This window comes from Trachemys scripta, chromosome 11, assembly GCF_013100865.1.
Source record: "Trachemys scripta elegans isolate TJP31775 chromosome 11, CAS_Tse_1.0, whole genome shotgun sequence".
NCBI classification, from domain to species: domain Eukaryota; kingdom Metazoa; phylum Chordata; order Testudines; family Emydidae; genus Trachemys; species Trachemys scripta.
The window spans coordinates 25,093,129-25,165,217 of NC_048308.1; the positions used below are offsets into that span (position 1 = coordinate 25,093,129).

General features: G+C 40.4%; 1 protein-coding gene across 1 annotated transcript; it reads right to left on the reverse strand.

Annotated features, from left to right (window-relative positions):
* Positions 1–12,616: 12,616 nt before the first annotated feature.
* On the reverse strand, positions 12,617–31,533 carry RND3 (Rho family GTPase 3). The gene is made up of 5 exons (XM_034786051.1): positions 31,136–31,533; positions 30,707–30,794; positions 19,671–19,780; positions 17,841–17,975; positions 12,617–14,902 (listed from the first exon to the last, which is right to left on the reverse strand). Exons 1-5 carry the CDS (start codon positions 31,283–31,285, stop codon positions 14,651–14,653), a joined length of 735 nt encoding a protein of 244 aa, XP_034641942.1. The 5' UTR covers positions 31,286–31,533; the 3' UTR covers positions 12,617–14,650.
* Between the last annotated feature and the right edge of the window lie 40,556 nt (positions 31,534–72,089).

Below are 72,089 nucleotides of genomic sequence, written 5' to 3' on the forward strand. Positions count from 1 at the left end.
TGCCAACTCTGTCCACATATCTATTCAAGTAACATCATCATAGGACCTAATCACATCAGCCATACCATCAGGGGCTCGTTCACCTGCACATCTACCAATGTGATATATGCCATCATGTGCCAGCAATGCCCCTCTGCCATGTACATTGGCCAAACCGGACAGTCTCTACGCAAAAGAATTAATGGACACAAATCTGACATCAGGAATCAAAATACTCAAAAACCAGTGGGAGAACACTTTAACCTGTCTGGTCATTCAGTGACAGACCTGCGGGTGGCTATATTACAACAGAAAAACTTCAAAAACAGACTCCAAAGAGAGACTGCAGAGCTAGAATTGATATGCAAACTAGACACAATCAACTCCGGTTTGAATAAGGACTGGGAATGGCTGAGCCATTACAAACGTTGACTCTATCTCCCCTTGTAAGTACTCTCACACTTCTTATCACACTGTCTGTACTCGGCTAGCTTGATTATCACTTCAAAAGTTTTTTTTCTCTTAATTAATTGGCCTCTCAGAGTTGGTAAGACAACTCCCACCTGTTTATGCTCTCTGTATGTGTGTATATATATCTCCTCATTATATGTTCCATTCTATATGCATCCGAAGAAGTGGGCTGTAGTCCACGAAAGCTTATGCTCTAATAAATTTGTTAGTCTCTAAGGTGCCACAAGTACTCCTGTTCTTCTTTTTTTTAGAGGTGGAAAGCTAATACCTCTTCTCCTAGCTCTCAGAAAAAACAAACAAAAAACCCATAAACCTCTGGTCTAAAGAGGTGTTTATTCAGCAAACATCAAGTTCCAGTGAACCACTATTTACAAACTTGCCTCCACTTGCAAGAATGACGTCCAACCAAATTACTGGAAGGAGATCCACTTCCTGCTAGGGAGCTTTCCTTTAAAGTCTGCTATGTTTATCACTAGCTCAGTCATTTCAAGTTAAAATGTGGTAAGTGCTAAACCCATGTGGTTCAGAGTTAGACAGGCACTGGCTCAGATCCTGTAAGTAGATGTGCCTCTACCATGGGGTGTCCCACTGAAATCAAAATGATTATAGAAAGGGCCTAATTTTGCTTTCACTTATACTGGTGTAAATCAGGATTGAGTTCACAGAAATCAATGGATATGTCGTGTTATAAGAGTATAACTACTGGTGTAAGGAACAGTAGAATCAGGCCCTGCATATTCAGTTAACATGGATTAGTTAATGCACGGTCTCAGGGCTGTAACTAGGCAGGGTGAGAGGGGCAGTGCCCAGGAAGCAGAACTGGCAAGGGCATAAAAATGGGGCCGCGTAGGATTGGGCCCAGCAATGTCAGCTGCAGTCCATGGGTGTAGATTGGGCAGGGCCGCCCAGAGGGGGGCAATTTGCCCCAGGCCCCAGGCCCCGCAGGGGCCCCCACAAGAATGTCGGAGGCTCCCCTCCGCCTCCGCCTTCCCCCATCCCCCGGCGCCTCAGCGCGCCGCATCCAGGAGCAGCCCTGGATAGCGCTGCAGCAGCGGGACCTGAGCGCCTCCCACTCAGAGCCGCGTGGTAAGGGGGCGGGGCTCCCCTTGAGCTCAGGTCCCGCTGCTGCAGTGCTGTCCAGGGCCGCTCCAGGAGAGGTGGGAGTAAGCAGCATGGTAAGCACCTCTGAGCCGGACACCCCCCCCCCCCACCCCCCCCCCCCCCTGACCCCCCGCTCTGAGCACAGCCCTTCTGAGCCAGGCACCCCCCCGACCCAGAGCCCAGCTCCCCACCCAGCCCTGGGCAACAGCAACGCCACCCCCAGGCAGTGACAGCCCATTGGCACCAACCATCACCATCACCCAGCAACAGCCATTATGTAATTGCAAATGTATTAAAGCATTTAATGTTTTTAAATAATGTATTTTGTGTATTTTCAAATTATTAAAAATTAATTTTTGAATGTATTTCACTGGTTATTTTTTACATTTCCAAATACATATTACTATAGTAACTTTTTTTTATGGACGGGGCCCCCGAAATTGCTTTGCCCCATGCCCCCTGAATCTTCCGGGCGGCCTGAGATTGGGGGAGACATTGACACACACCCACAACAGAGGCCCGGCCCAGGAGCAGAGGGAGGTTGTCCAGAGCTGCTTTTCCTGCCAGGTATTCACTGCCTCTGCAGCTGGACGCCGCCCCCTGGGTCCTAGTGCATGCCAGTCAGCTTCCCCTTCTATGTGTGTTGGGCACCCTATACGACCACCAACCTGTTTTCTGTACAATGATGCAGCTTGGGCACATCTCTTACGGTCCAACTCTAAAGCATCTCAAAGCTCAACTGTCTCCTAATTACTATGGTTTCCACTGCAGAAAGTTCAAATCTTCCTGTGGCCTTACTAATTGGTTATCTTAAATATGCAAAAAAGGCCATTGATGCCTTATTTGATACACCAACATTTCAGAAATGTTGATCTGCAGCTGAAGTCAGTGGAAGAGTGTGATGGTTATCAGGGTGCCCATGACTTTGAGTCATTTTGTTACTCCTCCTGCCTCCAGCGAGAGAGAGAGAGACTTGCTGGTGCTTCACTGGATGTAGCCCCCGAGACAATCCCCTTAAGGCTATGACAGCCCTTACTTTGCCTTACAGGTTACCAGTATGCGCAACCCAGTTCCCAAGCCCCTTTGAAGCATTCCCCTGTGATATCCAGCCCCTGTAACTGGCTACTGACAGAAATATCAGGTTTGCTATCCCTGCCTTGATTCAGACTTTCTTAGGAACATATTTTCAGGATATGTATACATAACTTCTTATATGATAGTTATATACACATTTCACAATGATATTAATGACCAATTTGACCCCAGTTTTTATTGAAGACTTCACATGACATTCTTTATGACTAAATAATATGAAAGCAGTATGCTAGATGTAGTGAGTTGGTTAGGCCTGTGAAGAGTCACTGTTACAGAACAGTGAATGCTTTACCAGTTGCAAGTGAGGCGCTCTTACAAGTGTCACAGAGTTACTCTATGATTATGAGTAATTTCCTTGCTCACTATTCTAAATGATCTTTGAGTACTTAATACTTTGGTCACCATTAGTTCTGCTAACTAGAAGGGAATCGAATTGGTGCATAAAGAATGGAGGCAAGAAAGTCACACCAATTGAGAAAAATGTAGCCAATATTTAGGAATGCTGAAAAAGGAAAAACAACCAAAATGTCTGTGTGTGCAGTGAGTTCTTTTACAAAAGAATATTTTTGGGGGGACAGAGAGTAACTGGACGAATAGGGAAGAAACAGACAAAGAAGACTTGAGATATTTAGAATACTATGCAAGTTTTTCATTTTACACTGGAAGAGCGGGTTCTACATTCCAGAGGTTACTAGTACAGGAAGCAATTGTATTTGTATAGATGAAAGCTTGTCAAAGGTTTTGGTAGTCAGCCAATGAGTTCCAACATCAATTGACAGGAAGTAATGGAAAAAGATGAAAAACACATAATCTTGGAGTAGAACTATTCAAAATTTATTTTTCTTAGATATCTGACTATTAAAATTCCAGGATTAGAATTTCTGAGAGAAATAAAATCTTTCTCTGTCAAAATGCTGCTGTCCATCATGCTGCTACATCTCCTCCTCTGCTTTTGAAGGGAGTATGTACTCTCAGGAGATTGAAAACACATTGACACTTCACAGGGCAAAATGAGGTAAATCAATCTGCATCATCCCTGAAAACCACAGGGAAGAAAAGCCACTGATCTTGGGAACTGACATTTGGCACAGACACTAAAGACACATTGCACCATTATGATAATGAACCTAGGTCAACATTTTCAAACTTGGTTGCCTAAAGTTAGTATCTCTGAAAACTGTGTGTTTTTGATGCCTAAGTACCCCTAATCCCAAGGTCAGAAATTTAAGTGCATACATATAAATTTAAGTGACTAAGTAGACAAGGAATCACAAAAGTATAATCCATATGCTTTAGTCCCTGTGTGTATGTGTAACTCTATGCAAAAATGTGTGTTATTTAAACTGCTTGCCTAAAATGGGAATTATAAATACTCGGAACCTCATAAAATCATGCCATTGAGTTAGATACCTAAATATGGATTTAGATGCCTCGCTTTAAGCAACTAAGTTTGAAAATATTGGTCTAAGTTCACAATCAATTTAGATATTATACTGTATTATTTAAGGAATAATATGTGATCATGCTATTAAAGTTTGCCTTGTAATGCATATACACATGGCAGCAAAGTTAAGGTCACACGCTTAACCTTAACTTCAGCATCTCCTGATTTCTGAGAGCTTAACTGTGAAGCCTTAACAGTGCTTTAATGTAGAGGGGGATTTTTATTTTACATTTATTTATTTTTACATTGAATAAGTCATTTATCTTGATTTTTACATAAGTCACAAATAATGATCAGTAATTAGCTTCTCCCATGTGAGTTGGTATGCACCAACATAGCTTATTCTATAGGCAAAAGAACAAGTATCCAACTGAGTATATGAAAAAGGAGCTGTGCGCAAGCCTTAAAGGAGGGAAGATTCCAGGACGAAACAGAACACTACAACCTAACAAATGGTCAAAATATGTCTGTTCAAACACTAAAAGCTTGAGAAATTGTTTTAGGAAAGACAGACATATAAGTAGATAAGCACCTTAGCAGGTCTTAGCTATGTGACTCACTTACACAGCATGTAACGCAAGTCTGCAAAAATGATCTTGTCAGTCAGTGTTACTAAAGAATATTGCATTCATTTCTTCATTTTGCAAGACTGGCATTTTCTTAAGCACTTCCTATGGTGCTTTATGAACAGACAGATTTTCTGTTAGCCCTAAGCATGGTTGCCGCCATCATCCTCAGTATTTTCTCTAAGCGTTATTTATGGCTGATTACACACCCCTCACTACCTTGAAATTCACCTACCATCAATACTATGGTGAGGGAGGATACCCTGCAAGATTCTGGTAGTCTCCAGTGCTACAAAGCAACTGCTCTATAAGTACTATTAATTGTGACTTACTACATCTGCAGCTGCATATGTTCCAGAGTAATTTTTTTTCCTCTGCCTGCCATGTAACAGACCCATCAACCAATTACCTGCTGCAGCACCAGCAGCAGGGTAGATTGAAGTAGCAATTTCTCCTTTGTAGTTAAATGGGTTTCAGCAAGGACAGCAATAGTCACAGATTGTGTTGATGTATTTGGAATGTCTGATGCTGCTAGCTGAACTATTCCAAGCTATTACTCACTGGTGAAAGCGACTTCCAGGTTGATAAATACAGTGCAGCTTATACATTGCACATAAAGACAAAAATAGAGGGCCAAACCCCCATTGATGGAAATGAGTCTAGTTCCAATGACTACATTAATTTAAATCCAGCTGAGGGTCTGGCCTGCAGATTTTAATCTTGAAGCTAAAACTTTCACATAAAGGTGCATTTTGCCAATCTTTCTCTTTTGATATTTGTACATAACTGCATCTCATGATTTTGTGATGATGAACATCATGCAAACAACACAGTGTATTGAGCACTTGTAAAAATTGACATTCATCTGTGTTTGTAATCCACATTTGTGTCTCAAATGCACCAATATATTTGCTCATGTATTAATAAAGTAGTTCATATACATAGTAACTCCCTTCTCTATCACAATTAGATGTTGAACATTTATGAATAAAAATCCACTTTAATTATATTATAAATTAACTGCTTGGTGTTCTATAAAAAAGCAATACTACATAATCAGCCCAAATACTAACATAATAGTTGTTTCATTACTTATACACAGAACATATAAAAAGCAAAACAATAAAAACTCCTGTCACAGTAATCACTGCTAGTACTTGTATTTTAGGATGATTTAAAGCAGGGAAAGATGCAGCCTCCTGATTCAATGGGTGCACTATACTAAACTCTTGGATATGATTTGAAGTTGTAGTCAAGGGGCGCACCAATCACACACATCAGCACCCTCCGCCCCGGCACCACAACCCTAATTGGGCCCGGTGTGGAAGGGACCCCTAAAGCTGCCCTGATTTAAAGTCAAGCTAAAGCAAGGGTCACAGTCCCCTGGATTATGAATGAACTCTGCTCTTGAAAGCTGAGTGCTTGTAGGTTTTTAACCCCAGATCTGGCATTGAGAGGACAGGAGGAATTGAGAAGTTTCTTCAGGGGAGAGCCATAAGCAAATTTCTGCCTCTGCATTTCCTACTGGTAGAGCAGGGAGCAGGTCACTAGTGGATTCCTTCTGCACAAAGAGGGGAATGGGCTTCTATTGGCTTTCACAGACATCCTGCAGTTGGAGGGTGACAGCTAGTGGCCTGGTGATCTCAGCCTGAAATCCTTTCTGCTGGAAGAGGTACCAGTGGAATCTCCGTGCTGGAGAAAGGAAGTACACTTTGATACTGGCTTTCCTTTCCTCTGCACCACCCTAGACCCTCTCTTGAATCTGTGCCACCAGTGGCCATGCATCCTGCTGCACCAGAGTGTGGTGGCACTTACCCAATCATACACAACTTGCAAAGTGTTCTTGCTAATGTAAGTGAAGCAGCTGCCTGAAAGGCCCTCTCCAAAAAATAACATGACCATGAATTCAGACACTAGGAAAAAGTAACTGCCTGGTCTTCCTAGGCCAGGTGGGCTAGTGTGGTGGAGAGAAGTTGCTGGCATCCTGGGTTCTGGAGGAATTGCTGCCTCTGGATTGAATGGGAGGAGAATACAGAGCACAGGTGTAATGTGTTCCCTGCATGAGACACAGGTAAGTAAGTATGCAACAACATTCTGCACTGGCTGAAGTAAACTCACTGCTGTAATTCAAAGGGAAGACGACAAAGCCAGCATGGATAAGAACAGAAAAAAATCACAAGCTTTCAGCCAAGCACAAATGGGAGAAAAACCCCAACCGCTCATGGCCACCACTGTTCTCTGGACATTCACCAGCAGCCAGGGCTCCAGCAGAACCTCTGAGGCAACTTATCTTGACTGTCCCCTTCGATATCATAATAGAGCATGTGAGGTACGGCTTCAGACTGAAAACTAATGATGTGTGTTGCACAGCAAGTGAGGAGAGTGAAGCACTCCAGTATATTCAATGACAATTTAACCATAAGCTGAGAAATAAGGCTATCACATACATCATTTCCTCTCTTGAAGGTGTCATAAAATGCATTTGATGGCTGCTTTCATTTCTCCTGTCGTCCATGAACTATTAATGGCAAGGCAATTGTTGATGATCATAGTAGACAAGTGATATTGGAAACTAATATATTTTGTGACAAATAAGCAGTATACTATGACATATGTGATAGTACTAATAATTTGAACTATACTTGTTGAGTACCATACAGAGGGTCAGATTTTGCACTCACTTACACTAGGGTCAGTCCAGACTAACTGCAATAGTTCCTCTAAATTGACACTCGTATAACGAAGGGTAGATATTAGCTTGAAATCTGCCATTTGTTGTAATATGGTCATTTTAAAAGGCACCAATTGTCCCAGACAAGAAGACAGACAAGATATGAGGAATGTAGTTTAACTAGGCTGCAATTTTATTAAATAACACATCTGTGAACTATTTGGCAATAACTCATTCAGTTCAGGTCACCCTCCCTTTGTAATCTATTCCACCTGGTGGTGGGCAGACCTGTTAACCTGATCCCAACATCATTACTGAGAACCCACCATCCTCCCTTGTGTGAGAGCTTAGGGAGTGGGGCCAGCAGTGGACATGTTATTCCTTGACTTTAGCAAAGCTTTTGATATGGTCGCCCACAGTATTCTTGCCAGCAAGTTAAAGCAGTATGGGCTGGATCAATGGACTATAAGGTGGATGGGAAGCTGCTCAATGGGTCGTGATCAATGGGTAGTGATCAATGGCTCCATGTCTAATTGGCAGCTGGTATCAAGCGGAGTGCCCCAAGGGTCGGTCCTGGGGCCGGTTTTGTTCAATATCTTCATTAATGATCTGGAGGATGGTGTGGATTGCACCCTCAGCAAGTTTGCAGATGACACTAAACTGTGAGGAGTGGTAGATACGCTGGAGGGTAGGGATAGGATAGGATACAGAGAGACCTAGACAAATTAGAGGATTGGGTCAAAAGAAATCTGATGAAGTTCAACAAGGACAGGTGCAGAGTCCTGCACCTAGGACAGAGTCCTGCACCTAGGACAGAAGAATCCCATGCACTGCTATAGACTAGGGACCAAGTGGCTAGGCAGCAGTTCTGCAGAAAAGGACCTAGGAGTTACAGTGGACTAGAAGCTGGATATGAGTCAACAGTGTGCCCTTGTTGCCAAGAAGGCTAACGGCATTTTGGGCTGTATAAGTAGGAGCATTGCCAGCAGATCGAGGGACATGTTTACCAGGGAACTGGGACTCTTATTGTGCTGGGTACTTGCCAGGTTGTGACAAAATTAATTCTACAACCTAACTAATCCACCAGACCCCTGGGCTGCTTACAAGAAGGCAAAAAACCCACCCCACCCTGGCAGAGAAAAGTTCCTTCCCAATTCCCAGCCCCAAGAAGATGACTGGCATGATGCCCGCCGCAAATATATATATTTTACTCTAGCCCCAAGGAGGAAGGGGGGAGTTTTCTTCCTGGTACAGAATGGGACTCCCAAGCAGGAGGATGTTCAATAAGCCTATTCCCCTTGAGTTCACAGGAGCCAATAGGCTTATTCCTCTCTCCAACCAATCAGCTTCCAGGTCCTCCTCAAGGAAGAGAGAGGGATGAAATCCTCAGATGGGCCTGGATTTTTCTTTCCTCTGCTGGCCCAGATAAAGCCTCCGCACAGCTCTGAGGCTGTGAGGGGAGCACTGTGGTGAATACCAGTCAGCATTTTTCTTCGAGTGATTTTGCTATATCAACAAAGAGGAATATTGTGCCAGTTGAAGATCTGATCCCTGGTGCCCTAGCTGTACAGACATATTAAGATACAGTCCCTCCCCTCAAGAGTTTATAATCCAAATAGACATAACAGACAACGCATGGCAGGGGAAACAAAAGCACAGAGAAGTGAATTGACTGGCCCAAAGTCACAGAATAAATTGTTGGTAGAACCAGGAACCCACAGGTCTTCTGAGTTCAATCCAGTCCAGTTACTCAGATTTTACTAGGTCCTTACTTAGGCAAACCCTTATTGACTTTAATAGGAATTTGAAGTTAAAAAGCTGAATCAAAATTGAATTATTCATTCAGGATTTGTCTCATAATAGGTAATAGCGAAGTGTTTGATTTCCCAACCACTGCTCTGAAAGGAAATACAAAATAGGTTAATGCTGTAGGATTTCCCCCTTTTCCACTGCTTGCTTTTAAAAATGGGGTAAGAACAGCCCTTTCTCTGGAGTTCCTCTTTCCTTCCCTAGCTGTAGTTCTGCAAACAGATCTATTTTTAGAGGAAAATAGAGACACTTGGCAGAACATTTCTTTTTGGATGTGGAACAACTTTACACTTTCCAAGACTCTTGTGCAATTCTGTAGGGATAGGAGGCTGGGCTAGTTCATTTCCTAGTAAGAGACTAATAAATCATCTTTTTGGATATAAGGTATTCCTAATTAGCAGACTGAGCTGGTCAGTCTGCAGGAAAGTATAAAAGTTTTTTCTGGTTTGTTTACCCCGGAGATGAAACTTGTTCTAAACATGCTTTGCCAGGCCAGTGTATAGACTGGACATAACTCTTTTACAACCCTATTTAGAAACTGCAGTGGCTTTGTTAGCATGATTATATATAAAGTCAGTTCTTCTAACATGGCTTTATTTCTAGTGTAGATGTGGCCTTTGCAAAGACTAATAAGTCTGATCAGTACTCAGGATAGATTTGTGTGGGATTGAAGATCTGTGAGATGATGTTTTAGCAAACTTTGCTTTGTAAAGGAAGATGTTCCTTAAACTTTAATGTGTTGCGAGATTTCTACCATGTATTGAAGTTCTTTGGAGGCCCAGCCACTCACCACTGTGCTAAGTGCTGTACATACAAAGATATGCCAAATAGGAGTCACAGATGATATCTCTTTTAGTGAAAAAGGCAGCAATAGTGCCAGCTTCCCCATCGTGCTCTGCAGATTCTGGCACAGAGGAGCCATTTTTTGAGGGTGAAAGAATTAGATCAGTTTCCATTCCTACTCAACCCGTAGTCTCTCTTCTGAGACTAGGAGTACTTGTGGCACCTTAGAGACTAATAAATTTATTAGATCTTCTGAGACTGTGAGCAAGAACGTCTGTTATGGTAGATTTGCTTTCTTTCCATGCTGCGAACCAGGCAGAGACTAAAAACTCACTTCACAGATAAGTCACCAAACAGCAACCATCTGATGGTGACTTAGTGCCACTGCTTTGAACCAGTTACAGAGACCTTTTCATCAGTAAGTATGTTACCAATGCCTTGAGTCAACAAGTCCACCACAGGTGGAGGGAGGTCTATACAAGAATTGTCTATACAAGAATGATTGGCCTATTTTTTAAAATTTCACTTTTGCTGAGTTGACCTGAATTCATCCAGCAATTGTAAAACAGTCTAAGGTTTTTCTCTGCCTCACTCTTGCCACTCTGATGACTGATAACTGACTAGTCATTCCTGTCTTACAGACAGGTTGTCTAGGTCTTTTTATATACAGTAAATGTTTGCTGAATAGCACATATTCAACCTAGTGATCTTTCTTTGTTCCTTACAGCCACCTAATTCCAGTGTCAATTCTAGTTCAGCATCATAAAATATTGCAGTGCTTAGCAGCCCTGTTCTCTTGTGGCCCTTTTGATATTTTTCTGCTGTTTATGTATCTAGTAAGATGATTCATTTACTGTAAATGATTGCATAACCCAGTTGCACAATAGAAGAATACAGAGGCAAAAGCCAAGTGTTTTGGGGAATGGACTAACAAAAATGCAAATCTGCCAAATGTATTTCCCAGGACCAAAATGGCACTTAAGAAAAACATCTTACCAAAAGACACTTACCAGAGATTACAAATAAAAGACCTTGTGATTTACCACTTCAACTATAGGTTTGAAAGGGATGATAATTTTACAAACTTCAAGTCCTCAAAAAGCAAACAAAACATTTGCTTTGTTACTGATGTGGATTCTACTTTTGTACATACCGTTAACCACAGCTATTCCATTTGAGAAAAGCAAAACTTTTCTGTTGATCGTTTTTCTTGGCTTAAAATATAGAATGCAAGTTACTTGGCTTTTCATGAAATAGTTTCTTAAAAAGGTGCCAGGTGCTTCCTCCCCCCACTTTCTCCAATTTTTTTAAACCATAGTTTCAATATTAATGAAAAATATTTTTCCATGTGTGCACCAATGACCAGCTCCTGGGTGCTTTGACTGCCAAGAAACTAAAGTACAGTATCCTATGAATAGAGACCCATGTTTTAAACGATAACATTCACAGATTCAGTATTTCATTCAATATATACAATTAAAGAAAGGATTATCAAATCCACCTTTCTATACATCTTCAGCTTTACTTTGAATACCCTGGGAGATGGCATATGGCAACCCTTTCCCCATGATATAGAACAACCTTAAACAATAACAAGATAGTCAACTGCATGGGAACCCTTGGCAACTTTAAAGAACCTTAAACCAACTCATGGCTTGTTTTTTTGTAGGATTTGAGGACACAACTCAGAACCTAATTTCTTCTCCTATTAGCTTCAGCTAACTCTTGGTTAAGGACTTTCCAACCACAAGGCTGGTCCAGCATGATTAATATTATTAAATTGTAATCCCACAAATAAAAGGAACTAGAGTTAGAGAAGAGGGACAAACGTGACTATTGGAAATGGAGTCTGACTTTCAAGCAGTTGCTGCTCCTCAAGCGGGGGTAGTTTTAAGAATTCATTCAGGGTGAAATCCTGACCCCACTGAAGTTAGTGACAAAGTCCATTGACTTGAATGGAGTCATGAGTTCACGCTCACTGTTCCAGCATTATCCTGAAATATTTTAAGAGTAAGCTTGGAAACTCAACCTTCCCTTGTGGAGTGGGAGTTTTTCCTTCAGAGGCCACTATAAATATGTCATATAGTGATGAGAGATGACATGCATGCCTAATGCTAAAGAAAAGTCTGGTTTTACTTAATACAGAGCAATCAGTGAAGAATGTTTCATCACAGTCAAAATATTAACCCACCTATTGCTGCCAAGGTCAGTGGAAAATAGGAAATTCTGCAGAAAGTGCAGACTCACAACTTACAGCAGTCTAAGGATATGTCTACACTGCAAAATATTTTGGTATTCTGTTTTAAACTCAGGATATCAGCTCAAGTTAAAGCCAACAGAGAAGCCTGGGGTTGAACTCCAGCTGGTAACCTGAATTAAAAGCAAGCTGCCATGTCTTCACGGCTATTTTAATCCAAGTTAGCTAACCCGGGTTAGCTAAAATGAATTAGGAACACACCTTTCTTTGTAGTGTAGACAAACTGAATGTTTGGAAGCTTCCTTAACATGCATTCAGTTTTTTAAAGGACAAAAAGGAGAGTGTATTTCACTTATTTGCACCAGTTTACTCCCCTTCTACTCCCCGTCATCTCTCTGTAACTTTCTGGAAATGTGATTCAGACAAAGTAACCCAATAAACACACACAATTCTAAATGGCAACAAACCAAAATGGCATAACTTAAATGAGAGACAACAAGGATAGGTCACAATTTCATTCAGACTGCATAAAAACTCCAAGATGTACACAGCATACTATTCAGTACAGTAATGTCAGGAAAACAAACACAAATTACAGTGAACTGGCCACACAGGTCATTTACACTAAGACTTGGTTATTATTTTTTATTCAAAGAAAAAAAAGATATTTTAATAAATACTGCAGAAACATTAATCAAACATACAAAGTGACTTCAACGTTAAAAAAAGAGAAGTAATGAATGTCCTGTTTTATAACAGTTATAACTTATTTTCTTTTTACAATACTTAAATACAGAAAGCACTTGCCAGCTATTTTGTAATACTGCCCTAAGCATATTGTTGCATCAATCAAAAGCATATACGGTGGTAAAATGTCTGGGTTTTTTTGTGGGAAATGACTGGAATGGTATTTTTTTTCTTTTTTGCAGAAACAAAGCAAAGTGCTGGTAACACGTAGGACTGAGTGTTTTAATTACCATCATCCTCTACCCTGCCACAGCTTAAAAGCAAACATCACTTTAATACTTCAAAAATGAAGCATTATCACTGGAAAAGAATGCTTGTTTTCAACAAGCTAGAGCAACACTGGTCAGAGCTTAGAGTATCCTTTTAAAAAGAAGCCATGACAATAATTAGTCAGTAAACATCTGCAACTTATTTTAAAGGCTGATTGATTTATTTCATGTAAGTATAGTAATCAGCAAGTGAAAAAGAATTTGACTGAATCCGGTTCGCTGAAGTAATGTTTAATGACCACTGTCTGGATATGCACATATTAGTCCTTTAGGATTAAAATAGTATCCAGTTTCCACTGGGGGCTCCTTAAGGCCCCATTTCCTTACAGCGCTCATTCTAAGAAAATGAAATCTGAAATAAGAGACGGTCACCAAATGCAGCCCTGTTAGAATGTATCATATACAAGATAACTTGGCTATGTTGGCTCATGTGTGTACTGTTATTTTTGCTTAAACAAAGTTGCAGAGAACCATACCACAGAATAGCACTTCTCCATTACACAGCCATAGGGCCTGGGAAGAACTGAGCATCTCCACTCCCGAAGACTAGGAGCTGAGGATTCTCAGCACCTAAACAGGATTGGGCATTAAGGCTGTAAGAATTATGTTTTAAACTGAGGCTCATTTGCAATCATCACTGATAGCACCTTTCATCTGATTTTGCAACTCAACCTACAATGACATATCCATACAGTACATCATATCTTAACACAGAAGATGTAAAACAATAAAGATTAAGAGCATTACTTTTTAAGTACAATCACAATGATGAACAGAAATAGTCAATGTTTTGAAAAGTTCTGTAACAAGCAGATAATTTTTTTCTACTTGATCTGTCTAATTTTGTTGTGCTAGGGCACTTATAATAATGGGAAGTCTCAAAAGGTTCTCGTCATTAACATGTTCCAATTTAGCTTGTGCAGCCATTTCAGGAAGGCATAATTTCCAAGCTTTTCATATACAATGTTTTCCTCCGGATGACCCATGGTTCTTGATATAATTTCCATTTTAATGATGAGCTACAAGGAAATTAGATCATATCCTGTGGCAAAACTAACTGTAAGGTCATGGGGCTAGTTCCCCAATGATGAGGATGTGTTATTAACCTCTTTAATTAATTTATTTTTAAAAAGGAACATTAAAATATTATTTTAATTAAATCAAAGTAGGTATCCAGGAACAGATCTTTAAGAAAACAAACAAGCACTGTCAAGGACATCTTCTTTCTCTGAGGTGCTACTTTTCCTCCTCTTCTCTAGCACATTCAAATATTTTCCTTTTTTGGCATTTCTTCCATGTAACATTTTTGACAGCCATCTCATTCAGATCCATCTCTTCCCACTGCTTAGTCTACATGCTGAATCCCTAAATACAATCTCACACAAAAGGTGAAGAGTATCCTTTAAAGTCTTGACTTAAGCCCACACATTATATACCACTTTGGCTGTGTACTTCATTGAGTCTTCACCTTTCCTGAACACATTGTCTCTTCCTTCTTCCTAAGGAAACCCAGATCCTTCACATCACTGTACAGCTCTTTGCTTTGTCCTTTCGCAAATCTGTAGCAACTGTAGATAGTTCTGGCCTGCCAGGCATGTGTGAAATTCGCTTTGTTGCCCTCTGGGATTTGTTCCGCTTAACATTTTTGTTTGTTTTGTTTACACATGCCAACGTGGCAACATGAAAAATGTCTCTTACACTGTTCTCTGACTGTAAGGCTGAGCATTCAATGTAAGTGGCTGCTCCAATCTGTTTGGCCATATTTGTACCCTGGGGGGATGGGGGGAGAAAAAGAAACGGCAATCAATAAGGAGGTTTTGTACAAAGCCACAGTAAACCATCCGGTTATTTTTCAGCACTGTTTGAATACATAATGTTGTGTGAAAACTAAATCTAAGACAGCAAAGTGACACACAGCAACTCATTAGGTTTTTTGCAAAATACGGAAAGGGATATGCACTCAAAATGTATTATACACATATCTAAGAATTGTTTCCTGTGAGGAAATACGCATAATCTGAAAGCTATATATGATAAGGACAATGGCCTATCTGTACCTGAAAACAAAAACATTACTGATTTTTCCTATTCAGAAAATTTGTACTTTTTGGTTTGGGAGACTCTTGTATTCATCCTGAAAGGTACTGGACTGACTGCCTGAAAAATCAAACCCTTATCTCTGCACAGAAAAGGCATCTGTTGTGCAGCAGCAGCTCTTCCTTACAGCCCTGTCAAATGCTACCCACCCGCATGAGCGGGTGGGGGAACTTGATGGGGCCAGCAGTGAAAGGGGGACCATCCCAGCAGTAAGGGTGGGAGACACTAACCAAGGGCCAATATGTATCTCCTCCCCCTGGGAGTCTCTAGAACCCATTGGTCATCTGGAGAGAGGGATTCTGACTGGCCAGCATTCCCCTGCTCCCAGGATTTAAGCTGGTGCAGGGAGCACTTGGAGCCTCTCTTTGTTCTCTTCCACTGAGTTAAGTAGGGACATGCTTAGTATCAAACTGAGGTACTGGAGTGGAACTGTTTATTCATTGCAACTTGCAGACAGTTTCCAGTGCAGTGAAGATAATAAAATGAACAGTTCTCAGAGGTAAAAGTCCTGGGATTTTGGTGGTGGGCTTGGGCTCATGTGATAGGGTGAGACCATGTGTCACTCATGGTCTAAGGTCCCCATCCTGCTGCACCCTCTGTTCCCCTCGCAGTGGGGAAGGTGCTAGGACTCAGAGAGAACTGAGTCCTGGGTGGTAGGCTGAGGAGAGCCTACCCTGAGTTCTGGATTATATGGTAAGGAGTCCTGTAACCTCTCACCGGAACCAATTACATTCTGGCATAGGAGAGTATGGGTCGTGGGAGGGTAGTGCACCTTCCCTGTATATTGCGGCCTGCCACTTAATTCCAGGCATGTGTCTGTTCTCATTTTGCCACTGTGTCCACATCAATGTGCCTCTGTCCCGGAAAGGTCACTTCTAAGCTGGAGAAAGCAACTCAGTCTCTAGCCTCTCCTCTAAAACTGCCAATGAAGAGTCATTTGAGGTGGTGGCAGCTTTTGTGATGTGCACAATGTTCTGCTAGCAAATTGGCCCCCACTCCCAACCCTTTCAGATAACCTATCAAACAATGATCAGATGGTATCAACATTTGGTCTCGGTCAACGTGGGCTGGATTCAAATCAATGAACTAGAGAGGAAAGCCTGCATAGTCCATTACCAAACACGCTGTGCTTAACCAGCATTTTAACAAGCTGACACTATACCATTATAATGCTTTATTTACAGTCTTTTGTAAGTCCTCAGTTACTGAGCAACAGGCATGCACTTTCCTCATGTAAATGGCTATACAATCAGAGGCAGTATGGCTGAACAACGCACCGTACTCTAAAATAAATTCTCTTTCAGCTATATATTAAAAGAACTGTCAGTGAAAATACCCTCAGCAAAGAGAGAATTAAAATTTAATTCAGAATAATAATGATAAACTACATGGATCATACCAGTGTTTCCTAATACCCCATGTACAACTGTGTTGCATACCCCAGTTATACTGTAAGAAATACATGATAGCGCTACTCTACTCTGTCTGGGTTCTTAGATTCACACTGCTGATCTCAGTTCTGATGTTACATCCTCAGGACACACTTTAGAGTCTAAGGATGTTGGAAGGGCAGAACTTTGGCATCAAGAATGCATATGCACCATGTAGATGAGAAAAGAATCTTGGCCAAAATTTTCAACAGAATGTTTCTCTGATCATTTTAAACACAAAATGTTCTAAATAAAGAAAAACTGAGTATTTTTGTTGTGATAATTTAACAGTTTCTGCCAGACTTTTGGTTTACATTTTAAAGTTTGTTAAACAAAGCACTTTTTAAATTCATAAAGCAAAGAAAATGTGTTGGAGTAGTGAGATATGGGGAAAATTAAAGTTGCTTTTGTATATCACAGCACCTTGGTGCCCTGTTATAGGTTTGCTACACTGACAGTACAGTATTGGGTGAAAAATGAGCCACCATTTCACTATATATGGAACAATTTACTTTTAAGGATTTAAACCAACCACTAAATCTGCCCTAATGTTGGGGTTCACCAAAACTCAGCTTTGCATTTACAACAGACATTAGCAAAGTGAGCATCAGAGCTTCCTTGATCCCTGATTTGGGCACTCAAATTTAAAGACCAGGTTGATGCGCTGATTGCACTGTGTTGCTTGTAGTTAAAGGTCTTTTTCCACATGAGCGGCAATGCACACGAGAGGTGTGTGAACTCAAAGCACATGTTGCACATTAAGTGGTCTGGGTAGACCCTGGCCCAGACTAAAAGTTCCCTAGTGCGCGTTAATAGAGTGCTGTGTCAGGCCGCCTATAGACTCAGCAAAAGGACTGCATTAGTTTACATTCAGTTCACCTTTTAAAGATTTTCTCTGCAAACATTAGAGCTAGAAACATATTTATGTGACAGCTTATACTTCTGGGACACAAGTCTGCAGGAACATGTGAATTCTGCAGGCAGAGAATACACAGCCTCTGGTGTTTTCAGACTCACCTGTCGTGATCATTAGGTAACAGCATGTATCTAACTATTTTAATGTAAATAAGCTCAGTGCAGAGGGAGTGCTGTTTCTCTTAAAAGTGAATGCAATGTTACCGAACTGCATATTTCCCACCACCATCAAGTAACAAGTGCAAAGAATGAGACATGACACATACCTGATCATACGATACTGGTGTCTGCCTGTGATTGGAAAGCTCCACTAATGTGCTCACATCTGTGCGCAGATCAGACTTGCAACCCACCAGAAGCATTTTGGTGTTAGGACAAAATTCCTGAATTTCACCTTTCCACTGTAAAATATTATTTTGTTATTATACTAATGCAGTACATTATTTAGATTAATTAAAGCATGCTAGTGAAAAGAGGCAATGGAAACAGGATTAGAGTTTGGTAAGTCACAAGAACCATTTTTTACATAAATACATTACATCGGTACTCGTTTAACTTGTAACCATGCTACAAGTAGACTTCGATGATTTAAGAGCATAGGAACTAGCAGCTTCCAATCTAGGGCAGATCTTGCAACCACTACCCACCCACTAGTCCTGCTGACTTCAATTGAAATGTCCATTCCTGTGAGTAAGGATTGTCAGAGCCATGCCCTGATCCCGCCTACAATCCATAAACAGTATACAATCTCATTCTCTCACCCTATGATTCACTGGTTTTACCCACATTGCAGTAGAAATAACAAAGGGTGTTGCCATTAGCTAATTCAAACAGTTCCTCAAATGACGAATTACAAGTAGGTCTCAGACAAATATAAAACATATTAAAGATAATCATATATATTGGCTCATGGCTTTATTTGAGCGCTGTAAAAAATCTGTTTAATCTGTGGAGAATCAATTTGTGGTGATCAAATAATATGCTTAATCCTGAATACACAATAGTGTACTGTATATCTTGTGCAAATACTGTATGTGAACATGGACATAAACTCATAATGGTGTTTTTCATAATGTTCTCTTCAGCCTAAATCTGTCAAATCATAGAATCATTAACGTTTAATGGGGAACACTAATTTTTACATGTGTATTGAAAAAAAAAAATCTACCACACTTCTGTAAACAAGTGAGAACACAGTACCCACTGTTTATTCAGGATCTAAAATATTGTGTGTTCTGTACATGGAGAGCCAGACAGGAAGACACGTTAACAAAAAAAACCAACCTGTTCCCACTCTTTTGTTGACATTGTCAGTGATGGTGATGCTCAGACAAGAAAACGAGTTATTTTACTTTCAAATCCATTCAAATAAAGGAGGAAAAACAAAAATGGCCTAACTCCTAATCTCCATGAAAAAAACTGTATTAGCGGACAAAGTAGTCAGTAAACTCTAAAGTTAACATTGCAGAATTCTTGATTCATGTTGCACCAAGAAAGGGGAGAGGTCTGAGAAGTCACCAAGGGGCAGGTGCCGGGCCCTCAAACGTAGCTGAGCTTTAGTTTTGCTGAGAAATCATGCACTAATCCTGCAGACCGTGGAGCATCTGAAAGGAAGGCCTGCACTTCCACACTGCTTTGAGTCCCCTTCCTCAGGAGTCATGTTGTCACTGGCTCTTCCACTCTGACTGCATATCACCACCCCTATAATGTAGAGTAAAAGCTATGGCAGAAGTCTTAATGTTGGGCAGACTAGTATTAACTGTGCCAATGCAAATTGCTATAGAGTCTTTAATCCCCTTTGCTAGAGGAGCATGCCTTGAAAGGCAGCTTCTTCATGGCTCCACTCCTTCTTTTGACATGACATGCCCCTAAAATACTTGCAAAGGGCTTTTGGGAGTGAATAGTCTACTTAATTCCACTTCCCTAATGCCTCTTCTTCTGAGTATTTTTCAGTCTTCTCAAACAATGGACTAAAATTCTAGCTCTGCAAAGTGCTAGATTATACACTTGAAAATAGTGACACATTTCAGAGTTTGAAAAACAGATTCTATTTATAAATAGTTTTGAAATAAAAAAATATATTCCCATACACTTGCCTTTTTTAGCACGCTGTCAAGGGTTTCTGGCCGACTGATGTCAAAACAAATCAAGACAGCATCGGAATCTGGATAGGAAAGCGGGCGGACATTGTCATAATAAGGAGACCCTGTCCAGAAAAAGAAATTATTTTATTGCTTAATATTCCTTTTTCTTCTGCAGTCATGCAAACTTATTCAGAAGGTTTACAGTAAAGTTCTTGAATGGCAGGTCACTATCCTTCCTTCCAACACATACTACATTTCCAAGGTTATTTTTGGTGCTCACTTCTCCATACTCCAATTCCTTCTTGGGCCTAGTCATTAATAAGGGCGATTTCTTCCTCAAGTAATTAATCAGGTTAGTAGCCCAGTGATTAAACTTCCTTTGCAAGCTTGAAAGCAGCTGTGACACTCCCTGACAGCCCAAAGAGTGAAATCAGGTCTGGGATAGAGTATGGAGCTAGTGACAGTCATGTCTCAGAAAAGTTTGGTTTGGGTATGACCCCACCAAAAGCTTGTGTGACCTAATGGGCCTTTTGTGTCTTTCTTTTATGACTCTATAGAAAATCAGAACGTGTGGGAGCCATTACCCATTGCTGGACTGGGTGACCTAACATGTCTTTTCCATCTCTTATGCCAATGATTCTAAAAGTTTGGATGTCTCTCAGCTGTTTATCAGAACTGACTAAATCCCTGGATTTGGCAAAAATCAGTAGGAATTCTCAAGAAAGAAGGCTCTTTCACACATACTTTGTACTCTACTTCTGGACCCCTCCAGAAGCTGGACTAAACTTTCAGTCTTCAAAAGCAGTATATTCAATGAGTCTTGGGCGAATGTTGGGAGATCTTAATGTTTTTCAGAAGCCTAGTTGGAAGGAATCCCCCCATGTTAGCACATAGGCCTCTCAACAACAGCAGGACGGACCACCATTGCATATTTTAAAGGTGTCTTCAATGGTCAAGACTAGAATAAAATGGTGTTTGCTCAATGAAAGAAAGCCTTAGGATACTGTACAGAAGTTACTCCAGTAAACGTATGTAATATAAACATAGGCCCAACCCTGCAAAGAGTTATATGTGGGGTAAGCTTTACACTCTGAGTAGCACCATTGGTTTCACTGAGATTACTCAGTGTGTAAAGTTAAGCATGAGCATAAATCTCTGTAGGAATGTGGCCATAATAGGTATTGACTAAAGGACTCTGAGATAGGTGACTATGGGCCAAATTCTATGCTAGTATAAATAGGTGCATATCCATTGACTTCAATGGAATTTCATCTATCTTCATTAGCAGAGAATTTGGCCCTAGACCTGTTAAAACTTCACTCATTAGGGCTCTGATTCAGCAGGGTTCTTATGCACATGAGTAGTCCCATGGACTGAATTGTGGGCTTGATTTAAGAAAGGTATATCTATAGCTTAAGAAAAGCTATGACATAAAACAAATAACTGTTTCCGTATTTTTCCATTCCATGGACCTAAAAAGATGGCATATGACATTTTTTTGAGACAATACCATAATATTTTTTTAAAAAATGTGTTGTATGATTCATCAGCTAATTAGACCCCTATTTTCTTCAAACTATCCACAGCTAATTGACTGTAAATTATCTCAAAGGCTGAAAAACTATCATGATTAACCAGAACAGAAAAATTCTGTAAGTTTCTCCCTGAAAGAAAAACAGTTCATGCTATTACACAAGGTAGTAAGAGAAACAGTGAGAACACATCACAGTGCACTCCAGCTGGACAGCTTATGCCAGAAGAGAACGGCAAGAATTCTAGGAATTTTGTTTTTGAAATTAGGAGCAACATATGGGCAATGAAGCATTACCCAACTAGGTAGAAGAAGATAGTTTGACGAAACTGGGCTTCCCCTCCAAACATTCCCCCAGAAGAATTGTAAACAATGTCAATCCCACAATGAATGAATGAATGAATGAATGAATATTCATAGCTTCAGAATGCTGCTCTTCAAAAACTTTTAGCACTCTTTGACATTAAACAAAATATTAGAGAAAAAATATCAGATATAGTAGGCCTGACAAAGTAAAGATTCAAAATACTGGGCCAAGTCCTGCTCTCAATTATACCAGTATAAATCTGAAAAAATTATATTGGCTTCAGCTGAATTTCTGTATTTACTCTGGTGTAAAGGACAGCTAAATTTGGCCTCTTTATGGAATGCACAAGGCCCATATTTTGCCTCTAGATTTCTGTGTCCTACAAAATAGTTTCAATAGTTGCTTATTTAACCCCCTTTGTATAATATTTTGATATCTGTGGGCTCTCAATCACAGCGACACTATGTTCTATATCTATTATTGCATCAGAAGACCTGACATTGTATGTACTGGACTAGTATTTCACCTTAGCTGGCCTTTCAAATGGGGAAAATCCAGAGTAAATCATATGGATAAGTATACCAAAGGAGGAAACAATCATATGCCCTCCCCCCACCCACCCAAAAAAAAAAGCAGAGCAAATGCTTTTAGCTTTCTACATAAGACGTATTAGGACTAATTCAACCATGATGAAACTCAATTGAAATTAAAGGGAACAGTTCGCTCCAATATACGTATTATGCTTCTGCTGTGTCAATTGTATCAATAAAATACATTCTTTTCTTACAAATCCTGTTCTATGTTGTAAAGGGGTATTGTGATGGGGGCATCTTCCCCACCAATACCTGCCCCTACTGTTAAATCTGCCAGCACTCCAGAGCCTCAAGGGAATGATCTGCCAGATAGGTTGCATGTTTCAATATCCGGCAGATATTCTGTGGTACGTCACGGATATGCTAACAGGAGACCTATACTGTTTGTAGAACAGCAGAAAAGTGTACTGTATCACAAACTCCATCCCCAGCCATCCTGCTCTGTGCTCACTAGTTAGTTGTGTGAACCACTTCATGGCTCCCAGCTTTCCTCCCCCTCAGCATGGCTCAGACAAGTAAGAGCAGGATTAGCCCTTTGTCTTTAAGATCATTAATATTTGGAAAGATAAAAGTTGCCAGCTAAAGAGAAATCTTAAAGAGCCTCACCCAGAAACTAATTTCTTAGACACATACCTAACTGCTCAGTCACTACTCCTCAATGATACAATATATACCATATATGTGCATAAATATGCATTTATGCATACGAAGGCATGCACTTACTAAATTCAGCTTAGTGATTCCACTCACCATACTAACTCCAGATGTTTTGTTTTTTGATGTTGTTTCCTTTTGAGTCTCTCATGTTAAAATGCTGAACACTAAGATAGTTAAGTGTGATCTGTCAGTTTGGTTGTAAACTAGATATACTTGACACATTCTTTTCTCTGAGGAAGTGTGTGGTAGAACTAATAGGAATCTTTTAAAATATTGATGGTGTGGAATGTTTCAACAGAAGAAATATATTTACTGGTTTCATTCAGCAGCAATAACCAAATCTTTGTGATTTCACAAGTAAAGAACAACTAAGAACCTAACTGCATGACTCAATTCAATGTAACATTTCATCATTTACTCCAAATAAAATTCTCAGAACCTAAGGAATCTTAGGAATGTGAATCAAGTCCACACAGACCTTCTGAATACAGTTCAATAACACTCTGTTCAATCTTTTTCTCAAGTTAGTACCAATCTGAAACCATGCCAAGAGCAGAGAATAGGAGGAGAATTCACAAACAGAGCTGCCATACTCCCATCAAAACTCTACATTTATTTATTTTTAAGTTTGTTAGAGCAGATTGGTGGCAACCACAAACACATTTTTGTCAGGGCTAATTTCAACAATTTTACATTTTATCCAAAAACTGGCTGACAGAGTACATGTTCATCTTATTCTGTGGCAGACATTGGTTCCAACAGCATTTTTTATTTCTTAGTTCTATTTGGCAAATTACAAAAATAGCTTAAGCCTAAATTGGCTAAATATTTTCATAGCTGCCTATTTAAGATCTTACGTTTCATATAGAGTTAAATGAGCAAAACTCGTATTCATTATCATTTTAAAAATACATTTAGGCCCTGATCCAGAAAAGCACCAAAGCACATGATTAAAATTAAGCAAGTGAATGCTTTCAATAACTTTAATAAAATTAGGCATGTGCTTAAATGCTTTGCTGGAGCAGGATATTAGTGATCGTGTAAGATGCCAGCTCACGGTTACTGGCTACTGAAATCCTCTGTTTATCCACAGAGCACACAAAGCATTTCCACACATTGCCTAAACAATGTGGCTTAACCCTAACTACCTAGGAGGGACCAACTCTAGGTAGTTCATTGTTCTTGCTCAATGTAATTCTTGGCTGCTCTACTGAGCCTGCCCATAGGATGTCATTTCATGTTGTATGGAATACGTGACACTGGTACAGTAGCATTATTTCATTTCTTACAGACCACTAAACAGCCATCAGATGTTAGCAATTTGTGGCCATTTTTTTTTTTTTGATCGGTCAAATAACCAGTGACCCATAGGTGAAGGATTGCATTATCCCATATCAACTCCCTGAACTGTCTAGTTACTAGCTTCATGTGTTAAAAATTACAAAAACTGTGGTGGTAACTATAAGAAGTACACACTTCATTGAATCTCTCTTGCTGGCATCCTTCTTTTAATATTTCAGTGAACGATTTTGGGGAAATGAAGGCCATTTTATTTATTATGTAGCAGAATTCAATGATTTATCATCTCCAAATGCAGGAAGTACTACAAGCATTCACAATAATTTAGTGTATTTATGGATTTAGCAATCTTTCACTCTAAGCAAAAAATATTCTTTAATTACTGGTCTTTTCCCTGACCTCTTATAAATCTTTTCCATTTCCCATTTATCGACAATACTTTTTTAAAAAAATAAACAAATTATGTGGAAATTATGTGTTTTTCAACTATTACCAAAGAGTATAGGCCCCAACTTGACCAATTAGTAGGTGATCAGAAAGACAAAGATTTCAAACCCTGAAATACCTCTATGGTGCTTTCTGCTTTTGTTGGTTCTCTATTAAATGCAATTCTTATATGTTACAACTCTAATTTATATATTTTGCAAAACGGTTCAGTGGAAAGATCTTCGTAATTAATGCTACATTTCTACACAGACACCAAGCACACTGTGCACATGCAAATCACAGTAAAGCTAATTTGTTTGAAGCTCTAAGGCCCTTCTGGATTTAATTATATGCTAATCCCCAGCACTGCAGTACTATTTCTGGTCCTATAGAGAATTATTTTATTAGAGTGTTTGACACAAAGTCCACATTTCAACCTTCATATGTGTGCTACAAAAATGACCTACAGTCTATAGTTAGACATGGAGAGAAAGACGGACATATTTAAAGCCCCAAATGGTCTTACTGCTTTGCAGCTTTTTGCTGTACAAATAAGAAATCTGAATTTTAAAAAGTAATTTTAATGTAAGGAGGCAAAAACTTGCTAACAGGATAGATTTAAAGTTTGATGTGTGAACGATGAACTGAAAGAAGTTTGTGACGTGTAGCTACTCATCATACTTTCCATGAGATAACATTGTGAAGATTCTTCAGCTGCCAAATGGAATATTCCTCTGAAATATTCTGCTTAGCAAAATGAACATATTACACCCTAACTGGCTAGAGACTATCATACAATATCACTACAGAGTGAAATAATTTCTAATGAAATGATATTGCAACCAGATAGCACTAATTTGAAAAAAAGGCTTGGTAGTTCTATACTAGTTAAATCTCATTTTAACAGGCATTTTTCTTTACATTAGGAGTAATTTTAATCCTTAAAGACTTACAGGTTTAGACAGTACCAGAAAATATTTTAGATAATCTTTCTTCCTACCCCGTCCACGTTTTTAAACATATAATGTCCTAACCCCATATTTATTTAGACTTTGATGATCTTGGAAATTCATTAAAAACTTTCCAAATAAATTTATGCTTGGCTTTAAAATGTTTCCAAACATCCAGTATGTGGTGCCCACTGTTTTGTAGTTGTGGTCCTAGACCATACATTATATTTACCATTATATATTGGGCAGTTTTATATGTAACCAAAACCAGTGCTAACACTGGGGTCTGATACCACTCTGAGGCAGGATTATGAGATTCCACTTTATCCACACCTGGAGGTTTGCCATTCACCTCAATGGGAGCAGAATTAGGCCTCGAAATGGCAATATCTGGCTCTTGAAGAACTCAATGGCAAGACTTCCATCAACTTCAATTAATTGGAGGTACAGGGTATTAATCAGTTAGCCTGGAATCTTGATGCAAGCTGTCTGTAGTTTAAAGAAAACACACAAGACCGTTTAACACAATTAAAAATGAATACTGGAGACTGATAAAGTCATCTTGAAATGTCTCAGGTATATTGCTGTCAAAGTCAACTAAATGGCATCATTTTTATGTAAAATATATAAATGTATTCCAAGTGGCATCATTAAACGTGTCTCATTGTCTCAGTGTGTTGTAATGTGATTTTCTAATACATTGAATGCTAGATGTTTTCTTAATATATAAATCTGAAATCAATAATAATTTGAAAAAAAATATACCAGTGGCATAAAATAATAATTTTATTAGCTTGAATTCTGCTGTGGGCCCAGTCGTGCCACCACTGAATTTAATGGGAGTTTAGGCCTATATTCTAATTCAACAGATAAATATAGGACAAAGGTTTGTAAAATAATACCAAATCAAGAAGAACTTGAGATAAGACAAAAATGTTAATTTATCTTTTGAAGTCTTCTTGTCTGGTAGTGTGATTTTCAAATTGAGTGGCCCAGGTTTGTGGTAGTATTTATTCTAACAATCAATGGGAGCTGGCTGTTTTCAGAATGTGACATTTTTTACCTGTAACCCCCAAATCACTAAATCAATCATTCAGCAATGCTTTATACAAAACAAAGTATTAGTTTGATCTTTCAGCTTTACCACTCTAACAATTTTAGTTTTAAATTGCAAGCATATTAACCCTGTGATCCTGCACTTTTGACTCAAGCAAATATTAGCTCCCTGATCAGGACCCAAATAGTTATTACATAGGAGTTTTAAAGCATTTTCAGGTATATATTCCTACAAGACTACTTCTTCCCTTTTTAAAATACTGCAAAATGTATATTTCATTACATGTATACATCTGATCTATTTTTTCACACTGATTTTAAACCTTTGTATGTCAAAGGAGTTGACCTGTGAAGAATGGGTTACTTTTTAATTAATAAAACTAAAGATGTATGTTTCAATATAAATCTGCTCACTGGTGATTTTCTAGGACTTCAGAAAGCTACAGTGTAGAGTTTATTTGTGCAATGAGTGGTTATCTTATGCTGTGGAGCAGCAATGAAAATGAAAACTCAAACCTGGTACTATATGTTTTATTACATTCTAAAAGTTTGTAACCCTTACTTGTTTGTATTGTTAGCCATCTTGCTTTTTGAAAATACTATTGAGCATGGGCTATGAAACTACTTGCTTTTCCAGGCAATAGTGCAGCAAAAAGTCAGAGACCACACCTAGCCAATCAGAATAAAGATAATTATCTTAAATCCAAAAATTACCAATATTTAAAAAAAAAAAAAACCCTTTACATAAATTTAATTTCCAGTATCATTTGCCATTTTGGAGGAGGAGCTGCCTTCATCAGGCCCAGCATCAAAACAGGCCATCCATATCAACTATGCACCTGTCTAGGGATCAGACCAAGAAAAAATATTTGAGAAAGGAATTGTATGCCCTATTCATTTCCTCAACCCAGATTTACTAATCTAATGCTGTGGTTCCCAATCACAGATACTCAAACCTCTGCTGACACTTCAGTCTTTTGTGGTTGTCATTCCCAGCTTCCCCTCCTCTGCCTTAATGTGTCAACTCTAACTACCTCCTTTCACTTCTTGGTGCTCTGATTTGCAATGGCTCTTGGGCTGTTCTCAGTTCCAGTCTCTCCCATGGCACTTGGATGCCATGGCAAATTAGGGTGGGCACAGTTGAATAGGAGGTTTGGCAGAGGTCTGTACAGCTGAGATCTTTATCTGATAAACTGATACAGCAGGCCCTAAAATGTTGGGAAGTTACTGATGTAAAGTCAAATCTAACTACTTGGCTGGTAGTTAGAGAATGCAAGGTCCCTCAGATAGACATCAGCATACAGAGAAGCTGAACCCCTGGGAAACTATTAGCGTGCCAGTTAACCTTTGAAATAGAATCCATCACCAGGCATCTGAGTCAGTATTTCTGAAACAGGAGTGGGAAACACAGTTGGAAGGGGGAAACAAACAAACCTAAATACTGCTTTTCTGCTGTCCATATTTAAAACTGAGAGGAGAAATTATATTCTCTCTATCACCGCTTGATGACTGGCTAAGGCTCATCCCCAACATCCTGCTGGTTAACATTGGGTCTAACACCTCCCAGAGCCAGGGAAATAGACAAACACTCTGTTTTGTCAAAAGTTGGAACACAAAAGAACCTATTAAAAAAAAAAATCCTATAGGAGCATCAGATGACTTCATCTAACATTACCACATGTGCACACACATCTTATCTTTTACTCCCCTAGTGTCCTGTAAGGGGAATAGAGGTTACCAAGCCGGGATGACGGTCTGGGAGCACAGATTCTTAAGACAGCCCTTCCTATCATGTCAAACAATATCCTGTGTTTTTACTTGTCATGCTCATTCTCCTTCCATTACAACATAGACTGATCTTCTCATTAATGGAGATTTTTATCCCCTCTCTCTTTTCTCACATAATGTAAATGGCTGGGAGAATCCCTCTGTAGATAAAGAGAATTAGAGCCAGATGCAGCTGTCTTCCACATACAGCTGCCATTCACATCTGGAGGCAAACACTCCATTGATGTGAACAGCAATAATGTGCTCCTTAGGGTCGGTCACCAAGGCAGTAGGGGAAGTTTAGTTCCTGTCTTACAGTGGATTCCATCAAGAATCCCACAAAGGCTGCTGCTTTGCAGTTGAATGCTGGATTGTAAGAAAATGATTTATCTTTCCCTGAACTCCCTTCCTGATGTTAGCCTCATGTTCAACACAAACAGCCACTTGCTTTGGCACTTGATGCTCTCATGCAAAGTCTCCCGAGTCCTAAAATTATTGCAAGCCAGAAAAGGACTTGACTATGTTGTTTTTCATCTGGTTCTGTTAAAGCCACACAAGGCAGTGCTCTTGACAGAGGACTTGCTCCCCAGGCTATATAATGAGAAGATAAATTGAATTCAGTTTCCTTGGATTCTGTTGCCCTGGGGGTGCTGCTCTGTTTCCTTCTCAGACTCATGTTCCCCTCCACTCATTAGGTGGTCTGTCCCTTTACCACATTCCATTGTCTCTGTACCACTGGGTGCTGGATGCCAACTCCCACAATCATTTGTCTTTCCTGCCTTTGGTTGCTCTCTACCACTCCCTTATCTTCCCGTCACTGAGCGATCTCTTTTTGCATTTCTACCCATTCCCTTTGTTACCCTGCTCTGGAGTTCAGTGCCCTCCCATTCCACCTGCCACTCTCAAAAGATTCTCCTGCCACTCCCCCTACAAAAAACTACCTCCTGCCTCCCCTTCTCAGCCATCTGCCCCTCTTGTCAGAGCTCTGTCTCTCCAGTGCCTGATTTCCTCCTTTGCTTCCCTTTCCAGCCCTGTGGTTCTGATTTCTCCCAGAAGGTCAGTTCCTGACATGCTCTCTGATTCCCCATGCTCTCTGTTTCCCTGAAGAGGCTTGTTAGCCCAATGCTCTCTGGCCTATCAGGAAGCCTTTTCTATATCATGTGTTCTGTTGTCTCTAGGGGGTTTGTCCTTTCCACACTTCCTGTCCCCCAAAAGCTCTGTTTATCTCCCTTCCACACACACACACACCCCTCCCAACCCCCATTGAGTCCACTCTTGGATCCCAGTGTTCTCATCTTGTGACTGTGGTGAGGGTCAGGTCAGGGATCCACAGACTCACTGCCCTGCTCACAACACACCCTGCAGTAGAAGAGGAGGAAAAGCAGTGCAGCTGAGCTGTGGGCAGGGCTTCCTCTCTCTGCAGGCTGCAAAACTGGGTTGTGGTGGAGGGGGAAGAATGGACTAGATGCTAAGCCATTTGTTCCTGGTAAAGTAGTGGGGCCATACACTGTTGTCCCCCATCTCCCAAGCTAAAAGTTGGGGAAGGGTTTGGGATGGGTCTCTTTGTACTCCACTATAATTACACATATGGCTGTACATCCTTCCCTTCAGGCATCAGAAGTACCACAGAGTTTCTGCTCTCAGGTGACTTCTTCACCGGATAGCCCCCTGATGGCTTTAGAACCCAATCCTGCACACAGTTACACACTGGGAAACTTTACTCACCCAAATAGTCCCATTGAAGTCAGACACCCCTTGCCCGACTTACAGCTATTTCTGTGCAGCAGCATGTGCAGGATTGGGCCCATATAGGATGACCAGATGTCCCGATTTTATAGGGACAGTCCTGATATTTGGGGCTTTTTCTTATAGAGGTGCAAATTACCCCCCACCCCTTGTCCCGATTTTTCACACTTGCTATCTGGTCACCCTAGGCCCATAGTAGGCAAAAAAAAAAAAAAAAAAAAAAAAAAAAAAAAACACTTCAGCAAAACACCCCAAACCCATTCAGATATCGGCGTGACTATTAATCTCGCTGTTTTGTATGATCAGGTTTTACCCAAGGAGAACCCCTGCTGGCTTTCACAGCAGTGATGACAAATATTAAAATGAAAGGCTCATGATATGCAATAATAACCTTCTCCCATCTGCTGGGCTAATTAGTACAAGAACTTTTTTGGGGTCGGGGTGGGGGGAGGGGAGGCTAAACACAACTGAGGCACATTAAAACAATGCCTTCTCCTGGTATAGGTGACTATTAAACTAGAAAGCAGTTGAAATTCCTGCTTGAAAGAATGAATTATTCCGTAAAAGCTCAATGGGTATTTGTGTCACACAGGAGCAAATATTTAGATTTAGCAATCGCTTATTAATATTCATGATTAAGAGACTGATCTGAGTCACAAATATGACATGAATGCAAAAATAATCACGAGGCATCTGCTACGCTGCAGGTCTCTTACCCGAGGTGTCCCACAGACTCAGCTCTATTCTTTGTGTGTCAATTTCAAAACTGGCCGTGTAATTTTCAAATACTGTAGGGACATAATTCTGAATAAGAGAGAGAGAAACAAGGACAACGTTATTGTCTTTAAAATCCACAAACATACCAGTAAGCCTGTCTGACATCGTTCATCGCATTTGAGAACAAGTTGTAGAAACAAACAGCTGGGTTCAGAAATGTACTTTCCCCCACATTTAATCGTTTTCCTTTTCCACTGCAGAGTAAGTTATTGAAACCACAGTGGAGGGTTTACAAGCAAAGATACGTCTGCACAATTGTAAAAGACTTTGACCGGGAGAGCAACACCCGTGAAGGTTAAAAATAAAGGCTGTATAGGGTTTGCTCCATCTCGGGACTAGGAGACAAAGCGTGAGTGGGTTAGACATACCTCTGGGAAGCAGTCCTTAGCAAAGACATGGAGAAGAGCTGTTTTCCCACATTGGCTATCACCAACCACCACAATTTTACATTTCACGTTCTGGTTAGGATCCATGATAGATTTGCTGGATAATTTCTGGCTCGCTCTTCTCTCCTTCATTGATGTTGCCTTATTTTCTCTTGCAGCAAAAAATAGTGAGTTTGCCCAAAAGAAATAAAGCCACCGAAACACCCAGCTAAGTAGGAGCCTGGCGCTCCGTGCTCCCCTCGCAAGATGATCCCTGCTGCGCAGCCCGTCTCCCAAGTCCAATTCCGAGCCGACTGCTTTGTCTCACTCCTCCTTAGGCGACTTTATATGGCCCGTCTTCCAATCCTGTCCCCTCTCAATGAGAGAGAAACTGATCCGCCTCTTCCCCTTTTATGGAGCCCAGAGAGACTGTAAATGCTGGCTGCCTCCATCGCCGGTAAACAACACGCCCTCTAGGGGAGCAGCGCCGCGGTACACCGCAGGGCCACGCCGCTGGGCCGGGGCCGGGAGAACTGGAAGCCCTGAGAAGGCTTTGCTGGGACAAGTGTGTGCATGCAGGGCAGAGCTCTCCGGGGAGCCCGGATCTCGGGAGAAGCCCTGGCTAATACACCGTGTATGGGACTTACGGGTTCACACAGGGCGGCGAGACCCGCTGCCCGGACTCACAGGGAAATGCCCCCAGCTGGGTGAGAGAAAGGGGTCCCTTTCCCTCGCTGACCCCCACTTTTTATCCCTCATCCTTAACCCCCAGCGGGATAGCCTCCCTGCTGCACTTCGTGCCGTGGTTCCCATTGTCTCTTTATCTCTCTTCTGCTGTCTTGCCACTCCAGCGGCGTCCCACTGTCCCGCAAGCGAAGCCCCAGCGCCCTGCACCCCGCGATCCTTCCTGCAGCGCCCCCAGCACTGTGCCCCCCGCGATCCTTCCTGCAGCGCCCCCAGCGCCGCGCCTCCTGCGATCCTTCCTGCAGAGCGCCCTAACCCCAGCACTGTGCCCCCCGCGATCCTTCCTGCAGCGTCCCCTAACCCAGCACCGTGCACCCGTGAGCCTTCCTGCAGTGTGTCCCTTTATTCACCCCCACTGTTGTCATGCTAGGACTTTCACTCCCTCTCTCTTCTCTGCACATGAGATGTTCTGATCTTTCTCTCCTGCGAGGGCTGTTCTCCCCTCTATTCTTCCCTCTGTAGGGTTTCCCCTTCCCCTTCATCCCCTCCTGTTAGGAGCAACCCAGCTCCTGCTCATTCTCCAACCCATCTGCCACTACACAGTGCTGCAGCGCTCTTCGCTTGTGTCATGGAGACTACTGGGAAGGTCTCTGTGTAGCACCACCTATGGGAAGGGCAGAGAACAGGGGTCCCAGGCAGTAGAAGCAATAGCTCCCACTGCCACGTCCCACTGGAGGTTCCCAAATGTTGAGAATCTGCGTTTCAAGTGAAGGCCCAGGGCTGAGAAAGGACAAATTAAGCCTGGCATAGAAAAAGCGTTTATGCTGCAGTATGAAAGTGCAGTTGTAGGCTTAATTCTCCAGTACAAATCAACACCAAGGTAATCTCATTGTAAGTGAAAGACCAGCGAATGTGGTATGAGTGCATGATTTCTACTGCAAAGTGAGATACCCAGCTATCTAAGCCCTGACAGTTGCTTTAATCTGCAGTTCAAAAACACGTCTGTGCCATATAAGAAATTAATTGCAGAGGCAACAACTAGCACCCTTTTCAGTAATATTTATTGTTTGATTGATTATGTGAACAAATCATGTTGAATATTCTCCACAAAAACCCAAATGCCATCTTCACTGTAGAGTCTTGAAAAGTGACTTTATAACAATTTGGACTAAATATTTGCTTAGGAGGAAAGCGTGGTTTGGTAAACCAGATCACCCCTGGATAAGCTGGGAAGCACATCTGAGTCAAGTTCCCCCCTGCTTCCTCTTTGCTGTGGGGAAGCAATAATTTGTTGGCCTATACCAGCAGAAAATGACTGCTGTTACACACTGGCTCACCTGTGCTGGCCAACAAGTATGGGAGGTGGAGCCAAAGCTGTGCCCATTTCCCACCCCTCCCTGCTGTCCTGTGCTGGGGGTATGCAGTGGTGAGGGGTGCTTAGCCCTGCTTACTTCTGCATGCCCAGACTTCAGGTTTAGGTAGCCACACAGGGAAGTTAAAGCAGGGTCTTTCTCTCTGTTACGTGTGCATGTAGTCCAGGTCATAATCTAGCCCTATGTATACCCAGGTATCATCTGAGCAGCTAAAAGTGCTCCAAGTTAATAAAGTCTCACAACACCTTTATGTGGCTAGTATTATTATGAAATCATTTTACAAATGAAATCAGAGGGAGTCCCATCAGTAGTCAGGGGTAGTAGACCATTCTAAGCATAACAGTTCAAACTCCACTGTATATTTTGTTCTTTTGTTTCTGTGTTTCACAACTAGAACTGGTCAGATGATTCATCACTCATAAATTATCTGAGGAATTTAGCCCTTGTTTTCTGCTCACAAATCATTTGCGAAAAGATCCCGAGTTTTGCAAATGTATTCCTTATTCATAAGGAGTCATTGAATAGTTTGGACAAACAGCTTTCAGCCTAAGGATTATTTGTCAAGAGTTGATGTCAGCTCTTCACTCTTCGTATTTATGATGGGTCTCCCATATCCTGTGATGTTGTTTCTGCTCTCTGATTGGATGGTGTAAACCAGGCGTCAGCAACCTTTCAGAAGTGGTGTGCCGAGTCTTCATTTATTCATTCTAATTTAAGGTTTCGTGTGCCAGTAATACATTTTAACGTTTTTAGAAGGTCTCTTTCTATAAGTCTATAATATATAACTAAACTATTGCTGTATGTAAAGTAAATAAGGTTTCTAAAATGTTTAAGAAGCTTCATTTAAAATTAAATTAAAATGCAGAGCCCCCCGACCAGTGGCCAGGACCTGGGCAGCGTGAGTGTATCTGAAAATCAGCTTGCGTGCTGCCTTCGACACGTGTGCCATAGGTTGCGTACCCCTGGTGTAAACTTTTAAACAGGAGAATAATGAATAACAAGTGACAAATAAGTAACAAATACTTGCTCAGATACAAACACCCTTGTTTACATTCAAACATAGATAGTCATGTCCTTAAACATGAATGTGAACAAAAACGTATTTGCATGAATGTTCACAAATAGCAAACAATAAGGGGATGCATCATAGGAGGAACAGTGGCAAGATGCCAGTCTGTGGCTTCATGGATCCACTCACCATTATCCCCTGAAGTGGAGGGTGCAAGTGGGGCAAATATGTAGCTGCCAGCCTACGGGGGGTGGGTTCTATTCCTTCCCCTGGGATCCAACTCACCACAACCTTTGCATTAATCTTTCAATGAAATCAAAGCAATTTCATGTACAGAATAAGGGTAGAATGTGGCATAAGTTCCCCCTATGATAGTTTTCATTTATTTCTATGTCATATCTTACTATTTAAGGGAGCATTCGTGGTCAAATGTGCTAGTCACTATTTAGAATCTGTCTCCCATTGCTGGTATGTGAGCACTTCCCCTTATTAAAATAATGAAGTAGTCAAATTTTGTGGTATCCAAATGTGTAGTGAAGTGGTATGAATCACAGTATGAAGGCTTGCCATTGTATAGGAGGCAATGTTTTAGGTGACCTAGTATTTGTTATGCTTTACAATGATGTGTATTGGATAGAAAAAAATGTTCTTATTGGGTGAAGTTTATCCAAGACTAAAGTGCTAGCAGAAGATCTATATACCTCTGAAGTCCAACTTAAGCCATATTTTGAGGACTTAAATGGCACAAAGGCCTTTCTTCTGCTGGCCCTTTGCACAGGGGTAATTTTGAGCAGATGTTGAATGCAGGGTGTCAACATCCTATCTGCATCAGAAATGTCAGCACAGGTTGAAGTAGAATATGCAGTCAAAATCTGATCCTGATGTAAATTCATTTACTGGCTGTGGCTCTGCTTTCCCTCCCAGAATGCACACAGGCAAACCACGGGTGAGCCGAGAAGGAAAGAATTTCCAAATGTTCAGGCATCACTTTACCAGGTCTGGCTGGTGACTTTTCAGAGGCATGTGAGTAACATGAAAAAATCTCCTGCATCTTCCTATATGAGGAATGCAGAAACCTTAATGCATATGGAACACTTTACTGGCCTTGATTGCAGTTATCACCCAAGCACAGTTATCACACAGCGCACAGAACTATTGAACACAGTATGTTTTTTTTTTAATGGACCATAAAATGCTGATGCTCCCTCTTCTGATGAGACAGTATTTTTCAGTATTTACTGAATAACATTCTTTATCAAAAATGCAACAGAATACCCTTTGAGCGTTCATCAGCCATCCTGAAACCCAAAAGAGTAAACTATCACTAGAAGCGGTCAGTAACATCACCAAATTCTCATTGCAATACAGATGCTGGAGTAGTGAAAGGAGCAAAAAAGACATAAGTATGCTACACAATTGATAAATACACTAGGTTATTGATAGGGGAAATATAAGAAAACTCATATAAGTGAATGTTGGTTCAGAAAACTAAAGACATGCATCATGTCTGCTGCTGAAAGAGCTTGTTTGTTGGGGAAATTATTCCAGAGCAGTTAATCCTTGTGAAAATATTACTCATGTAATACTGTGAGGATTAGCATCTGTTAAGGTGTCTTGATATCTAAGGGGATAACACATAAGGTTAACATCTCCATTGGTATTTTTCACATACAGTCTGGGTTTTGATTTATGAATTAGAATTAGCTGTTTTGTTCAGATCAAATTCTCATTTTTCTTCATTCCTAATCCCTTTTCTAGACTTTCATATTTTTCTCCGCCTTCCATCTAAGGATATCTCATTACGTGGAGTCTAATCTATGTTAAAGAATACTGATTTTGCATAACATTGTATGGGACTGTCAGGACACATGTTTTTTTTCCCACAAGTAATTTGTCTGGACATTACTTTTATGACTCTAGTGAAATAGTTGACAAAGGTGCCTGAGTAGTTGAGTGACTGCTTCATAATTTCATCTAAAATTGCCATCATCACCACATTCAGTGCCAGTCACTGAAATATATACATTAATTTTCTCTCCGTATATAATATATTAGACAAAAAAAACTGCATTGGAAAGTCAAGCACTTAAGTTAGGAAATGCCAGAATTAAGGTTTCCTGTAAGACCTTAATTTGGCCCCTTTGTACATATGCCTTATGACACAGTCTTTAATGACATGATCACATACTATTTTCCATGAAACCTGTGTTTTCTATTTTTTAAATTTGAGATAGGCTATGATATATGTTGGGGGCTACATCAGTATCTGGATAGGTAGATTTGTGGAGGAGATATCAGTGGGAGGAAATTGTGAAGCCACGTGATAAAGATACCTTTCCGATGTCCCTCATTTCAAGGGATGTCATTCACTGTAGACCCAAATTTACCTATATTCCACACAAATTATGGGGGGAGGGAGGAGTCCTCTCATGTTTTCTGGTGAAAATGATTTGTATCAGAAATAAAGAATCATGAAATTTCAGCTGTAGAATGAGTCATTTCCACTAATAGAATGAATCCCACAGCATTGTTGTAGGCAGGGTTGTTGTAGCCTTGTTGGTCCCAGGATATTAGAGAGACAACGTGGGTGAGGTAATGTCTTTTATTGGACCAACTTCTGTTGGTGAGAGAAACAAGTTTTCGAGCTTACACAAAGCTTCTTTTTCAGACCTAAAGATATTATGCCACCCACCTTTTCTCCCATTTCTTCAGGTTTGAAGAAGAAGCTCTTTCCATCAAACGTAGAATTTCCTCCATATTCCTTGAGTCTTTTCTTTTTCTGATATCTGCAGCCCTTTCCCAGCACAATTGTGGGAGGCTAGCATATGTTGTGGCCAGAAGAATAAATGGCAGGATGTACTGAAGCTCTCGTGACTATTCACTTTCTGCTTTCCTCTATGTCCAGACTACTCAGGGTGTTCAGCCAGAGCGCTCATGTCTGAATGCAATTATGCTGGGACAAAACATTCTTCCTAGGAATCACTGGCATGACTTCTAAAAGAATGTCATTATTTCAAGCAAATTACAAAATAGTAATGTATTTCCTGTCCACAGGGAAATTTACTGAACAAAGAGAAAACAAGTAACAAACTACAAAAAATTATGTTGTTCTTTATTGGCTAAATTCCAGTTCAGGTATTTACATTTTGCCTTCCTAAATTCCTTCTGTAGTTTCAAGCCTTCGTTTCCTGCCTCAGGACCCAATCACTCACCCACTGAAGTTAATGTGAATATTGCCATTGACTTCAGTGGGAGCCAAATTGCACCTTTAAACTGTTTCTTCCCACAACCACTAGTTTTCAAATGATTTGAGCCAGTGAGTGATGATCAGTGCTTTGGTCACTGGTGTCTCTGATACTAAGGACTTGATCCAAAGCCCACTGAAGTTAATGGACAATTGACATCAATGCACTCTGGATCAGATTCTGAGACTTGTAGAGACCCTGATTCGAAAAGCACACAAACATGTACGTAAGTGCTTTACTGAATAGGGGTCCCTACCCCCAGTTCTGAAGGACCAAAGTTCTAGCTGCCTAAACAAACCTCATCCCTACAAACATTCCTGTATTCCAATAGGTGTTTTAAAATGTATTAATAAAGAGATGATAATAATGAACAACCAAACCTGATTAAGGACTTCTGAATAGTAACCATGCAGTAACAATTCCCACACAGTAATAATTGTATAGCCATAAATTTTAATTAAGTGTGGATTGAAAACAAAATGAACTTTGACAGTCATATAATCTATCTTTCAATATTTACCAGCATTTGCCTTGTCTTGGCTACTGATAAAGAATTAAGTATAAAGGCTAGTTCATAAAATTAATTCAGAGCACCTATAAACTCAATCACAGTGGGTGGACTGGAAGTATTTTGGATGCTAAGACTATGATATGAAACAAAGCTGAGCTGTTCTAACTTCCAAGGTATTCTGGGTGCAACTCCTTGACCGTGTTAGAAATGCCTTTAAACTAATTTCAGAACCCTTTTGTACAACTTAAAGAAGGATTTTAAGAGAGAGGATAAAACATTTTAAAATCTGAAAGGTTTTACGTTCAACAATAAATTGATGCACTCTTAAAACGTTTGAAAGGGGATCATTATGAGTCTGATATGCAGAATTCTTTTGGTAGAGTTCACAAGAGACCTTCCATAAGAATAATTATAAGCTTTGGAATTTTCATAACAGACGCAGTTTGGCAGGTTTAAATTTTCTTATTAACTTCCAGTAGTTTAATAACAACACTTTGATTCAGAGAGTTATCCTTCCCCAGATATGTTCTATTTCCTTAATGTAAGCAACTAAATGAACTTGAAACCTGTGATCAAAATCTAGATCACCTTAGAAGGTGTAGACATGCCTAATGTGTTACTCTTTGGTGCTATGAGAATTACAAAAATTCACCAAATTTATTAGCTTAATCCTAATCTGCATTATTGCCTCTATCTTGATAATTTAAATAAGCTTGGCTTTTGTGTCAGTTGAATTTGCCTGTTATTTTATTTTGAAATTCTGACACAACAGGTTTTTATATGCCCCTCCATCTATTGTATCTGAAAGCCTCACACTCTTTCATATGTATATCATCGCAACACCTCTCTGACATAGGGAAATACTATTACCCCATTTTATAGATGGTGAACAGAAAGACTAAGTGACTTCACTAAGGTTACACAGGAAGTCTGTGGCAGAGTTGGGAAATGAACCTAGGTCCCAGGCTAGCCCCCTCACAATGTGACTTGTAGGTTATGTAGGAATTTTGCTATTATTTCATATATTGTCATAGAATGACATCACCTTTTAAGTTAATGTGTTGATAACATGTTAATATCACAAATTCATGTGCATTATTCATATACATGTCTTTATTCTGTTTCCTATAGAGTTGATGCATGGGAAAACAGGGACATTTTTTCCGTTAGGGCCAAGTGAAATCCTGCCAGGGACCTCTTCAAACAAAGGCAGTATTGTCTCTTAGTTAGAAGAAGGGATCAGGGGTCAGATCCAGAAGGAGCCACTCTCTCTGTGACTTAAGGCCACTTGACCTTCTTGTGCCACAATCAGGCCAGCTGTGACACAGTTTAAAGATAGGACTTCATTGAAATATCACATATTTATTTTGGTTAAATAAATTACCAAAAAAAATCTGGATGAATAAAATTAAATTATCTTGCGCAGACCTGATGTTAGCTGCTTCACTGCTACATTATGTATGAGTTGCCGTTGCTCTTAGTGAGAACAAATTATACATCCCCAGTGTTCTGTCATCCATGAAATCACACGCATCTCAAGGACATTTCTGGTTGTGTGATGGGATACACATCTCTCCAATACAGGGAAGAATAGAGAGTCCTATTCAGGATAAAAAGTCATAGATTTAAATGATACATTTTGTCTAGTTTCCCATAGCTGTATTCTGCATGTATCATTCATATACTAATATTTAGCTTTCATCCATAGATCTCAAAGTGCTCTAAATCCTGAATCCTGCAAGATTCACAGAGTATAATGTGGGATTCAGTTGTAATAAAGAGAGATGAGAATTTTGTTTTTTTCATATTCACCTTTAAATACTGAAAAAAATTCTGAAGCTATAGTGATATCTGATTGACCCAGAAACTGATCCAAAGCCCTGTGAAGTGAGTGAAAAGTTTCCCACTAACATCCAGCATAATTTGGATCAGGTGTCAAATTGTTTCCATATGTGTGGTGGGAATGCCCCAAAATAAAGTCTTTATATTACCAAACTCTAGGAATTAATAAAGAAATAAACTATAGGGTACCAGTAGACCTTCCTGGGTGGTGATACTGCAAAGCCTTCCAATAAAACTTCTTTATGAAACTCCAGACTAATATTCCACTTACTGCCAGTGACTAAATATGTAATTGCAATTATGGGGAAATTAAAATAGCCTCCAATTAGGTGAAATGATTTAGGACAATACATTACCAGTTCTTATAGACATTGCAATCTATAGGGCTTCCACCAAAGGAAGGTGGCTTTAAATCCACCAAATAACAGTTGCTTTCATAGAATGCCATTTAAAACTCTTAACTTTTTCAGTCAGCTTTTGAATTTCTTTTTATTATTTTCTGTCTCATAGACAGGCTGCTGCCATACAGTTAGGGGGGGAAATTCTGTACTGATGTACACCTCATGTAAGTCCCATGAAGTTAGTGGGATTGCATGGAGTGCACATTTGTCCAGAATTTGTCCCATGCCCTTAGGGAAAAACCTAGATAATTTAATGGGGATGAAACCAATAGGACTCTATAGGAATGCAATAAGAAACATATATAGAATGTGTAACGTATACATGTATGTATGTCTAGCGTAAAAGAGAATCTTAATGAGAGACCCTTTCTATACATTTTTTAGCCATCCTATAGCCGGGATATAATTTTTATTAAATTCTACAGGAGGGCCTAAAACAAACCTATGTAAAAGTTATCTTTTCCATAATGATATTATACATCTTTTTACAATTAACATGATTGAAGGATTGGCTTCTGAGGAAAGACGTGGCCATGAGCAAGGCTTATCCTTATTCTATTTCTCTAAAAGCAATTTTTATTATAACCTATACTGTCCCACCTATTCATTCAAGATAGGCACTGAATGGTTAGTGACACATTTATTCTAAACACATGTATGCTGGTACCAGAATTCAGAGGAATACGAACTATCAGCTTAACCTGTAATAGCCAGCTATTACTTACTAGTGAACACATATTTTTAAAGTAGTTCACATGGATTTAGCTATAGAACTTTTGGTAATGTTAATATGAGTTGCATAGTTAAATGTCTTCACATTATACAGAAAATCAACCATTTTAGTCTTAATGAACTTCCTCCTACCAAATCATTTAAAAAGGAAAACCTGTTAGTTTGGGATCCTTGTCAAAAATTCTCATTAACTAAAAAAGCTGCCTATTTTAAAGCATTTTCTATGCCAGAAAAATAGTATAATGGACTTCGATATCACTATGCTGACTAAAGGGTTACTGTTTAAACAGAGCCCACTGTGGAAGGAGGATCTCTCTGGGGTGTATTTTGGCATGAATAAAACTGCAAGTTGCAGCTGCAACGCAAAAATTAGATTTTAATAAGCCCTGAGTCAAAGGATCTTTCTAGGTCAGTCGGAACATCTCCTGGATTTTCATACAAGTTTAAAAGACTCATCTAGACAGGATGATGAACAGCACAGAGGATAAAATATTGGCCTTTATTTAATTTCTTGATTCACTGCAAGATATAACAGAATCATGTAAAGATTTATACAGCATTATTTTTGGGCCTAATACTGCCCCCAGTGCAGGGGCGGCTCTATGGTTTTTGCTGCCCCAAGCATGGCAGTCAGGCGGCTTTCAGCGGCCCGCCGGCCACGCAGATTAGGTGGCATGCCTGCGGAAGGTCTGCCGGTGCCGCGCCTTCAGCGTCCCCGCCGCCGAATTACCGCCAAAGCCACGGGACTGGCGGACCTCCCGTAGGCCACCCTCACAGCAATCGGCACGCCGTCCCCCGCGGCTTGCCGCCCCAGGCACGCGCTTGCTGTGCTGGTGCCCCTGCCCCAGTGGGATCAGAATCAGGACCAGAGTTTTCATTGCCAGCCTCATTATTTCCTTGACAAATATTCAAATTCCACATGATTATGGAAATAGTCTGAATTAATCCACTTTGCATTCTATGGGCTATAAGTAATATTCAGAATATAATCAAATACAACTCAATGTAATTTTGATATGTGAGGTATCTCTTTAACTTTGATTCATTATGCCCTGTTTTAAGCCCCCCAGGCCATCCCTGTGAACTCAGTTTGCACTTCCCAGAACTCTTCAAAACAGCTTTCTTATACACATCAAGTTTTCGTACATATATGTTGTATAACATAATACATTTTGTATTGCTATTTTAACCCTCTTCTCAGTAAACACTTTCACATACATTTATTTATACAGTTCAGCCATTAGACTTAGTATACTGTGACTGTCATAGCAATCCAGCTCTTCAGCTAGAGCCAGAAAAAAAAGATGACCTTTGCAAGTCTGGCTTCTGTCCCATATCATCAGCTCTTAGATCAGATTAGGGTAAACAAGTGTGACCATCTGTAGATTACACACAATTTGTTTCTCCTCAGGGAGGGGGCAAGTGTGAGAGTAATTGAGTGAAAGGCAGTGGGTTTCAACAAGTCTCGCACACTTTCAAATCTGGGATTTCCGCAGATAGGAAAAAGGTTATTTAATCAATTTAATTAATTGACTCAGAACTGAAAAATGTTCTTTAGCGCGTATTCAGTGTTTGTGTCACTAGTAAGACATTTTTAAATGTGCAAACAAAAATCTTAAAAGTGCTCTTCCTCCAATAATGTGTACTAAAGACAACAAAGATTATTTAAAGGTGACAAAAAGCAAGACTTGTTTAATTTCTCTTACAGTTTGACTGGCTGTACCACATGCCATATATTATATAAACATACAATTTGTGGAATATAACATGGCAATGTGATGAAGTATAAAGGTTTTATTAGTGTAACTTTGGGATGGTTGCATGAGAGGCACAAATTATGCACGTTGTGGCAAAGAAGTGTTGATAAAAACTTTATATTAAATAACATTACCTGGTTTCTGTGCATGCTACGTGTTTTCCAGAAAAAAACAAAACAAAATTATTTTAGAAATGTTTTAGAGAGGTCTTAAATGTTACTGCAACTTTCCCACAGTTAAACTAGGTGAGTCAGTTAGCATGAGTCCAGTTGTACAACCCTCAAAGAGAGAGCAAAATTAAGTCACTGGACAGATCCTCAGCTATGCTGGAGGTGAGTTGTATGCATCTGAGGAGGAAGGCAGGCATAGGTGGCTTTGAGCAACTTTTCTGCCCCTCGATGCTGGGGCACAAATTAAACAGTCTTAGAATTACTCTTACTTGAGTCAGCAATCACAAATCTATCAGAGCTGTTCTTCCAGCCCAGGGCAGCAACAGGCTGTATGCTCTGGCCATGCTCTTCCCGCCCATGACGTGCTCCTGGAAAGCTCTTACTCTGGTGGCCCAGGAGTGAAAACTGTAGAGATGCCTATACCAGGTTGATGCCACCAAAGCATTCCTCAATAACTTTGCATCCCCTTTATGCTGCCAGAATAGTGCCAAGTTGACAGGGTTTAAGTGTCTGGACTTATAATTTTAAGACACTTCTAAAAGTGACATAAAATAGCTTTTCTATACATAGAAATCACAACATTCAATTTGATATCTCACACTTTCTATGGAGACAAGTGTGTGTTATCTCATTGGAAAGCTGGGAATCTCACCTTTCCAATGGCTTGCGTTCCCATCTCTAGTTCTGCAGTGTCACAAGATATTAAGGATCAAACCTGTCACTAATAGAAGATAGACTATTCCCAGGCTGGTCTCCCATAAATACTATAACTTAATCACCTTGTGTTGAAGCTATTGTTAGGTTTTAACATAATGTGCATATTATAACATTCATACTAGCAAGTGCTATAGCTAACATTTAGTTGCAATCTCCATTATTATCCCTATTTTTAGTTGGCAAATTCCTTTAAGGCTGGTATGAATCCAGACTGATTCTATTGACTTCATATAAATTACTTTGGATTTACTCTGGTATAGCAAAGACAACAGAACATAGCCCAGTATATGTTTAACTAGGGTTTGATTTAATGCCCATTGAAATTAACGGAAGGATTCCCATTTACTTCAAAGGGCTCAGGAAAAAGCTTTGAAGACATAATCCTGAATACATGCAAATCCATTTAAAAACTCTTGTTCTACCACCTGACAGATGGGGTACACAGAAAATTAACTTCTTAGTTTGTGTGTTTTATTTAGGAGGCAAGACTGAACAGCAAGAACCAAATCTTGCTGTAAATTAAAACCAATGTCATGAGTGTAAATGATGGGAGAATTTGTCCTCACTCTTTTATCACATTAAAGCACTGCCTTCACTTTTCATGAACCTGTGCCCAGCATTTAGTTGTGTGGTGTGCACATATAGGTGTGTATTAAGAGGCAGGTTGGACTGGAACTTGAACAAGTATTTACAAAGTCAAAGTCAAGTCTCATTTTTTAACCATAAAAGGTAAGTATCAAAATTCCAAAGATGAATTCACGTTACGCTGTTCACTAACGTGGGAAAAGAATGTGGCTCCCTCCTACATATTTGTTTTCTGTCCCAGATCTTGTAGAACCTTTCTCCCTCCCTTAGACTTGTCCATGCAAGTTAACAAACATTTTCTGGTATGAGCTTATAATTAATTATATGTAATAACATGTCATAAGGACTGACACAGAAGCAGGGCCTCGCTCTCGTGACACTTACCTAGGTTTTATGCCAGCATAACTATTCACTGCAGAGGAGTTACTCCTGATTTACACTGGTTTGATAGGAGAATCAGTCATATTTAATAAGGCTTCCTTTAAAGACCGATGCCAGCATCAGAGGCCCTATTCTTTTCAAACTAGCTGTACTTAAGTCAACAGCATTACAACACCAGAGAATTTGGCCTAGGTTTTTATCTTCTGTTGCTGGACATTTCCTTCCTCAGAAATGTTCTCTTACCTCTAACTGCAAGCTAATGTTGGGGGGAAGATGATTATTTTAATGTCCAAACTTGTTTAGGTCAATGTACGCCTCAAAATAGTTTAATGGTTGTTCCTTGCTTCCCAAAACTGACAGCCCCTTGTTTCCATCACAAATGGATGGCTCTGTCGAACCAGTGATAGTAGAGATTGTGCATGAGGGGGTGGTTTCATGGAAATTAAGAAGAATTACTTTCCAGTCTAAGTCACATGAAAATCAGCAGAATGTGGAACAGAAATCCTTTAAGAAAACATACTTAAGTCAAATCTAAAACTGGTGAATACAACAGCTTTGATTAATGAGACGTATGCTTATAGGATAAGTATAATAAATAGCATTCAAAATATTCTCTCCTCCATTGCAGTAAGAAACTAAGAATAATTTGAAAAAATAATTTGTCCTGCTCATGCCTTTTAAAAATTATTATAATGTACCGGTATGTATATTATTCGGCTTCTTGGATCTTTTAGTTAAAGCACAGGAGTAGCTGCCAGGAGCCTGATTCTATTTCGGGCACTGCTACCAACTTCCCATGTGACCTTGAGCAAATCACTTGACCACTCTGTGTGATGGTTTCCTCGTCTGGGGATAACAGTACTTAGCTATGTCATAGGGGTATTGGTCAGTTAGAATCATTACGGCCTGCTCCAGCAAGATGTTGAATGCCTGTGAGCACAAGATTGGACCTTTTGTTTGTAAATACTTTGAGATCCTCCACTGGAAAGCACAATAAAAATGCATAATATAAATCTTATATTTTTGGTCCAGGTCTGCTCTCAGACATGTGAATGCAGTGCAGTGCTGAGACTCAGTGTTTTCCAGAGGTCCCACTGGGAGCTTCTTCTGCCTTATTCAGAGCTGTCTTAATGCCTTATACTTAGTTAGTAAACTCTTTGTCTTTTTGTTCTGTGTTTGTACAGCACCTAGTACAGTAGGGTCCTGGTCCATGACTAGGTTTCCTAGGTGCTATAATAATAATAATTATTAATAATCATACATTAATAAATGGTACAATCTGACCCAAACAGAATATATAACGTATCAACTGAAAATGGAGACGTAACTTGGAATATAAAAATCTTGTGTTTAAATTATGAAACCAGCAGAAAGCTTCAGCTCAGGACAGGTGGATGTCTTAGATTCAGTTTCCGGTGTGCTTTTGATCCATATACAACACAGTTAAAAGTATGCAGCTTCCTTCAGGTAACTATGGGATCATACGGTTTATGTAAATAGTTAGGGGAAGGTGTTAAACCTGGAAGTTCTTCTAAGTAATTATTTAATTTTGCTGTGAATATGACTCACTGGGTGGTGCTTTCTCTCGAAATACCTACAGATTCAGAACCAGATAAGTCAGTATCTTTCTGCTTTAGAATGTTACAAACAGACTGAAATGTGATTTGTATATGTGTGTGTGGTGTATGCGCTTAAAACAACTGCATACATTTTGTTCTCAGATGACTTTTCTGACATATTATGTTTATCCAACAGTCTAGTACTATCATTTTTAGCACCTTTATTTATATTCAGAAAAGTAACATTAAGCCAGAGTGAGCGCAAACCAAATATTCAGATCAGAATGTGAATGTACCTAAAATTCAGGAGGGATCAAAATTGGTTTTAGTTTGATACGATTTCAAAATGGCTAATGACATTTTTATGTGTTATGAAATTGTGGCCTATTTGGTTTTCATTTGCTATGCTAATTTAATTAATGTTATTTGGTTAGGAACACAGGAATTGCAATATTTGATCAGACATATAGGTCTGTCTAGACCAGTATTCTGTCTTCAACAATGGCCAGTTCCAGAAGCTTCTGAGGATGGTGCTAGAATCTGTGTTATGGACAAAGATGGAATAGCCAGCCCACAGAAGAAATTCCTTCTAAAACTCCATTTAGGTGTTAGCTCATGGACAGAAGCATGGGCGTTATTTATACTCTTTAAAAATGCTATCTAATGTGACTATGGATTTTCTCTCCTTATCCATAAAAATATCTAACCTTATTTTGAGTTCCACTAAACACCTGGCCTCTATGATATATTGTATCAGTGAGTTCCACAGGACTTTGATTCCCCAACAAGTTGAGTGACTTTGAGTAATATTTTTAAAACCGCTTAAAAGGCCTATTGGGACTAGGGCTCCCCAGCCACATAATGGCTTTTGACAAATGTACCCTTTACATTTCTAAAGCTGGCATTCTATAGAGATTAACAAATTAGTTCCTCAGCGAGGTTCAACAGTTAGCTTCCATAAAGCTTGTGTTTCCAATTGCCATCTATTATGCTTTTAAGAAACATGGAGCAGAAAATTGTGCTGTTAAGGCAAAAAAGCCACTGAAATATCATAAATGCTGCAGGATAAAAACTAGCATGAGTTTACTAGTCAATTATGGGATCATAACATCTTAAGTGCCTATAAGCCACAATGCTTTTCCGAACTATTCTGAACCTCTTCTGGATTAGGCAAAATTGGGGCCTGACCATGCAAACCCTTATTCATGCAAGTGGTCCCATTGAAGTCAAGTTTGGAAATGTTGTGCTAAATGGCTTTTACCCAGCATTTCTATTAACTGTTGTTTCTGGTTATGGGACAGTATTATAAGAACAGTCTTTCCCATCGTATCATGGCCAGCTCAGGTTGAATTCTGCTGGGTGATGCAATCAGTTGTGAATGTGAATTTTGCTTAATTCTTCCAATAACTCTTACAGTGCTTCCTAAGATCTGAAGTATTAGAACCTTAGAAAACAAGCCAATGAATGAATCTCCAAATTAAACCTAACACTCCCTTACCAGTTGATTTTTTTAAGCTCCCTGGTGGCTTGATTAAGAGTTTCTGTTATGTACCACAAGAACGTCACAACATAACCATAGCTAAATAATGTCACAATGTTGAACCTGAAGAAGAGGTCTGTGTAGCTCTTTCACCAACACAGATTGGCCCATTAAAAGACATTATCTCACCCACCTTGTCTCTCTAATATTCTGGGATCAACACGACTACAACAACAGTGCAAACAATGTTGTATCATAATTATTTTGTAACCCTATTCCCTGATCATGGAGCTCTGTGGTTCTTTAGGTTTGAGTACAATTGACATAGTGCGTAAAAGCACGAATACTCTCATATGAAATAATCACATCAAACAAAGCATTGTGTATAACCACAAGGATTACCAAATACCAAGCACAACTGTCATATTTGGTTTTGATTTTTTTTAGTGCATTTCCTTCAAAATGATCGTCACTAGTGATATTCAGGAGAATATGACATAGCCACAAACATTAATCACTTCCTTTTGGTTGTATGACACAAACTGTTTATTTTTATACTAAGCTATACTTCTGATTCTGACAGTTGAATAACTGCATTGTTGAGAACTCTGCATTAAGTAATAAATAGCAAGCTAGTAATAACATACATATTTCAATTTAAACATTATTAACAAACAGAGAGGGGCTCAAGGAATAACATCTTGATCTAGATCCAGAATTCTACAAAGCAGGAAGGGGCTCTGATCCAATGTTGCATTTCATATTCGTCTTCTAGAGATGTATCTGAGTTGTAAGGTCCAGATCTGATCCAGATTTCCCCTAAACATGTCTGGATTAGGAACATTCCTACTAACAATTTCATTTTAAAATATTTTAAAATCATTTCCTTCTTTATCTAATGTAGCTGCCAAGAGTCTGTAATGAATCTGTCCTTAAATGACAAGGATTTTCAAAAATGGGTGATTAAAGTTGGTCTCCCAAGTCCATATTTAGGTACTGAAATAAGTGGCCTGATTTTCTAATGGGAGCTGCTGGATGCTCAGTACTTTTGAAGCTCAGGCTACTTGTTCAGGTGCCTTAAGCTAGACTTGAAAGCCTAATTTTAGACACCGGTTTCTGAAAACAATAGCACATACTTTTAGGACCTCTGCATTTCCATGGCAGGAACAGACGACATTGCCAACTCCTGAAAAGCATTAGAAAGTCATGTGGGCAGCTGAGCATGTTCATCCATTAGAGCCATGATACAAAGGACAGGGAGGGGAACGCTTGGGTCACAGGGCCTACACACAATGGACTATGTCTCCTATGGATTTTGAGGATCTGGGGCTTATTACTTGGGGAGAAAAACCCAGCCTCCCAATAGAACAGCAGCATATGGGAAATTCCCATAGTGGAATTTTCCTCTCGCTTACCTGCCTTCCAGGGATTTTACGGTGAGAGGGGATGAGCTAGCCCAGAGTAATTCATTTTTCACTGACATTTCTAGTGTAATAGCACTATTTATGGGTCATAGGCTTTACAAAAAGATTTTTCCTTTCCTTAAGAAATGTGTGCAATTTCCGCCATTTTTTAATTTTATTTTTAGTTCTCTATATCAAGTCATGCAGGGTAAATAATAATTAATTGAAAAGTTTATTTGAAAAAATGTATTATTAATCAAAAAATTATCCAACCAATGTTATGTCAGCAGCTCTAATATCAGACTGCAAGTGTTTGTTTCCATGTTCTGTTAATCTTTCTGACAGCCATTAACCATTAAGTAGAAATAGTACTAATTTGGTCCCTGATCCATCATATTATTGTGTGCGGGCAGAACCTTGCACCCGTGGCTGACTTCAGTGGAGTGAATGGAGCTTTACATAGGCACAGGGGTTTGTTCACATGGAGTGATTTGCAATGCCTTAATTCCCATCACTATATTTTTGTCTTCTTGCCATTATATATAACCATGACATTTGGGCATTAGGTAGTTTCTTCATATTTGTGGACAAAATGCGCTAGACATTTAATTTGGTAGAAGACTATAACAGTCTATTCCAGTCTGAAGATGAATTCAGGTATATCCAAATAATGCCCCTTGACATTCAGGACTGGTGATATGAAAATGCTTATGTACAGTCAAACTTCTGTAGAATTAAAGGGAACAAAAAAGAGAAAACTTAACAGGTGATACCTTATAGGTTCTAGTGATATTTGGATAACTTACATTTGACATTTATTGGGTAATATGGCATTTGTGGGGTAAGTTAAATAGTCTTATCTTGGACTAGGATATGTGTTAATGTAATTGAAACGACAGGCTGTTAAGAAGGGAGGTGTTGTCTAGTGGCCTGTATGTAGGACTGGGAGCCAGTGATTAGTGCATTCCAATCACAGAGATAACACCATTTCCCTTTTTAGCCTGAGGCAACTCACCCAACCTTTCTGCCTTGGTTTCCCTATCTGTAAAATGGGGGTAATAATGTTGACCTACTTCACCTGGGCGGTATTCACATTAATTAGTTTATGTTTATTGATTCCTTTGAAAGGCCAATTACAAAGGCCAAGAATTGTTGTTTCTCTGTAGGTTTCTGGGTATGAAATTTGCCCTACACAAAGCTAGATCGTACTATTTATGCATTTACACTGCCCTAGGAGGAGCACCAGTGGGATTGTGCCACAAGTAGACATAACCTTTCCCAGGATACTTCATGCTCATCGGGTGAGCACTTTGCACCAGCTATTATTAGGCCAGCTCAGATTACTTCTCACAGTGAACTGGCTGGAGTGGGCGTGGAAGGGGGTGGGGGGAGAAGGCCATGACATCAGCTGTTTTCTGACACACTCCAACCCCATTTTGTCAACTTGCCCCTTGGAGAGGAGGAGGAGAGCACAGGCAGCACTTTTGTGGAATGCTTCTTGCACGCACATGTGAGGGCCTGTGGCACATAAAAGTCTAGTCTCCTGGGGTCTCATCTACTTTGGTCTCATTTTGGTTGGTGGGTTTAGTGTGCAGATGGTGGGAAGTGTTGGTGGCTGAGATACTCAAGAGGTCAGACTAGATGATCTAATGGCCCCTTCCGGTCTTAAACTCTATAACTCTATAACAATCCAGGGTGAAATCCTGGCCCCACTGAAGTCAATGGGAGTTTTGTCATTGTGTTCAGTGGAGCTAGGATTCCACCCCTCGTCCTTAATGTATGCATATTTAAAAACCTCCTTCTGTAATGAAACTTTATATTGAAATTTCTTATCCCAAACATGGATTTTGGGGGATTAAATTCGAGCATGTAGACTCTCAGGTATAAATCAATCTTTCCCCTTCTGCACAACCCCTGATATCGGAGAGACTTAATCCTTCTCCAGCTGCAATCAATGGTGAAATGGCTGCTGCTAACAATGGGAGCATGAGTAGGCCCTATAACCCAAAATTTACAGCCCCCCTCCCCAACTCTGTAATCTGAAATGACTTTATATTCCCTCCCCACACACATGTGGGAACTTTTCTCTTGGAACAGCATTAGTCTGCATTATATATTCATGTATTTAAAGCATATACAGTAGTGTAATTAAATTCCAGAATATTTTAAGCCCCTCATGTTATGGTTTTAAGATCTTAGAATACAGTGCAGCATATTTTGCTTTTATAGTAAGCTCATTTAATGACAGCTGCATGTGTGGGTTTCACAGCCTTCTTCAATCCACTTGTCAATGGGCCACGTAGCCAAACACCACCTCCTTAAAGCGAGGGGGAGAAAACATTTCAGATATATTTCACATATTTTAGCCTGTCTCATAACAGAACAAAATGTATTCAGTTCTCTGCCTAAGAATATCAGATTCTGATGTGCTGCCAAGTAGAGCGATTAGATGAGAAGCATAAATATATGAGGATCGTGTTGCTATATATCAAACAATGTTATCCAAAAATTGATCATGCCTGGTATGAGTTATGCCATCTAACAGGCCTACGATATGGGATCTTTTACCATAGTTACATTTGAATACGTGATAAAGGAGTAGAAAATGAAAGGTGACCAAATCTTGTAGTGCCATTTCCTCACTGCTTTTAAACCAATCTGGTTAACAAATCCAGTTTCCAAGCCCATGGTAGGAGCATTGGTAAACAGGAAGGATTTGTCACTGTTTGACTGCTCTGCTATAGCCAGATCACATCTGTCTTCATTTAAAACTTCTTTCCCCAATCCTTACCCTCGCTCCTTACATAACAGCTTCTAAATGTTCATATGTTTTCTTGCGTATCTTTATACAAACAAACAAACCACCTTTGATTTTTACAGTTTGATTTCAAATAGAAGAGAAAAATCTGATTTTCAATCTGTGCATCGGGCCAGAGCAAGGCTTGTGCAGCACTGGGCTTAAATAGTACCCAGGAGTTGTGGTGGCTTTCTGCAGAGGATCAGATTTCACCCACTGTGAGGGTAAAAATGAAAAACACATTGTGCTGAATATGAAACAACACAGACATGTGAGGTCCCAAGTACCCATTTTCATCTGCCCATTAATAACGTGAAAACACAAGCCCAAGCAAGCAAGAGTTATCCATAGCCTTCCTAATAGCACAAAACCTAGCAGGGACACAGAATCTAGCTTCATAGCAGATTAGCCTACTGGAGAAACAATCCTCCGATCCTCCTCTTTCCACCTACCCCTACCCCTCCCCACCAATTCAACTGTGATCTCTAGCAGAAGACTGCAGCTGCTTCCAAGGAGGGACTCTCAAGCGAATAGGGTCTCTGTGCACATGCCCTTGAGATACACCATTGTGAATGTGAACCACAGCCTTCTTTTCAAGGGTGTGACTAGGCAACCCTCCAGTGGCTGCCTACAGAGGATGTCACCTAATAGTATTATGTTTTACAGAGGCTAGTTCAAGTGGTAGGGGCCTATGTTATTGGAGGACAAGGTTCTGAGTTCCATCATGGCTGATGACTGTGAAGTACAGGTTGCCCAGAATAGTTACAAGCTGTCGAACCCCGATCTCATTATAACATCCCAGCCTCCACCACTCCACAATCATCAGCCTATACAGGCTTGTGCAACTATCCAGCATGGTTGGTAGTCAGGGAATGGATAGGCTTTCTCATCTCAGGACATGCTTCATTTTCTTTAATGAATAATAAAGAATTGTCTAAGAGTCCTTTTGTGTGTGTGAGGGGCTGCTCCTCATCTGATTACAAGAAAGAGCTGTAGTCCATCTTCTCACTGCAAGTGTTGCATACAAACCCCCAAGCAGCCCACCCCTGTTCTTTATCACAGGCTGACTGTCCACTGGAATTGTCAGCCAAGAAAAAGCAGAATACTGTGAACCTCTTAAACTTCTTCTGCAGCTGACTGTCATCCCATCAACCAGGGAATAACCCAACCCTGCATGGGACATCAGGAAACTCCCTGTCTTAATGTGCATTTTTAATTATAGTGAAAGTGCCCTGAGCAATGGACGGGTGTTTTTAAATATACCTTGAAAGAATACATAAAAATAAATGGCACTCCCCAATGGCATCTCTAAGAGCTTGGCTACAATCCATGAATCAGAGACACCACCCTTGGGAAAAGACAATGCAAATGCTAATCTGGCATTCTGCTGCCACAGCAGAGGCGATATTGGTATTAGGAGTAGATTTCAGTAAGTCTACAAAGGTGTATTAGGAGTAGATTTCAGTAAGTCTACAAAGGTGTATTTCTTCTGGGCCATGCACCCAGTATCTAATTACCTACATAACTAGGCCCCTGTCCTTAAAAGTCTTATGCATGGGCTAACCATTGAAATCATTTGGATTACTCACTGAGCATAAAGTTAAGCACCTGTGTAATTCTTACAGAATCTGGGTTTTAGAGACAGTGTATGACAGGCCCAAAACCTTTTGCAAAGAAATGGGTGTTCTGTTTCAATATTTAACAACTTCACTATTAATTTTTATTGTTTTTGTTTAGTAAATATCATTCAGTAATGATGCATCCAAGTCATGCTTGTTGTTCATGGTGTCTGATTTCATATGATGTAATGCAAACTGCTGGTACAAAGAATAGCAGCATGAATCTAGTACATACTGTTTCCCAATACACTAGATGGGAAACTTCCCCTTGTTCTTTGGAAAGTGCATCCTATTTGCTTGGAATGGACCATTAACCCTGAAAGGAAAAAGGTACAGGTCTAGGCAAGGTTTCATGGCCATAAGCTTCCACCAAAAATAATACAGTACAATGTTTATTGTTTACATTTAAAAATAAATGTCAGATTTAAAAAAAACCCATTGTGCTCTGTGGTTATACAAGCATTGCGTTTCCTTCTCTTTATACAACAAAAAAATCTGAAGAAACCGCACAGACACAGGAGAGACCCAGATAACTGTGTTTACTAAATATACAAAACATGTAATGCTCAGGAGCTACGTACATACTGCTGATGTGATTGGTGCCTGGGAGCCACTAAAACATAGAACACCGTAAGCTCCACTAGTGGGCTCACAAACTATTTAAAGGCATAAGACACTGTTCCTATACACTACCACAAGTTTCCCAGTATGTAAAAGTTTGCTTTCTACACAGTACAGGGGTGTTCGGCTGTGTCATTAGACCATCTGTCTGCCAGGTAATGAATGCTTCCCACAGTATCTAGGTTACTTCCAGGAGCACCTCTTAGCTAAGAAGCAGAAAGGAAAGAGATGCTTAATAGAAGTGTGTGAAATATTTGCAATGAAATATGAAATACTCAAAATCTGATCATTTTCACATTTCACTGCAAAATCAAAATTGGCCTCATGTTTGAGGCATGTTCATATTAACATAAGGAATGTTGCACAGCTCCATGTTTTCACAGAGTGGCAGGATTCTCCTGTCACCCCATTCCATTTGCAGGGATTGGAAACCTGCAGGGAGCTGCAGGTTAACTGAATCTGCTGGCCCACTATCATTAAACTTCACCCTGAACGGATGTGAGAAGATGTCTCTGGCTGAGGGCTGGGACACATAGGTCCACAGGGAAGGAACCATGGGAGCAGTCAAGTCAGAGGAGAAGGGTTGAGTCTGGGCTTTATATAGTATCATTTTGGAATGATCTTTTTATTAATATTGCAGACCCCAGGAGGGGCGACTCTGATTCCATGTGTATGTAGTTTCATTTGGAGCTGGGTGGGGACTCCAGCAGCTTACAGCAGGAAAATTACATTTTTTCACACAATTAAAATAAAGCAAAAATATGAAATTATGGAGGCACAAAAACAAGCAAAAGAAAACGGCAAAGATATGTTCAAATGTTTTCTCCACAAATTCCAGTACCCTACTCATTATGTTTTCCTCTGCATTGTTAGAATATCTCCACATGCCTAGGATGGACTCCTTTCCAGCCCTTCATCCTGGACTAATCACCCTTTCCTCCAATGGAAAGTAGAGTTAGAGCCGGTCAGGAATTTTCAGATGAAATGTTGTTTGTCAGAAAAGGCTGATTTGTCAGAACCGAAACTGTGTGCAGCCTTGGAGTCCAGGGAAGAATTCAGACGGAGTTAGCCAGAACTCTTCCAGGGGCCCACAGAAGAGCTACCCTTCTCCAATATCACCACAGAGAGATCATGGCTCAAGCCACACTCTTCTCAAATAATTTTGGTTATATGCAATGAAGAGTAAAACGGTACTAATGAACAATAAACACACAACTACCCTACAAAGCATGAATATTATGTTCTTCCACGAGTGAAGTGTCCTAGTTTCATCTTTAGTTTCTAATCATCTTATTCAGAGGTATAACATTAAGGAAGCTTACACTTTCAGTCGTGAGACATGTAGGAATGCTGTCTGGTTTCTGCTGGAATTCTAACTATTTGATGACACAACTTTTAAAAAACACAGCCAAAAAAACACACTATAGGAAGGGCTGATATCATGCAAGTTACATAAGGAAAGATAGGTATATATTTACTTAGCAAAGATCAGTATATTTTGTGCCATTAAGGAAAATATTTCAGTGCTGTGTAATACATGTTGAATATGTTATTTTCTACATGGCATGTGCATTCCCTCTTCTGCAGTTAAATATGTTTAGTTACAGTACTGGATGACTTTGGAGACTGTTGTTACATGGTCCTCAGACTGATTTTCATGAGGTAGCCATGGATATTTAAATTAAAGTTCATTTTGGCAGTAGAGGCATAGCTAACATGAAAGCAATTCATTTTTCAGTAGTTTGTACGAGTTTTTGTTTTTTTCATAACACACCTCTGAAACAAGAGGTACAAAAAACCCCAAACTAGTTGTATGACATTCCTCCTCTGAGCAAAAAAGAATAATACTCTGCACTGCTATACAGTAGTGACTTTCATTGTGTGATTTTGGAGTGCTTAACAAACACCGACTATGGGCTAAATTGTATGCCGTGCTGTTGTAGGTGTCTTGGTCCCAGGATATTAGGGCTAAACTATGGCTTTCCCCAGAAATGCATTATCACACTGTCACAGAAACAGCTTGGGAAGCAGACCATGGGTATATCTACACTGGCAGAGTTACAGCACCAGCAGTTACATCACCACTCAGAGAGCGCTGAAGGGAAACCATTGTTGCGTGTTCAAACTGTCAGCTGCCTGCGCAATAGTGTGCGGTATTCAGAGCAGTGCCTTCTGGGCAGCTATCCCACAGAACATCTCTTCCTCTTCTGCCACTAAGAGTTGTGGGAAGGCGGAAGGGGTCAGGGAGCATCCTGGGTCCTGTCCCAATGCCCCATGATGCATTGCTTCACATCCCAGAAATCTCTGTGCTTCTGTCCACATTTGGCACCATCTTGCAACGGTTTGTGTACTGCGCGCTCTGCCTCTTTGGTCTGCCGGAGTGGATCCCGCACTGTTGATCAGTATGCTGCTCGCTCTCACTAACACGTCACAAGTGGCAATGGAGTTATTCCTTAAACTACAAAGGCAAGAGGAATTCAACATTGATCTCGCCACGCGTAATGGCTACGACATGAGATTGCCCGTGACATTCACGAAGGTGCTGACCACAGTGGAATGCCGCTTTTGGGCTCAGGAAAGAAGCACTGAGTGGTGGGATCACATCATCATGCATGTCTGGGATGATGTGCAGTGGCTGCAGAACTTTCGGATGAGGAAAGCCACATTCATGGGACTGTGTGATGAGCTTGCTCCAGCCCTGCAGTGCAAGGACATGAGAATGAGAGCTGCCATGTCGTTGGAGAAGCGCGTGGCGATTGCACTGTGGAAGCTGGCTACTCCAAACTGCTACCAATCAGTCGCTAACCAGTTTGGAGTGGGAAATTCGACCGTTGGACTCGTGGTGATGGAAGTGTGCAGGGCCATTAATTGCATCCTGCTCCGAAAGACCATGACTCTGGGCAACGTGCATGACATTGTGGACGGCTTCACACAAATGGACTTCCCTAACTGCGGAGGGGCGATAGATGACACATATATTTCAATTCTGGCACCAGACCACCTAGCCACCGAATACACTAATTACAAGGGGTATTTCTCAATGGTTCTCCAGGCTCTTGTGGATCACCGTGGGCATTTCACAGACATTAACACAGGCTAATCCAGAAAGGTGCATGATGCACACATCTTTTGGAACATTGGCCTGTTCAGGAAGCTGCAAGCGGGGACTTTCTTCCCAGATCAGAAGATCACTGTAGGAGAAGTCAAAATGCCCATTGTGATCCTGGGAGACCTCACCTACTCCTTAATGCCATGGTTTATGAAGCCAGTTCAACAACAGGCTGAGCAAGTGCAGAATGACTGAGTGTGCTTTTGGCCGTTTAAAGGCTTGCTGGCGCTACCTATATGGGAGGCTGGACTTGGCCGATGACAATATTCCTGTGCTTATAGCCATGCTGTACGCGCCATAATATTTGTGAAGGACGGGTGAAAGCTTCACTCAGGGCTGGACCGTGAGGCTCAGCACCTGGAGGCTGAATTTGAACAGCCAGAGACCAGGGCTATTAGAGGGGTGCAGTGCGGGGCGATAAGGATCAGGGATACCTTGAGGCAGCAATTTGAAGCTGAAAGCCACTAATATTTGTTGCTATACTTGGGAGTGCATAATGGTAGGAGGTGACTGTGTTTGGTGCAGACGATGCACTGTGAAGATTTAAGAAAATTGCCTGTTGTTTTGCAAGGCTTTGTTTGCTTTCAGTTAATGGAATAAATATTGCTTTCAAACCAGAACAATTATTTTATTTAAAAACAACAACCAGAGGAGAGAGACAAACAAAAAACACGTCAGCACCGTGGGGGATGGGAGAAAGGAGGGTCCCAGAAGGAGGTGGGGTCCTGGGATTTTTAAAGATTTGTGTATGTTCAGTATCATATGCAACCTTGTCCTTTGGAGTACAGTGCAGTGGGTACTATATTTCAGCAGAGGGACAGGTGTTGAGTGCAGTGGGCCCTGGGAGTCTGCAGGACTGGACTGTGATGGGGGAGGAGTAGAATGCTGTGGGTACAGACTGGAGCCAGGAGGTTGATAAGAGTGCGTTGGCAGTGTCTGGGGGGGACATGGGAAAGAGTTTTGCGACAGTGGCTGCAGGGGAGGGTGGGTGCGGAGCCGCTTGGTTTGCAGTGCTAGTAGCGCCTGGAGCATGTCCACTTGGTGCTCTATAATGTTTAAGAGCCGCTCCGTGACTTCGTTCTGGCATGCCATATTCTCCTTTCAGCCCCTCTTCTTGCTGTCCCGCCACTCCTTCAATTCTTGTTTTTCGGACGTGAAGTGCATCATGACATCATGCAGAAAGTCCTCTTTAGTTTTCCGAGTCCGCTTTCTAATTCTGTGCAGCCGTTCAGCCAGCGATAACAAAGAGGGAGGTTGGGCTCCCAAGCTCATATCTGTGAAGCCAAAATGCAGCATTTTACAGAAGCAGTATTGTTTGCAACACAGAGACCACTGATTCATTGCTTTAAAACACAGCCACTATTCACATACCTATCACTAACTGGCTGACCCCAGGCAAACACACATAAGCCACACAACCCTCAAAATGGCGAATAACTGCAGGGGCAGGGGAAATCAGTGTTCCAGGACCATACTGTACACTGGGCATGTGGCTTTTGGGGAGAGCCAGCACTGTATGTGTGGTGGGGGTCTTATAATCATTACTGTTCCCACATTTTCCACAGGCTGTGTTCATTATGGAAGATAGCTCGCTGCTGAGGGTGAGCAGGGAACCATGGGAGGGTCTTCTTCAAGACTGCGGCTTCCGCCCTGGCCCTTTGGCAGCTTGCCTATGTGAAGCAATGATCCCCTCCTTTGTCCCCCCCAGTGACAGCAAAGTGGCGTGGGAAAATTACCCTTAATGGGGAAAGAAACAAAGCACCTCTGCCAAAGAACCTGTGGTAGCAGATTGCCCAGTATCTCCATGAGAGTTTCATGGAGATTTCTGAGGCAGGTTCCTGTGAAGTGAGGGAGTCCATCAACACCCTGTTCCACCGCTCAGACTAGGGATGTGGTGGTACATGCATCATACAGACACAAGCCTGCTTTCTGCAACCCTCCTGCCCCCAACAACTCGTTTCAGCGATTCCCAAAATCAAAGCCATTTACCAGGGGCCTCCTCTCCTGTTTGTGCTTCCCCAAGCTCTGACAGCTGTGACTGGCTAGCCTTCTCTGGGGTAGAGAAGAGCTCCTGGCTCCATGCATCACTGACTTCCAAGTCATCCTCTGCCTCTGGGTCTCCCTCCCCATCCACATCCTCATCCAAGATTTCCTCCTCCTAACTTGGTCCACTCTTGACAGGCACGTGAGTCACTGTAGTATCCACATTGGACTTTGCCGTGGAGGTGGGGTCGCCACCAAGTATTGTGTCCAGCTCTGTGTAGAACAGGCAGCTCATGGGCGCAGCTCCAGAGCGGTGGTTTGCTTCCCGCACCTTGTGGTAGGTATTCCACAGCTCTTCATTTTGACCCTGCACTGCTGTGTGTCCTGGTCATAGCCCCTTTCTGTCATGCATCGTGAAATCTATCCATAGGCATCATAATTCCTACGGCTGGAGCTCAGCTGGGACTGGACAGCCTTCTCTCTCCAAATGCTGATGAGGTCCAGCAGCTCGGCATTGCTCCAAGCAGGGAATCACCTGGTGCATGGAGCAGGCATGGTCACCTGGAAAGGTGCGCTGAGACCACTGCATGCATCACTGAGCAAACAGGAAGGGGACTTTCACAATTCCCAAGGAATTTAATGGGTGGGGCTCATGGCTGGTCACCTGAGGGCAGGGCAGTAGAGTTCAAACCGATGAGCAGAGAGGCGAGAACAGGCATTTTGGGACACCTCCCGGTGGCCAGTTGCAGTGCTGTAATTGACCAGGATGTCTACACCGGCACCAAAGTGCTGTAGCCCCGGTGCAGAAAGCTGTATGCCTCTCCTTGGGATGGTTTTTTACAGCACTGCAACTGCGCAGTTTCTGCGCACTAAGTGGCTTGGCAGTGTGTACATCTCAGTAGTTGCACTACAGAAAGCTGCTTTACTGTGCAGAAACTTTCCAGTGTAGACAAGGCCTAAGATGTCTTACTTTCACTTATTGCCATGGTTTGGGAGCATTAAACAGGCCAAAAACTGACCCTAAATAAACCCAATTAAGGGCTTTCTGGAATTCATACATAGTAGGGATCACTTCATCCACCAGTGACATGCAGCAACCACTATGATAGAACACAGAAAGTTTTTTTTTTTTTTTTAACAACATGCAAAAACATTATACAACAGTTTTCGGTTATATCTACACTACAAGTGCTGCAAGTGGCAGAGCTGCGGAGCTGCAGTTTCACCGCTGTCATGTATATAGACAATTGCAACAACGAAGGAAGGGGGTTTTCCATTGCTGTAGTAAATCCACCCCCTTGAGAGACAACAGCTAGGAAGAGGAGATCTTCCATTGACCTTGCTGCATGTACAAGTGGGAGTTAGGTCCACCTAATGACATCACACATGGCGTGACATTTTTCAGAGCCCCTGAGTGATGTAGCTAGGTGGATCTAATTTTTGAGTGTAGACCAGACAGCATTTAGTAAAGGTTATATTATACACCTGAGACTGCTGCAGAATTAGGTGAAAGCATGCACCAAATTCATCTTGTGTGTAATCCCTTCCCATGGACCTAGAGAGGCCCATCACTTGTTCATTTGGTCTACTGTAATTTCTGTCCCCAATTTGCAATTTGCTGGGACACCACAGTTATCCTCTCTGCTCTTACAAAAAGTACAAAAGGATCTTTAATTACTACAAGTGGGTAGGACCTCATTCTGCTACTCCCTTTGAACAATGGCTTCTCCAATAGCTCAACATCCCCTGATAATATGCTGGCACACTGATTTACTGCTAACGCAATACTAGTAAATGGTAATAACAGTAATTCTTGGTATTTATATATTACTTGATATTTCCAAAGCACTCTAGAAGCTCCTTTGAAGCAAAGAAGAATTGTTATCCCTAGTTTACAAATGAGGAAGCTGGGAGTTAAGGGTTAGACTATGTCATTTACGCAACACCCTGACCGTAAGTGATGCAGAGTGGCACTGCCCCAGGCAGAGCTCAGCAGGGATTGTGCCTCAGGCCTCCCTGTTTTGCAACAGGAATGATTCTATGTAGGTAGGTACAGAATGGTGGCCAGGGCGCTGCCGCTTTCCCGTCCTTTCTTTCTCCTTTGGAGAAATCTGTACTCTCTACATCAATATGTAGAGAACAGTCCCTGCATGTCCCCCATTTAGAAGGTCTACGGTTGTCTTCGATCCTTGCATAGGTTATTTGGGGAAAAGCCCCTTTCAACTTCCTCCTTTTGCAAGAGCCTGGGACAATCTGGCCCCAAATGACTTACCGAAGAACAGTGTCACCAGCAACTTACTGTTGCTACAGGACCTACTCTTGGTGTTCCGTAGGCATCTCCCATCTCAGTATTGACTAATCTCAGTCTTATTTATTAAGAGCCACATCCTGCTCCCTTTAAAGTCAGTGGCAAAACTTTCCAGGCTTTCAATGCACCATGCCCAAAGTACTTAGCAAAATGAGGCCCAGATTTTGCAGACACTGACACATGTGCCAAACATTAAGTCCATGGAAAGTCAATGGGACAACCCGCGTGCTAAAGCTAAAGCATGTGTGTCTATGATGTAAATGGTATTTCCTGATTAAAAAGCAAAATAGAAATAGAAAGGTCACCTTCCTGATCCACCCTCCCACAAGGGCAGAAAAAAACACAGCATTAAACTCCCTTGAAATGCTAGATTTATATCTGCTTGTCGGTTCCAGCAGTTATTCTTTCATGCCGATATTTCACATTGCTAACAAATGTGTTTGCTAGAGTTTGCATGTAAAATACTCCTATTATTATAGCAATCAGTAGTTTCTGCATTTTACCTGAATTAATTTTGTAGAGGGAACCATTATAAATTAGAGTGTATGCGGGTCTTTTTACCTGAAAATAAAATATTGTGTGATGGTGTCAATAAGGCAATGGTCTAAATACAGATTCCATTGTCTTCCTAAAAATACCTTTCACATTTTAACTTTATTAATACTGTCAGCAAAAGAAGTGTATTTGAAGTGATAAACCAATGAGTGTTCCTTTTTTAAAATGTACTTTATCACCTCTTTTTCTGTGGGCTAATGTTTTAATAGCAGCAGTTTTTAATGAAGAGCCATTAAAGCATAATTGCAGGGCAGTCTAAATGCATGTGATGGCACAGGCTCAGCAGAGATTGTTGAATGTGCTCAGAGCTTAATTCACAAGAATGCAAATAGCAACGGGGGGGGGAGGGAAAGTATCAGGATGATACAGTTAGGGAGAGGGGAAGGAAGTATGGGTGGATAGGAAATGATAGGAATGACTGGGTTCAAGACAGGGATAGACACTAGGGGAGAAAAGGGGATCAGAATCAGATAAGGAGATGGGGGAGTTGAATTCAAATATTTGGGGATGGATTTAATGAGGGGAGGAGTAAAGAAAGAGACAGATGGGACACAATTGGGAAAGAATGAGAGGGTGTCAAAGGTTCCATATTTATCTTTGGGGATTTATCCAATATGACTCAAGCCATCCATCATTAGTTCATGTATGCCTTTGCAGTGCAAAGTGCAGCAGCAGGGACTCCCAGGACAGGAGCAGGGAGTTTTTAGGAAACTGTGTGGGAGGTTCTTTCAGATTAAATGAAAGAGGAAACTGGTTCACCATGCTTTGAAAGTGACAGCTGAACCGATGGGACATGGGACAATACATTGTTCTTAGCCCTCACAATACTTGGGCACAGCAAGAGGCATTAGAAAGGAACATGAAAGCAAGTTTAAGCCTAATTTTTATTTCAAAGTAGTCTTTTTGTCTTTCACTCCCTTTGTTTTATTTATGGGATTTTTTTTTTAATTGTGTGTTCGAATGAGTAGCCAAACATAGCCCAAGCTGTCAGCAGTGGGCAACCTGGCTCAACCCAGCTCAACATGATATTTTACTCTCTTTGTGCAAGTTGGGTTGCTGCTCCAGGCTTTAAAAGCCCCTTTTTGTTAAGGGGATTTTAGATTTGATCAATGGCTTCCTTGTTATTTATACTGCCCAGTTATAGCTCAGCACTGCATGCCTCTCCGGGACTCCTATTTGGTTTCTTAGTTTCTCCTAATGTCACCAGCTTCTTTAAGTTTCACCCATTTGGTTTCCCAGCTCTGTCTGGAGATGGTTTTGTTTCAGAAATAGTTTCATAATTATGTCTGCTTTGTTATTCTGTAACACACACTCACCCTTGCTCACTCTCTGTTCTGTGTTTCTCAAAGCAGAATAACAATTTGGTGAAGCAGTATAATTAAGCAGTAGGGTATGACAGGAGGTGTGGTTAGCATAACATAATTACATCCTTTAGGTATTGTGAGACTTTCAATACGAATTATTTTTATCACCATTAGAAAAGTGTCCTGACATGCTAGACTTCACATTAACAATTTAATGTTGACTAGAGGGGAAAAAAACACACACATTCCACAGTATTTTTTCAATTTAGTTATTTTAGGGCTTTTTCAGTGACACAAATATAAAAATAAAAAAAACCCAAGATATGCTATTCAGAAATCTAACATTTAAACCATGAGAGAGAATATAAAAAATAACGTGCACAGCAAGAAGTGTATACTTCATTCAAATATTTGGGAATATTTCACAAAGTAAAATAATTAATCCTACACATCTATGGCTACACATCAATATTATTCAGAGCTAATTTTCTGAAGTAGTAGTTCCGACTGACTACCAACCACTGGAATTATCTATGAGCCACGCATTGAAAAATGTAATCTGGTGTCATATTAGATTATTTATGTCCTGGTCCTGCAATCAGATCCAGGCAGGTGAACCACTCTGTATGTGAGGGAAATCCCATTAACTTTGATGGGGCTCCACACAGGAGCAGGGGGTCTGCCTGCCTGGATGAGATTGCGGGATCAGGGCCATAATTTGCCACAGTGTGAGATGTCATAAGGATCTTAATCAACCTTTCAATCAGAAGGGTATGGACTTCAGTGGGCTTTGGATCAGGGCTTTTATCCACAGACAGGAACAGTGCAAAGGCAAGACCACTAGTGTGCCTCATATGTATCTGAGTCTGTGGTGGGGATAGTTTTGTAATAGGACAAGTCTATTTGACCTACACTAGCCACTAATGCATTTGGTCACCAGCCTGCAGTTACTATTGTAGTTATTGTTTATTATTTCTATTGTACTAAAACACAGAGACACTCTCCCCATCAGAATTGAGATCCCATTGCGGTAGATGCAGTACACAGGAAGACCTCGACCCTGCCCTGAAGCACGTAGAGTCTAAAGGTCTGTTCCAAAGCCACTGGCCTCAGTGGGAGTCTTTCTGTGGATTTCAACAAGCTCTGAACCAGGCTCTAATACCCTGACCTAGCAAAGCACTTAATCATGTGCTTAACTTTAAGTATGCCAGTAGTTCTAATAGAGACAATGGGATTACTCACATGCTGAAAGATAAGAACATGCTTAACAACTTTGTTGGCTCAGAACCTAAAACAATGAGCAACCTATAGAAATTGGAGGAGAGGCATGCATTCAAAATATGTCAAATTCTATATATGCTATAGGCACATACTATTTTAAAAATCCATAATTGTTTGGTCACTACCAAACGAAGCTGGATTTGAACCAATGCCCTGGAGATGAAGAGCCTTTTGAAAACGCTGAGCTTTTAAATCTTCCTATTGGCAAAATCAGAATGAAGTGTGAAGGCAATGGCAAAGTCAGGAAGAAATAGAACTTATATTAAATAAAAAGCCTACAAGGAAAGGTTAGTAATCTTCTCAAGACCAGCTCTAAATATTTTTCTTATTTTAATTGGATTGATTTTGCTCTGCTGAACAGAATCTAATTTAGTTAACAATAAATGCTTCTGAAATCAGAAACTCATCTAATACAGTTCTTTTCTACTAGGCATTTCTCTGTAAACTCATTTACTTAGTATTCGCGAAGGGTCTTCATGCATGACATTGCTACTTCCCAGAGCGTTTATCGTGGCAGGCCAAGCTTTTTCTTTAGCTCCTTTAGGTCAATGGAGGTTAAAAGGGGTCTTGTCCTTGTTAATCCTGTACCAAAATGCAAAGCTGCTACTTTGAAATTACTAAATTAAATTAAGAGGAAATGCTTTATATCCATAAAGTTGTGCCCTCCCTCTGCTGAGTTTCTGGTCGGGTCTGTGCCAGGAGATCAGTCTGGTCACAAACAGACACAAAAGACAAACAACAATAGCAAACACTTCATTATTTATTTATTGAATTTATTTTAATTTTTTTAGGGCTAGAGAAGGCCCAGCTATTTGGCAGGTGCATGGGGATGGGGGGAGGGGCTTGAGGAGCTTCCTACATGTGCATCTTGCACCATCTGTGCAAGGATCTGCAGTTGCTGGCCATCCACTCCTCTGAGCACAGAGACTTAGTTCTCCTTGCATCTCAGGGGTAGCAGCCTTCCGAAAGGATACAAGAAGGGCTGGGGTGGAGGCCAACCCCACTGGCCATGTAAGGTGGTTGGGCACAGAGAAGAGAGAAAGCTGCATCATCCTAAGGGATGATACACACAGGCACACTCTCCCTCTACTTCCTGAAACTCCAGAAGGGATGGAATTATCCCATAGGAATCCTAAAACTCCTTTCTGAGCCATCCAGGGAACATTACAACTCCACCCCTTCCAAAGTGGCCCAGAGATCTCAAAGCCCAATCTGGCCCATACTAAAGTAAACAAATACAACATAAAAGTACAGTTACCCACAATGTGTCATTGATAGTCATAAAAGGGAACTACCATGGAATGGACTGTAATAGTAAATGTGAATAACAGTGTGTATTGCACATTGAATCAGATATTATATTATAAGAAATCATTATCAGCTTCCTAGTTTTGGAAGCATAAACTCTGCATTAACTTGAGCTCTAATTTCTAAAATAACTACAATATTAAACAGTACACTTCGCACTAATAATTAAATAAATACTAAAAATAGTCTTGACTCCTTAATTATTTAGCTATTCTTCTACTAATTTCTACAAGTAATGTCAACTCATCATATAAATAGAAAGATGAACATACTGGGGCACTGCTCTATGCTGATTTACACTCCTTGTGAAATCCCATTAGAATCAACAGGATTGTATATGGGGAAAGTCACAGCAGAATTTGGCTCAAAGGCTCTAGCTAATAACTGGAGATCATAAAGAAGTTCAAAGTTTGTTTTTGGTTTAGAGATACAGCCAAACATTTGAATACTTATCCAAACCTCTAAAGTCTGTAAAATGTGTCTGCATGTCTCATGAGAACTGTCTCTCATGAAATTTTCAGTATTCCCGACACTCAGTCAAGCAGAAGTAGCACAATAACAGCCTTTCTTCTAGTATTTCTGCATTTCCAGCTCTGATCCCAAACCCAACCCCAAAGAAGAGTTGAAAATGAAAATGGAGAAAAGTTCAACTTTTCAGAACTTTCAGAGATGCACTTTACTTTCCAGTGGGCGAACATTCCTAGTGTGTGTGTGTGTATGCCTTTTCAAGAGGAAGGGGGATTCTTATTTTGTCCATACCAGTTTGTCCATCCCTAGCTAAAACGATACTGATTCCTTTCAATTATCAGCTTTTCCAAGTGTGTATCCTATGTCTGTGCCTTTGATTTTCAGAAACAAAGCCTCTTGTCTCACTCCGCTGATTGGTAGTTCGTTTCCTGATAAAAACAACATCAATCCTCTTCAAAATTCCAAGTCCTAATATACCTTTAGGTCAGGGATGTCAGATTCCTGAATTCACCGTGGGTTAGACGGTAGCATTGGCAGGGCAAGTGTTGTGAGTAGTCCCTAAAGCCCACACAGTCCTTTCATTTTCTTCCTGAAGCAAAATTTAATGACTCGGTCCTGTGTGTCTCAGACCAAGGCATTTAGCCTTGGAGAGCTGACTTTCAGTAACTTTCTTGCACTTCACCTAAAGATGCTTGAAAACTGAGATTTTGCTGGAGGAATTAAAGAATATTTTGAAAGTTACAGCACTTCATGGAAGACTGGGAAGTTGAAAAATGGAGCACAGAGTCTGATCAGGAGTTGCACTGTTGCAAATCAGGAGTAAATCCACTGAAATTGATGGAGTTCAGCCACTGCAAGTTAGAACATGGAGAGGAAACATGCAGTGCAAAATGACTTACACATTGTCTAGGGTAGAAAAATGTGCACTCTGTTACATCAACAGTCTGCAATGCTGGTGCCGCGCTGTTGGTAGCAACAATGTAAGTGTTAGAGTAAACAAGACTTGGGCATTTTTACCATTATGTCATGAAATGATGGAGTGGCAATAATGGAAATCCTGGGGAAAACCAGCAGTAAATCAGCAAGAAATATGACCCAGAAGACATCAGTTGAGTTCACTGAAAGCAATGGAGTTACACTGATAAAACCGAAGCAACACAGAGGTTCATTAGGCCCAGAGGTTACTTACATGCTATTTTCTTCGAGAAGAAGATTCTTACACCCTTCCAGCCTCAGGATGAGGACAAGTTCATGTAGTATCATTCACTGGTATAAACACATACCCTAGGCTGAGCTGTCATATGTCAACAGACTAAATTAGTAAGATTCTTTATTTTAGGAAACATTTGAAAATTATGATTCAATTACATGCTCACTGTCCCGCACAAAAGCAGATGTCCCTGTCCTTTGGAACACACAAAGAAATGCAAGATCCACATTGAGGTAACAATCTGTTCAAAATATCCCAAGCTGGAACCGTGTATTCTCGGACAATACCAGATTCCTTTTTGCAAATGGAATCCTGGAATACAGCTTCAGCCACCAAATAAGTGCTTTAGTACATATACATGAGACCTCATTTGAAATCCACTAAGGAGCTTCCTACCTGTTGTGTTTCATTTCAGAACAGAGCTATCAGGTAAAAGAAAAACTGAAACACCCGCCCCAGACCCCACCAACACACACATACACACACCCCTTTATGTTTTTTTACCGTCAGTACAATTAAAATGGGAAGTATTTTCTGAAAGAGATTGCCCCAAGACCTCTCTGAACTTTGGACATGCTTGACGGACTCCTAGTCAGAACATCAATTTTTGGTTTCATTGCTGAATTTGGTGCCAATAGCACTAGCGTGAGCCAGCCATCATGAAAGCAGACTCTGTGCTAGCTTCCTTGCACAGCTCTGACAATGGCACCTGAATCATCATCCCCTGTAACTCCCCTGTTAGTCTTGTCTGCTAGGCAAAAACTGCCTATTATGCCAGATTCATTTGTGATGTGGATCCATCAGAGTAAGAATAAAGCTAATAATGTTATTTTCACTTGTCACCTAAAGCAGGGTTTGAACTCAAGCCTCTGGAGGCAAAAGGATACTTACACTTTTCTGAATATTTTAAGGCCTACATTGAAAGGCATTATGCTAGTCTTTATATAAAACATTTTTACCCAGGCAACAGGGAAGAAATATTGCATTGTTAACAGGAACAAAGGAGTTTAATCTCAAAAGACTGAAGACTATAACCAGAACAATATGGGTTTATCTGGCTCATCTTTTTCGTAATCATCCTGAAAGTAAAGCTTTATGATTAATGGTGCTCCTTAGGGTCATCAGCCTTAATTTGTGACCTAGTAACACCAATATAATTTGAAGGAAGTGCAAGATAAATCCTTTTGAAGATGAGAGAGACATCAACAAAACATGAGATAATGGGAAAGTAGCCAGTTCAAACAATCCTGAAACAATCTGAGGAACAGAGAAGGAAATCAGTTGTTGATCAAAATGTCTAGAGAAAGCCTAAGTAGAAAACCTTCCTTAAGAGGGGGAGGGCAAAAATAGAGGGTATGGAGCTGTTCCATTACATTTCACGACTGTCTGTGTAAAAACTTATCTACAGTATATGCACATATAGGTAATTTGTATCACCGGCAATATTATTTTGATTCCAATTTTCACAGATGAAACAAAATCTATTTGTTCCTCTTAAGTGGGCACCATCAGTTCAAATTTAGACCAATATTTTGATTTTATTTAAACAAACCTACAGCAAGAGAAGTGTTTTTATGATTTCTTTAAAATTCCTGTGGATATATTAGTGTTCAATACATAAACATTCCCCTCCAGAAGTTTCAAACTCAATATAATCGTACTGAAAAATCTAATAGTAAAAGTGACTATAAACAAAAGTGAAACTGCTTTAACTGATTTTCATTATTCAAGCTGAGGGAACTGCTAAAATGATATACGCAGCTCAAATAATAAGACATTAAATGGTGTTGTAAGTTTATTTCATTTTTTTAAATAAACGTTTTATCAATACAAGCAAGATATTTATGACTCCCTCGCATCCTAGCTGAATTCAGCAAGGTTTGGACCAAATACCTGTACTAGAACCGCCCAGAACTCTAGTGTTTTAGCTAAAGGAGAAACTCCACCAGCTAGCAGCACAGTAACAGCTTCTCAGACTCTTGGTCACCAGCTACTGGAGGGGTTGGGCACGCACTTGGTCATTTCATAATAAATAATACTAAAAACAATTAAAAAAATAGCACACACCAGCAATAAGCTCAGTGCTGTAGAAGCCCCCCAAATGAAGACAATCCCTTCCCTGAAGAGTTAAGGCCCCGATCCTGCAAAAAGAAACTTTACTCGCATAAGAAGTCACATGAAAGTCGGTACAATTAACACACATGAGTAAAGTCACTCAAATGTGTGAGTCTTTGCAGGTATAAACTTTAGTAGATAGAAACAGAGAGGACAGCATGTACTGGGAAGACTAGAGAATTTAATAATTTATTGGATTATTTTACCATATGCAATGTCTGGTTTGGTTCACTTCTCTTGGCTTAGCCAATGTGAACTGTGCACACAAATGCTGTATCGTAGAGCTATTATTGTCTGACCCCTTTTAAATTTCAAATGCTAAAAGAATCCTAAAGACTGCCACTGAAATAGGACTGAATTGAGCTGTTAAACCAAGTGCCCTCAATGAAGAAATATTGTAGCAGTATTTTGATCCAGTGCTGAAGTCAGTCAGAATGTTTAAACAAAAAGACACGTCACAAAGCATCAGATCAGATTATATAAGGGTTGCTCCTCACAAGGCAAGATCACCACATATAACCTCATAAAAGGTAATGCAAAGTGAATGTTGAAACTCTGTCTTTTGAACACAAACTATTTAGCTCCCCATGAACCAATGGACTTACTCACCTTGTAGAATGAATTGTTGCTGAGTAACTTAGCACATTTCCATACAATACTTTACTTAGTGACAAACAAACCATACTACTAAAACAATATTTTCCCTTGGACATATTGTATCAGACTACTTAATGGATGGGTATATGTTTCACCACAATACTCTCTTCTCTCCCCCCCTCCCCCCCGCACGCAGGATAAAACAGAAAAAAAAATACCAGCCAATATATTGAAATGCAAGGTCAAATTAAATCCTTCATCCACTTCAGCTTTTATTAGAAGTGCCTTCTTTTTGGTGAATTGAGATGAGCCAATCAAAACTGCATTTGCAAAACACACATTAACAAATCAGGACCTGTAAAAACAGCCATGAAAATAGCCGTGTATGCAGATCATATGGTGCTCTCAATTCAGTTTAAGAATGAGCTATAATTTCTGCATATTTATATTCCAACATCTGAATTGCATCTTTCAGTTTTCAGTCTGCGGCTTTCAAGCCACAATAATTCCAGATTTGAGAATTGTTTGAGTCAGTTTGTGACAATAGCAGGCAAAAACATCAGGCAAACCAATGAGTTATGCTGTATGTAGATTCTCAAGGAGAAAAGATTTTTGCTGTATGACATTCCAGCCCAAATCTTTAAAATCCTACTTTCACTATATTGTATCATCAGAACATTGTGATCCCCTAGATTTAATATTAAAAAAAGAAACAGTGATAAGTAGACATTCTTATTTAAACTCATATAGTTAATGAGTTCCCAAAAGATATGTTAGCTTCAATTTCCCCGCATATGGCTTAAAGTTCTAGTTGTATAGTTACCCAGGAAAACATCACAAAGTAGCAAATAATAGAACAGCAATGAAGGATATGAAAGTGAGTAAATAAACGGGCTGCCAACCAAAACTCTTTCATCTTAGCCAAGGCAATCTCATACTGTCTATCAATCATAGAAAGACTCATCTGTTGGAAATGGAGAGACGTCATTCTAAAGAATCCTTATTTTTCTATATTGGTGATTTAAAGCTGATGAAGCTGACAAAGTAAAAGTTCATAGATTTCACAGACTCTAAGAGCAGAGGGACCACTGTGATCACCAAGTCTGACCTCCAGCATAACACAGATCATAGACGTGTCCCAAAATAATTCCTGTTTGAATCAGAGCATATCATTTAGAAAAAGATCTGTTCTTGAGTTAAAAAATTCCGGTAATGGAGAATCTACCACAACCCTTGTTCCAATGACCCACAGTATTAAAAATTTGCACTGTATTTCCAGTCTAAATTTGCCCAGCTTCAAAATATCTCCAGAAAATAAATGCCTTTTAGATCAAAGATGGGGTAGAACTTTATTACAGTGACACGAACAGCATAATTAGTGCTTACACAGACAACACAAAAATCTGAAATCATTGAGCACAGAAAGTAGCATGAAATGACACCCCTCCTCCCCCCCCCCCCCACACACAGCAGCAGCCGCCCTCCCATGTTTTGGGCTCACTCACACTGACCTACCAAGAGGTATTAAGAAACAAGCTAAAATAGCATTAAGAAAACCAAGAAGGTTGAAATGTAGGCAAGATAAAAGCATCCTCCTACTTATGCTGGCACAGAAGATGACAAGGAAAAATGCCATTTTGTATCTATGTCCATATGTAATTTTGCACAGATGGGGCCAGATTGGGGCACTTAATTATTGCTCTGCATGGGGGAGGAGGGAATTGCAGAATTGCACAATCCTAGTGGGGACACTTGCTATATCTCCTGGAATTCCCTATGGTAAAATTATTGCCTCACTGAAGTCAATGGCAAAATTCACATTGACATCAGTGG

Bases quoted from the DNA above. Each gene is read 5' to 3' on its own strand.
- RND3 (XM_034786051.1), bottom strand. From the start codon at position 31,285: ATGAAGGAGAGAAGAGCGAGCCAGAAATTATCCAGCAAATCTATCATG. The intron at 17,976-19,670 runs GCAAGTGTATGG...AATATTTTACAG, and splicing joins TTGACAGCGTGCTAAAAAAG to TGGAAAGGTGAAATTCAGGA. The intron at 14,903-17,840 runs GTATGTGTCATG...CCATCCCCCCAG, and splicing joins CACCAGTATCGTATGATCAG to GGTACAAATATGGCCAAACA.